Source organism: Nelumbo nucifera, chromosome 1 (assembly GCF_055504915.1).
Source record: "Nelumbo nucifera cultivar China Antique chromosome 1, China Antique-T2T, whole genome shotgun sequence".
Lineage (NCBI taxonomy): Eukaryota > Viridiplantae > Streptophyta > Magnoliopsida > Proteales > Nelumbonaceae > Nelumbo > Nelumbo nucifera.
Window position 1 is genome coordinate 164,200,195 of NC_142649.1, and position 56,687 is coordinate 164,256,881.

At 37.6% G+C, this 56,687-nt stretch overlaps 2 protein-coding genes across 2 annotated transcripts; one reads left to right on the plus strand and one right to left on the minus strand.

Moving 5' to 3' along the window:
* Positions 1 to 11,028: 11,028 nt before the first annotated feature.
* On the plus strand, positions 11,029 to 14,791 carry LOC148804098 (uncharacterized). The gene is made up of 5 exons (XM_088899458.1): positions 11,029 to 11,108; positions 12,858 to 13,045; positions 13,422 to 13,848; positions 13,931 to 14,073; positions 14,214 to 14,791. The coding sequence occupies exons 1-5, from the start codon at positions 11,029 to 11,031 to the stop codon at positions 14,789 to 14,791; spliced, it is 1,416 nt and encodes a 471-aa protein (XP_088755584.1).
* Positions 14,792 to 36,807: 22,016 nt separating this feature from the next.
* Positions 36,808 to 38,184, minus strand: LOC104612418 (uncharacterized). The gene is made up of 2 exons (XM_010279822.3): positions 37,842 to 38,184; positions 36,808 to 37,726 (listed from the first exon to the last, which is right to left on the minus strand). The coding sequence occupies exons 1-2, from the start codon at positions 38,034 to 38,036 to the stop codon at positions 37,130 to 37,132; spliced, it is 792 nt and encodes a 263-aa protein (XP_010278124.2). The 5' UTR covers positions 38,037 to 38,184; the 3' UTR covers positions 36,808 to 37,129.
* Positions 38,185 to 56,687: the final 18,503 nt, after the last annotated feature.

Genomic DNA, 56,687 nt, shown 5'->3' on the forward strand with positions numbered 1-56,687 from the left:
AAAGAGATAGTATCTGATAGCTTGATGTCCCCCTTGCCCGAAACGGGAACAAGAGAGCCATCAGCAATGGATACTCTATCCCAGCCAGAGGACAAGTGATAAGAAGTGAACAAAGATGGCAAGCTAGTCATATGGTCAAATGCACCCGAATCTATTACCCAGTAGTGGTCAGTATTACCTGGAGCTGAAGCATGGTAAGCTGAGGCTCGAGTACCTGAATGTGCAAATGCAGATGTGGCAGGAGTTGATGGTGACTAAGATGGCTGAGCTGAACTCCCAACTTCCTTTTCCAACTGTATGAGGGCAGCCCGAACAGCAGCTAAAGTCTCTAGGGATGTGCCTGATGAGGATGTTGAATCAGTGTTCACGGCCACATGAGAATTACCCTTCTTATTTCTTAGTTTTGCTGGGACCAAGTGAGGATGTAGCTTCCAACAAGTATCATTTGTGTGCTTGGGTTTCTTGCAATGTTCACATACCAGATCCCGTTTATCTTCCTTCTTTCGGTCCCTTTCTGAGTCACCCCCTGGCTTAGGTTTAATAGCTGTCAAGGCTGGGAAAGAGGGCTGAGGCTGCATCATGACTTTCCTCCTGGTCTCTTCACTATGCACCAAAGAGTATGCTTGAGAAAGGGTCACACTATCTCTTGTCAATATCTGTTGTCGCACAATGTCATATTCTGAATTCAAACCAACCAGAAACTCAAATACCCTATTCGTCTCGACTTGCTTTCTGTGAGTCTGTGCATCTTCGGGACTCTCCCACTCAAGGGTCTCTAGATGGTCAATCTCATGCCACAAGGATTTCAAGGTAGAGAAGTAGACAAAAACTGGCTTCTCTCCTTGTTTAAGGTTGTTCACCTCACACTTCAGTTCATAGGCTCTGGCAACATTAAGGGGTTGGGAATAAGTTTCTTTCACAACATCCCATATCTCTTTGGCTGTCTTTGCCCACAAGTAATTTCGAATGATATGTGGTTGCATAGAATTACACGGCCACGCCATAACCAAATAGTTCTCTTGAACCCACTTGGTGTATGTTGGGTCGTCCTTGGAAGGTTCTTTCACATCTCCCAAGAGGTAACCCAGTTTTCCCCTTCCTCCAATAGCCATCATGGCTGATTGAGCCCACTCCAAATAATTTGACCCATCAAATCTCATAGTTGTAATCTGAAACCCGGTTTCAGATACACTACCATAAATGTGGTTTCCAAAACTACTTTCTCCCTGACCCTTAAACTCCATCTTTGATCAAGATTCAGTGGCTACAAACTGTTAGAGTCACTATACCAGAAAACAGAGTCAAACAAGCAAGTCTGAAAACTGATCCGAAACCAACACAAATCTGATCTGATCTGAAACCAACCCAAAACTGATCTGAAATCAATCGCCTATCACAGTATAGGCAAGGAATCAACTCAAATCTGATTTGAAATCAATCGGCATGCACAGTACCAGGCAGCCTGTCAATCTGAGATGCTATTTTCTGAAATCACTACTGTGGGGCCCACTGCTGCGAGAGCAAAATTAGGGTTTCAACTGTGGTCTGAAATAAGTGTTCAGCTGCACTCTCCAAGCAGTCCGCACAAGTGGGACTTGTCGTAGGGCAATATGAAACCCTAAAAACTAGTCACCTCTAAGAGGGAAGGGGTTCGGCCCAACAGTCAAACCCTAGAAACAGACTTAAACACAGTTCGGCAAGTCAAACCCTAGAAACAAACTTGAACACAGTTCAGCCCCTACTTCTAGATAGGTCCAACCTATCTCGACTGATTGCAGTCTCTGAAACTCAATAAAAAAAAACTTACTTATGTACCTCGGTTTACTGTCTTCTAGGGTTACCTGAACCCTAACCTTTTACTGTCTTCTAGGGTTACCTGAACCCTAACCTTCGCTGCTTCTTCCTGATTACCAACTCTCTGCAAGCCGCGGCAAGTCTTCAACTGCTGCGAACCTCTCCTGGTAATCTCCAAGATTCAGCCACCGAATACTTCTTCAAAGCTTCCAGCCCTAGCTAGTCCTCATGTGGTCGGCTGGACTAGACACACATGAGAAGCCCTAGATAGGCTCTGATACCAAGTAGAAGATCAAGACTGTAATCAGTCTTGAATCCTAATAGGTTTTAGGTTTACAAAACAGAAGAAAAGTGAGAGAAAAGGAGAGAGAATAGAAGAGAAACAGGAGAACACAGGTGGTTGAAAGGAGGGACAGATTCTTACTGATCTGCCACCGCCACTTTCTTATTATTTATAGGTTATGTTTAGTACATAATGGAAAGGACACATCTGCCCTTACTACTTACATAATAGATAAAGTAAATAAAAGCTAAAATAAATAACTGAATTAACAAACTGACACTACTATAACTGGACAAATAACTACACATGCTGTCCTACGAACACAGTGGGGACCACTGCAGTGGGCCCACATCAGTGTTCTCTACAACCAGAAAACTCATCAGACAAACCGATAGCAAAAAAGGTAGAGGAAATAGCAAAGGATACCAGTTGTCAAATTTTTTCTTCATCAATTGATGCAAAAGATTCACCCTTAACAAAGGAAATCACCCATGGTAAAGGAAATGTCAGTGATCTATCCTTCAGTCACCTAATATGCACATGGCTGGTTCTTCTTTAAAGCACCCTTGGATGATCTAACTGGGCAATCTGGAATGATATGACCATGTTGCTTACAATAGGTGCAAACATTCATTTTCTTGCAAAGTGAAGCAATGTGTCCAAACCCCTTACATTCATAACATTGAGTTTTAGAGATGTCCTTAGCACCTGACTTTACTTGAACTAAAAAAGTAGTGTCAGCCCTAAAATCCATTAACTTTCCATCAGTACATGCATCAATCAGGAGTCTAGTCTCCTCCCTTAGTAGTTCTCCCATCACTGAACCAAAATCTAGAAGAGTTCCTCTACTCAAAATATTAGATTTGATTATCTCATTTTTTGGTCTAAGTCTCATAAGAAATTGGTTCACCTTTCTCTTTTCAAAGTGATGCTAGAGATATTTAGCACATCCGGAAGAGTCTGAAGGATCAAATGAACAAGTTCATATTCTGCCCACAAGTCAAAGAAACTGGCATATTATTCCTATATCTTCTTATCTCCCCGTTAGGTGCCTTCTCTAGGAAAACTTTACCACTTTTGGCTGATCAAGACAACCTTCAAACAGGACTTGATGATAGTCCAAAAACTCCCCCAAACAGTTCTTAAACATCCAAAAACTCAAACAGAATCAACAGCTGGTGGAATCAACCTGCTCTAATACCATGTTATTCTACTAGTACGAATGAGAGAAAAGACACAAGATTTCAGGGGTGTCAATGTATTGATCGACCCCCACCTTCAAAGAGTCATATACATTCCTTACAGGGCTGAAAGAGAAGAAACAATAATAAAATAATAAAAATAAACAATACATCAAGATTCTCCAAGGGAACTCCTTAAGGGCAGTTTTTTTATCAGCCTCCTTAAGGGCAGAACTAGTGGTTCTACTGTGTAGGGAACAAAAGGAAAAGGAATTGGGGATGGAGAAACTTGAAATTAAGGGAGGCTCAAAAACTACAATTAGTTTATTGTTAAAGCATGATAAGGTTCTTTGACTCACAAAAAAGAGATCAAAAAGTTCCTTTTCTTTTTGTTCAAGTGGTGCACAAAAGAAATGCAACAGAAGATTAATTGGGTACAAAGATCGACAAATTGAAAAAGCAAGGAGTAGAAAGATCTTCTCTTTTTGGGGATACATGGTATAATTGAATGGGGGATATTGTGATCCATGTAATGTGTTGCATAGTTTTTCTTCCTAATGTACATAAGTGAATCAGCCATTGAGTTTGCTGATTTGCCTACCCACTGAACTCCGATTGTCATATTCCTTGTTAACCATTTAACCTTTTTGAGAAGATCTCTAAAACTCCAAATCACAGTGTCCGAATCCTTCAGCCAACCTACTATCACCTGGGAATCCCCTTCAATAATCAGATGCTCTATGCCTAGCTGATTTGCAAGTTGGATTCCTTGTACAGCAGCAAGTAATTCGGCCCTTAAAGAGTCTCCCACACCCACAGGACCTGAGTACAAAGATATAATGCTACTATCTTTGTTTCTCAGCACTCCTCCTATGCCTGAAGGTCCTAGATTTCCTCGGCTACTTCCATCAAAGTTCAGCTTGATAAACTCCTCCCCTGGTGGCATCCACTCAACCCCATGTCTGTCCTTCCTGGTAGAAGTATTAGCCACTGCTAACCAACTTCTCCATAGGTCATTAAAAGAGTATGCATCAAAGAGCTTTGGAGTTTTCAGCCACTGAATTGCCCTTGTCAGAATACATTCTTTAACTTCTGAGAAGCTCGCGTCTTTTTCACAAAAGATTCTGGTGTTCCTTTCTTCCCAAACTGTCCACAACAAAGCTGCTCTTATGCACTTCCACATAATTCTCCCTCTTTTTGTGTGCTATTCAAAAATAGACAGACTAAACAACAAGCTAATATCAGATGGCAAGTTCCACCTACACTCAAACAACATAAGAATCCAATTCCATAAAGTTGTAGCAAAGGAGCAAGAGATCAGTAAGTGGTGACAGTCCTCATTCTGAGATTTACAAAGAACACACCAATTAGGGGATAAGCACCAATTTGGTCTCCTCTTTTGTAGGTTTTCAAAGGTATTAATCTTACCATAATAAACTTCCCAACAAAAAACAACAATCTTCGGGGGAATGGACCTAGTCCAAAATTCTTTAACTGGGAAGTTATAAGGTGCAAAAGTGGAGCAAAGGGACTTGAAGAAAGAGCAAATTCTTGTGTCAAGTTTGAGGGGATCTAAACAAATAGACTCAAGTGAAGACAATAGTTCAAAACACAAGCACTTTCATCATCATGTAACCCTCTATGGAAACCAAAATCCCAGTTTAGGGCCACAGAAGAAGTTGAGGACGAAATAAAACTAGAAATCAGCTCTTCCTTATAAAGGGAAAGAGAGTAAAGAGAGGGAAAAAGGTCTTTAAGAAGTTGGTTGCCCACCCAAATGTCTTCCCAAAAAAGAACATTGTTTCCAGAATTAACATCATACCTGACTAGATTGAGAAAATGGGCTAGAATTCCTTGAATGGCCTTCTAGGGTGTTGCAAGAGTCGCCCGTCGAGATACCCCAGCATCCTATGTTAGACAGTGTATGCCCTTAGCTCCAATCAGAATGATGTACCTTATGACATTTATTATAAATGAACAAAGTACATATTTGATTCATGTTATTGTGGTGTGTTTCTGTGTAATACCCTTAAACAGGACACTTATGAGACTCGTGTTAGTTTAGAATGTTCACAGCTGTTGGATAAGTCTGGGGAGATTTATCCTGCCAAGGCTAACACTGATGTACCGCCAAGTTGGTTGGGGTAGCCTGTCTTAGCTGCCAGGGTGAGACCTGAGGTACATGCAGTGTAGGTTTTCTTGAAACCCTGAACCGAACCAGATTTCCAGTATTGCCCTGGACCTTGGAGATTGATGGGTAAAACTGGAAAGTTACACCTGACCCCTAGACTCGATTATGATACTGCACTAGGTGTCGGATTGGGTTGTCTTTGATATGCCAATCAGTGAGATCCTTAGAGGGGGTCAAAACCTGGGTATGTTGGGACAGCCCGAGAATTCATCTGAGTGGGTGATCATGGTGACAGGATCAACCCCTTTGTCGGACAAAGGTAATGATCAGGGGGATGCACTCTCTCTGATGGAAACCAAAGTTGTCGGCAGCCGATTTCAATCATTGAAATTTGTTTTGCAAAATATATTTATATATGGATATACATATATATATTACGGTTTCAAAATGTTTGCAAAAGATTTTAATTCCCGGGATCCATGTGAGTAAAGAGTGCAGCACTGTTCCTTGCAGCCGAGGGAGAGGTCCTCTCTTGTCGGGCAGTGTTTGATCATTATGGGCTGAGAGGTTAAGTGTAAGACCATTGAGGGTAATACCTGATGGGCTAATCTTGCATCTGCCCACAATCCCTAGGTTTTTATAAAGTGGCTTGGCCCAGGGACCACTTAGTGTAAGTGTTGGGCCCATTAAGAGCCCATGGTGATGGGCTCAGGGGTTCACTGTCCATAACAGTGTATTCGGCCAGGCCTTGTAACAAAGGTTGGGCTGAACCCATCTAGCTGATGTGTAGATCAATGTTTGGGTCCCACGCCATACAAAGAAGCCCAACTAGGCAGTAGTTTGGAAGGTTACTAAGCACATGGACTTATTGGGCCTAAAGCCCATTTCGAACTGGTCTAATTTGATTAGTTAAAGCAAGGGCGGATCTGGGATTTGGATCAGTGGATAGGATAGAGAGTTATCCCTATCCACTCAGAGAGTCTAGATCCAAATAGAGATTTGGATCTGGAAACCTCCTAATGAGATTAGGAGAGTTGATCTAATGGGATTAGGAGCTTATCTCTTTAAGTCTATAAAAGGAGGAGGGGGTGAACCATTCTACATATCTCAAAACCCCAGACATCAGATCTTAGATCACACAGAGAGAAGACAACAACAGTGTGACTGCGCCATCTTCTCCCTGCGTTCTCCTCCAGTTGCCGCTAATTGCCAGTTCGATCTCCATTCTTGTAGGAGCGATCAAGAATAGTTCTTGATATTAGTCTTTGGAGAAAGGCTGATCTGAAGTCGTGCTCACAGCCTCCATCGAATTCTTGCTAAAGGGTTCGGTTATTGGGAAGAACACTATTGATTCTGCTCCACCCTACACTGTGTCATCTTCAGTGGGAGCAGTCTTTGGAGATTTCTTTGGGCGTGAACACCTTCATTGGGAGTTACTGCTACTCTGTATCAGGTATATCCCTCTCCTACCTTTTGGTTTCAGATCTGGTCCGGTTCTTGGTTCAAAATTGATCCTTGAAAATGCAGATTTTCTAAAACAGGGAATGTGATTCCCAGATGGGAGAGAGAGAAATTTTTAAAATTTCGCCCAACCTACCTGTAGGGTTCGGCCATCCATATGATGGATCTCTCTTCCCTTCATCCTAACCATTCTACAAACAACCATGAATACTATTTACCACCTTGTGCCACAACCTCTCTCTCTCTAATGGCCATCCTCGGCATCTCCAAAGCCACTTCCCTAGTAGAGCTTCATTCTTAAGAACTAAATTTCCCAATTCTAATCCCCCTTCTTCCTTACTCCTGCTGACTATCTCCCATCTAATCAAATAATCCTTCTTCTCTTCCCTTGGCTCCCACAAGAAATCCCTCATCACCTTTTCTATCTTCTTGGCTTCCCTTGAGGGTATCTTGAATACAGAAAGAAAATAAACCAGAAGACTAGAAAGTGTCACCCTAATCAAGGTCACTCTACCCCTATTGAAATGTAACTTTTTTTCCAAGAAGCCAACCTCTTTTCAAACTTTTCCACAATTGGATGCCAGAACCGACTTTCTTTTGGGTTAGCTCCTAATGGAAGACCCAAGTAGGTTAAAGGCCAATCAAACATGGAACACTCTAGACAACCTGCTATAGCCTCTACCTCCCAATCTTCCAAATTGATTCCAACCACACAACTTTTGTCAAAGTTAATCGTTAGGTTTGAAGCAGATTCAAAGGATTTAATAAGATCTTTTAGGTTCCTCACTCTCCCCAAGTCCCCTCCTTCACAAAAGATGATGATATCATCAACAAATTGAATATGAGTCCCCGTGACATCTGAAAGAATGGTAGGATCCATCTAATGGACGCCATAAAGGTTGCGGAATGGGTGGGGCGAATTTCAAAAATTTCCTACCTTCTCCCAACTAGGAATCATATTCCCTAGATTTAGAATACAATATTCAAGGATCCTACTTGAACCATAATCAAACCAGATCTGTACCAAAAGATAAAAGGGAGGAATGTACCTGATCCGGAGAAGCAGTATCTCCCAAAGTTGGTGTTCACGCCCAAAGAATGCACCAAGATCCGTTCCTGCTGAAGATGACACAGCTGAGGATGGAACAGAACCAGCAGGGTGCGTCCTACACACTGGATCCTTCGCAAGAACCCTCTGGAAACACTAAACACTGAGTCTTTTTCAGTCTTTCTTGCAAGACTGACGTCAAGAACAAGTTTCTTGACTTCCTATTTCTGCAAAGATCGAATCTTGCAAAGGTAGGCGGCGGCGTCAGGAGAACTCCAAGGGCGAAAAGGCTGAACTGCTTTTTCTTTTTCTCTGGAGTATGAATGAGATCCAATCTCAATTCGCAGGGAGAGTTCTTTTCACCAAAAAACTAGTTCGAATTCTGATGTATTTCCCCTTTGTTTTTCTCCTCTTTTCTTCTTGATTAAGAAACCTCCTAATTAGGAGTTATCCCAATCCAAATCTGTATTTGGATAGGGGATTATCTTAATCCTATCTGCAGATTAAGTTAGTTTACTCCTGATCTTATCAGGAGGTTACCAGATTCAAATCTAATTTGAATTTGGTCTCCTGGAGTGGATAAGGTTAAAGGCCCAATCCTTTTACTAACATTAATCTCAGATTCGCCCCATAGATGGGTGATCATATCAGCCCAGCTCGAAATGGGCTTTTGGCCCATTAGATGTTCAGTGTTTAACTAGTTTCCAACCTGCTGCCCAGTTGGGCTTCTTTGTATGGCATGGGACCCAAGCATTGATCTACACACCAGCCACATGGGTTCGGCCCAGCCTTTAATACAAGGCCCAGCCGAATTCACTGAAAGACTCAGTAAACCCCTGAGCCCATCATATGGGCCCAACACTTACATTAAGTGGTCCCTGGGCCATGCCATCTTATAAAAACCCAGGGACTGTGGGCAGGTGCAAGATTAGCCCATCAGGTACTACCCTAAATGGTCTTACACTTAACCTCTCAGCCCTTAATGATCAAGCACTGCCCGACAAGAGAGGACCTCTCCCTCGGCTGCAAGGAACAGTGCCGCACTCTCCTCTCACATGGATCCCGGGAATTAAAACCATTTGCAAACAATTTGAAACCGTACATATATATATAAATATATTAATTTTGCAAAACAAAATTCCAACGATTGAAATCAACTGCCGGCAGTTTGGTTTCCATTAGGGAGAGTGCATTCCCGATCATTACCCTTTGTCCGACAAAGGGGCTGATCCTGTCACTATGATCACCCACTCAGATGAATTCTCAGATTGTCCCAACATACCCAGGTTTTGATCCCCATTTAAGGATCTCACTGATTGGCATATCAAAGACAGCCCGATCCGACACCTAGTGAAATGTCATAATCGAGTCTAGGGGTCAGGTGTAACTTTCCAATTTTGCCCATTTGTCTCCAAGGTCCAGGGCAATACTGGAAATTTGGTCCTGTTCAAGGATTCAAGCAATCCCACACTGCATGTGCCTCGGGTCCTACCCTGGTGGCTGAGACAGGCCATCCCAACACTTGGTGGCACACCAGTGTCAGCCTTGGCAGGACAAATCTCCCCAGACTTATCCAACGGCTGTGAATATTTAAAACTAACACGAGTCTCTATAAGTGTCCAGTTTTAGGGTCTTACACAGAATTAAACCAAACAACATGAATCAAACATGTACTTTATTTATTTCCACTAAACAACAAAAGTACATCAAATCGGATTGAAGCTAAGGGCATACAAAAACTGTCTAACAACATCATTCCTGTCTATCTTCCAACCACTTATTAGCCCTTCCCTATCTACTTTAGAAATCATTCTACTGAGCACATCTGCCACAAGTGTGAACAAAAGGGGGAAAGAGGATCTCCTTGCCTAAGCCCTCTACATGCTGGGAAGAAATCCTTGACCCCTCCATTAACTAGAACTAAAAATTGGCAAGATGTTATGCATCCGCTCACCCACTGAGCGGATGTTACCAATCCAAAAAAATATAAATCTTATTTGTCAAAGTGGCTTTAGTTGGAATTGTCAAACATACACTGTAGACGTTGAGCCTGAGGTGTGGAATGTCTATATTGAAGTATATGACTTTTATATAATACTTAATTTACATTCCTCTTTCGTTATCATTATCTTGTGTGGTAAATGGATTTCTTTTTCATAGGCACATCCAGTGGCAAGACAATATCATAGGAAAAGATTTCACAACTACAATGATCTTCACTTATTTGTGGTGGCGGTCAAGTTAATGGAAACAGTGTTTTTACTATAAGGGAATTAAATAGATGTGAAGCAGCTTCAGCCTCTGTGATGCACAGTACTATTACTAAGAGTCACTCTCCTACACTCTTAAATGACATTGATGATGAAACTACAAATTCCTCGCTATAAATAGGATCAATACATCAACCACCATCATCATCAAAAGGAAAAGTGAAGAAGAAAACAACAATTAAGGAAAAACTTAAAGAGGTTGCAAAAAAACTTGGGAAATCATGCAAAAGTAGTAAAAGGTGGATATTAACCATTTGATAGAGATCTTCTCTTCGGCCAAGGAGATATGGGACAGTGTAACTGAGACCTATTCACAGAAACTGAATGTAGCCAGAGCATACAAATTGAAAAGTGATGTGAAGAACCTGAGACAGGGGGAGAAGAGTGTGGCAATCTACTACTCTATACTAAAGTCCCTATGGCAGGAAATTAATGTTATGGAAACAGTGGTATGGGAGAGTAAAAAGGATGCTGAAATGTATAGAAAGCTAGTGGAGAGAAATAGGGTGTTTGAGTTTCTCACTGGACTCAACCCTGAGTTTGATATTATCAAACAGAACATTTTGGCCAGGGATGAGGTTACTCTTTCACAGGCATATGCTATGATAAGTAGTGAGGAGAGTAGGCGGTAGGTGCAGTTGCATAGTCCATCTATAGAACATTTTGCACATGCGGGAATGAAACCAAAGGGCCCTACTGAGAAAAGAGAGCAGTTGTGTGAATATTGCAAGAAATCACGGCATACAAAGGACACCTGCTGGAAGCTTCATCCTGAACTTCTTCCTGATAGATTTAAGAACAATAATAACCCTAAGAAGGACAGTCATGTGGGAAAATCCAAGACTGCTAATGCTGCTACAATGCTTGAAGGGGGAAGTAAGGAAAGCGAAGAAAAATCAACTATTGAGCAGTTGGCTGCAATGAAGCTGGATTTTGAGAAGTATGAGAGGATGTTAGGGCCCATTCGGCCCAGTCTCTTTACAATAAACAAATAGAAGGCAGAGCTTTTAAGCTCTTGGATGGCCTAGACCCGATATACGAAAGCTTAAGATCCCAAATTTTGGGAATGGATGACCTTCCAGATTTATATCATGTTTACTATCTTGTAAGGAATGAGGAGGTTAGAAGGAAAGTGATGCAAGTAGACACCCAAGTGTAGCCTATTGAGCATTCAGCCTTAATTTATTCAAGCCAAAAGGGGGGCAAGCATTCAGACAAGAGGCACCTCAAGTGCTCTCATTGTGGAGGAGACAAACATCTAAAAGAAACTTGCTAGATTCTTTATCCTCACCTGAAACCAGCTGCATTAAGGAAGTACAAGAAGCCTCAAAAGAAGCCAAACAACAAGTGGAAAATGTTGTCATAAGTAATAGTGTTGAAACCCAAAGAACACACATACAATTGCACCTCCTCCAATGGAACAGACCACTAGTTCCCACACATCAGGGTCTTTTTTTATTTCACAACTGATGAGGTAGAAATCCTTAGCCAAGCCATGGCTCAACTAAGGAACAATCCCCTTGCATCCACCTCTCTTGCCAAATCAAGTACTGCCTCTGCTCACAGTGTAACTAGTTCTATAGTATCTAACTCTTGGATTATTGATTTCAATGCTACTGACCATATGACACACATGTCTTCTTTATTTTCTTCTTATCACTTGATGTCTGGCCAAGATAAGATGAGAGTTGTTGATTGTTCCCTCTCCACCATCTCTGAAAAGGAGAAGATTAACCTAGGCAAGTATCTCTCTCTTAAATCTGTTCTGCATGTTCTCAATCTTATTTCAAACTTATTATCTGTTTCTAAGCTTACAAAAAACTTAAATTGTAGCATAACATTCTTTCCTACTCATTGTGTCTTTCAAGACAGATTGACAAAAAGAACAATTGGGAGCGGTCATGAGTCTGCAAGTTTCTATTATTTTGATGCAAACATCAGTTCAGCCTTACAGTCATCTGCTTTCAGTAGACGGGATAATGAGTCAATAGTTAGGTTAGGAATGGCAACAGGGCAGGTTTGGGGTAGGGATCACATTCCCCATCCCCGTCCCTGATCCCCGTCGGGGGTAAAATTTGTCCTCCACCCCCGATCCTCAATGGGGATGGGTTCATCGCAGGGACCTAAATCCCCAAAATGTTTTAAGATAACAATATTTTTTGAAAAGTAAATTTACTTAAAACAAATAAAAAATTTAATTATAAATAATGTTTTAAATATGTTTTAATATGTATATAATATAATAGTATATTTAATATATATAACCGGGGTCAGGCCGGGGCAGGGACCTCAATCCCCATCCCTAACCCCGACCCCGATCGGGGATTCCTATTAACCCTCATCCCCATCCCCACCCCACCAAAACAATCCCCATCCCCAACCCCATCGAGTCGAGGAAGTTGGGTCCCGTCGGGTGTGAGGAAAATTGCCATACCTAAGCTAGGTTACATTTGTGGCATGCTAGACTAGGTCAGTTATCTTTTTCTTTGATGCAAGGATTATTTCCTTAGTTTTTCAAGTGTGTTTCGAGTCAGAGTTTGGTCTATGAAGTGTGTCAATTATCAAAACATTGTAGAACTCTTTATCCAATTTCTAGTAATGAAATTCAAACTCCTTTTGATTTAGTTCATTCTGATGTGTGGGGCCCTTTACCTCTTGTTTCTACAGATGGTTTTCCTTATTTTATCAGCTTTATTGATCACTATTCACGATGCACATGGATCTACTTACTAAATGGGCGTGATGAAATTCCACGGATAACCATGGCATTTTGTAAAATGATTGAAACTCAATTTTGCAAGAAAGTTAAGCAGTTTCGCTCAGATAATGTTGTTGAGTATTTTGAAAGCTCCTTGAATCTGTTCATGGAGGATGCAGGTATTTTGCATCAATCATCTTGCACTAGTACCTCTCAATAGAACGAGGTTGTTGAGCGCAAGAGTAGACACTTATTAGAGACAACTCGAGCCCTACTGTTTCAACACAAGGTTCCCAAGAACTATTGGTCTCAAGCAGTCCTTACAGCAGCATATCTGATAAATAGAATGCCATCTAGGGTGTTGGGAATGAGAATTCCATTTTTTGTCCTTTGTCTTAACTTCTCAGATTTCCCTCTTCCTCCCAAAGTCTTTGGTTGTGTGTGCTTCATCCATGTCAATGATCCTAGGAAGACAAAGTTGGGCCCTAGAGCTATAAAGGGGGGTCTTCCTAGGGTACTCTCCCACACAAAAAGGTTACAAGTGCTATGATCCAGTTACCAAGAAAAAGTATGTCACCAAGGATGTGGTGTTTTTCGAGTCTCAGCCTTATTTTCAGTCCTCCAGGAATCCTCTTCAGGGGGAGACTAGTAGGATGGAAGAGGATCCTTCTTTCTTTGTGCCACTTTCAGCTTCGAAACTTCCATCTTCTCCTCCCGATCCTCTTAGTTTTAGCTATCCAAGTGAATCTAGTGAGACTCCTGTTGAACCTATTACTACTCCTGATATTGAAGATGTGATTGATGCCATTAATAGACAACAGAGAGATATGAGAATTGTCCACATGAGAAGGAAAAGAGATCCTCCAACTTGTGGCAACAACCAACAGGACTCGGATCAATCTGTCTCAGTGGATCCAAATAACCCTATCATTGATGCTATCACTCCTACTTTTGACTTGGATCTTCCCCTTGCTCTTCGTAAGTCTGTCAGTTCTAATACTACTCGACATCCCATTGCTAAATATGTTTCTTATTCCTGTTTATCTCAATTACTATTCCTTTAGGCCTGCTCTTTCTTCTGTTCATGTTCCTACTAAGTACTCAGAGGCAGTGTCTGACCCAAGATGGAGAGAGGCAATGAACGAGGAAATGAAGGCCAAGACTTGGCAATTAGTGGATCTACCAAAAGGAAAGAGCACTGTGGAGTGTAAGTGGGTGTTCACTATGAAGCACAAGGAGGATGGTTCCATTGAAAGATATAAGGCCAGACTAGTGGCAAAAGGATTTACTCAGGAGGAGGGGATTGACTCAAGACTTTTGCTCCAATTCGGGTTCTATTGTCATTAGCTGCAAATTTTTCTTGGAAGCTACATCAGTTGGATGTAAAGAACGCTTTCTTGAATGGTGATCTACATGATGAGGTATTTATAAATCCTCCACCTGGCTATGATTTTCATGGGAAGGTATGTAGGCTAAGGAAAGTATTATATGGACTTAAGCAATCTCCTCAAGCTTGGTTTGAAAGCCTTTGTAGGGCCATAAAGAAAGTGGGATACACTCAGAGTGGTGCAAACCATACCTTATTTATAAGGAAACAAGGTAATATGCTTACAGCTCTCATAGTCTATGTGGATGAGGTCACAAGAAGGCATATATATATATACCTCCATGAATCGGTTGGTGAGGACTATTTTGATAAAGAAAGATACCAAAAGCTGGTGGGAAAATTGATATACCTATCTCTTACCCAACCTGATATAGCTTATGTAGTGCATGTTGTCAGTCAGTTCATGCATTGTCCCAAGATTTCTCATATAAAAGCAATTGAAAGGACCCTTAGGTATTTGAAGACATGTCCAAAGAAAGGAATTCTGTTCAAGAAGCACAATAAACTTGAAATAGAGGCATATACTGATGTTGATTGAGATGGATCGATTGGAGATAGGAAGTCTACTTCCAGATATTGCACATTTGTTGGGGGGAATTTGGTTACTTAGAGAAGTAAAAGCAAAATGTGGTTGCGAGATCAAGTGCAAAAGCTGAATATAGGGCTATGGCACATGGTGTTGCAGAACTGTTGTGGCTTAGGACCCTCCTAGGTGAGCTTGGGGTGAAAGTCGATGGTCCCCTCTACTTGTATTATGACAACAAGGCTGCTATCAACATTGCAAATAACCCAGTACAACATGATAGGACTAAGCATATTGAGATTGACCAACACTTTGTAAGAGAGAGAATTGTCTCGAGCGAACTTTGCATTCCTTATACACCCTCTAAGAAGTTCTTAGGCTTACTTGGCAAGCTAAACGTCATTGACATCCATGCTTACCTTGAGGGGGAGTGTTGGGTCGAGTGATTAAGTATTGGTGGGCTTATTTATCATTCTATGTCCTAATTCTATGGTCTACTATGGGCCTTTAGTTGTTGGGCTTATTTATCATTCTATGTCCTAATTCTAGTCTTTTGCTGTAATATCTTAAAGTTAATACAAATATTAGCTTCTAGGGCCGGCTGAGTGAAGATTGCCGCCCATTCACTGATCTCTCCTCTTCTCTTCTCTTCTTCTTCTACTTCTGCACTTCAGCAAACAATAGGAAGGCCCTTTTTCTCTAAACTTAACATACTCTTTTCTTATAGTTTCACATGATAAATTGGTATACCTTGTTTGATGGTTTGAATTATATTAATTATGTTCCCTGGACATATAAAGGAACTTTATAGAATGGTGATGCAACAAACAGTGAAACAGACGCTAGTTAGGTGGCTGTGGACCTTTAAACAAGCTGGAGCCCACAAAGCCTTCAACTTGTAGGTTGAAGTTTAACTTTGTTTTGTTTAACAAGGCAAGCTAGACAGAACTTAAGAGTTTGAGTAATCACTAAACAAGTAAAGCTAAAACTGAAAAATAGGGTGAAAATAAGCTCAAAATTGATGATTATAGGATTGAAAGAAAATAAAGAGCTGGTAGAGCGGCTGTTACACCACTTGAGGATAACAGAAATTTATTTATTAACATAAAAAAACAAGGAAATAACCTAAATGCAAAACAAAAACAGGAACAATAACAATAGCAAACCAGGAATATTAAAGCTGAGGTTTAATAGAAAAAAAATATATATATTCAGCAGAGAACTAGGATAATCGGCAGGAAATAATAGATAGTTCCAAATGGAGTTAGCATCATTAGGTTCCTCTAGGAGTCAGCACCTATATAAGCTTGGAATCAGCACCTAGAGATGGAGTCAACACCAAACCAGAAAGCATGCAAGAGTAATTTAAAATTCATTCATTCATCATCTCCAATTGAAAATTACAATGGTATATAAAGATGAGCACTCAATCCCCTTTGAGATGTACAATATAATTACCTTCCTAATCAAGTATAACGAAACAAGGAAAGAAATAAAATCTAGAATTATTCTCTCAATCCCCATCAAAACTAAACAAGAAAAGAAATATGTTCTCAATCTTTGATTGATATGATACTAAATCAAATATTTCATTGAATCTGCATGTGCTTCAAATCTTTGATTGAGATAATCTGTATGGGCCCCACTTGAGCTGGCCATCATTGCCAGAATGGGCTAATGCATGGACTGCCTTGAATGTGGGCCACCAAATATGGGCTGCCAACCCATGGTCTCATGGATGGATCTTTTTCTTGGCCCATTTCTTTTCTCTATCAAATGAATTATAGCTATGCTAGTGACCACTAGTATATGAATTACATTTTGGTTTCACATTAATCATTTTGATGTATATTAGCTGTCATATTTGATCCACTTCTGTCTATATTGCCTACTTGTTTTAGCTCACATTGTTAATTTTGGCTTTGCTGGTATGGGCCCCACATATTTCTTTTATGTATATGTCATTGAGCATTTTATATATACGTGTCTTATTATTTGAATGAGAACCCCAGGTGCAGGAATTGGAATTATGCCATAGATGCCTCTTTTGCATGAATATAGGTTCCATGTGACAGGTCAGCAGGCAGCAGCAGCACAAACAACTGAATATTTAAAAATAAAAAACAAAGAAATTTTTCCATATGTTTTCCTTGCCTAACAAAACAAGGGAAAATTAATTTTTCCTACCTTTTCTATAGGTTTACCAAACAACGGATAGGGATACCTATTCTGTTTCTCTTCCCTTCCCTTCTTATCTTTTCCTTTCCCTTCTTTTATTTCAAACCAACCACCTAAGTATATAATCCATAACATCAAGATTTAAACCTCATATCCTCCTACATATAATTTACTCACAGAAAAGCATATCTTACTTCTGCAAAGCAAGTATAGGAAGATGCCAGCTGGTAAAGTCAGTGGATGTAGTTCCCACTGGACTGAGATTAAATTCCACCTTCAAGATCTCCCCATCTGAAGAGTTTGACTTGCAAAAAGAAAAGCATAGAAAAGTCATCCAGTGCACCACAGCAATATGGCACAGCTTATATTCTCTTACTCAAGGCCAAAAATGTCAAGAGTTCCAGTTGCCTAAGAAAGTAAAGCCATGCATCTTATTCAAAGATGGCATACCATTTTTGTATCAAAAAAAAGAAAAAAAGATGCATGTCATTTTTAATTTGGCCAAGATAAGAAAGTTTCAGTTTTTTCATTTTAGTCTTGGAAACCAAAATAGTCGAAAATTATTTTATTTTAAGATCATTGTTTGTACAATGTAAACCAGCTCAAGCCCTCTTCACTACCTAACAACTAACAATTTACCAACTTGCTTACTGATGTAATATGTTAAGCTTGTACCTGCAGGGGTATTCTTGTCTTTTTCCTTTTCTTTTATATTTTGTATGGTCACCCTAATATATAAATAGAATGGCTGGCGCCACCAGCAAACTTTTTGCTTCTCTCACAGCTTTTCTCTCCTCTTCTTCTCTTCTCTTCTTCTTCTTGGAAAACATGGTATCAGAGCAGGACGTTGCTCTCTAAGTCTGCTCCTCTCTGATCGTGACTCTTCCTTTTTTTTCTGGACTGAAAAGAACAGACTCGACCTAGGTCTGAGAACACTTCGGTCCTTCTTCCTCTGCTCAGAACATGATTGTTTTTCAAGAAAATAACTTCAGAATTAAGTGGATGGTCGACTGAAGCTCTCCATCAAGGTTGGTTACTTTTTTCTGTGTTGTTGGTATTTCTAGGTTGAAAACCTTCAAAATCTGCTCGGACTGATCAGAATCTAAAGAACTAGGTTGTTTGTAGCCTTGGTTCTTGGCAAAAAGTCCAAGGACAGGCTGTGTTTACAGTGGCAGAATGGTGTAAGGGTATGTTTGACCCTTTTGTGTGGATCTGTAGATTCAAATCTGTAAGGTCCTGAAACCTTTGTTGGTCACGAATCACCTGAATCGACTGACAGAGTACTGCAGTGGTAGTAGTTGATGGTCTTGGACTTGTATTGCCCTTTGAAAAGGTCAGATAGACCTGTACGTGTGTGACAGCAGCTGTTGTATGTTTGCTACTTGTGTGAAAATCTCTAAAGAGTTGGGGTGGTTGTCATCCGTGTGTGCGGACTGAAAGACGGTAGATTATTGTTCACCTAGAAAAAAACATTTTTTTATGGCTACTGAAGATTCATCAACATCTGAAACCACATCCAATCAGGGTGAACTGAATGGTGGTCCAAACACTTTAAATTTCCCTATGACTATCACTCCTTTGGATGGTAGGAACTATTTGGCTTGGTCCAAAGAGATGCGGCTGTACATTACAGCTAGGGGAAATGCAGGGTATATCAATGGGAAGGCGAAGGAACCAAAATCAAGAACTGCCAAATATGAAAAATGGACCAAGAAAACTGTATGATTATGTCATGGTTTCTGACATCCATGTTATCTTCAGTTAAGCAGAATTTTATGTGGGCTGAAACAGCAAAAGAAATATGGGAACAAGCAAAGGCAACATACTCTGAACAAAGGCACTATGCCAGGATTTACCAATTACAGGCTGAATCCTCAACATGTAAGCAGGGGGAGAAAAGCTAATCTGCCTACTATTCAGCCCTAACTTCAGTCTGGAAAGAGCTGGATTATTACCAGAGTATTGAGTGGCAAAGTGAAAAAGATGCCAAGACTTATAAACAACTTGTATCAGCAACGTGTATTTGCTTTCTTGTTGGGTCTATGTATGAGCCCATTAGAGTGCAGATTCTGGGCAGCAAAGATCTTTCATCTCTTCAAGAAGTCTATGCCCTTGTTCAATCAAAGGAAGGTTGGAAATCAGCTACTAATGCCCCTGAGGGCGAGCCTATTGCTTTAGCAGTAAGGGGAAACATGAACTCAAGGAAGAAAGGAGATGGTCAAAAAAGAGCAGATGATAAAGACAAACTATGGTGCACTCATTGTCAGAAATTCAGGCACACCCGAGAAACTTGCTAGGAGTTGCATGGGAAGCCAAAGTGGGCACAAGAATAGAGCAAGACAACACAGGATCGGAATAGCAAACCAAATCAGAAGAAGCTTACCTCTGCCAACTTAGCAGCTCATGATTCACAGTATGGAAATTCAGCCATGACTTCATCTCAAGATTGCCCCCCAGTTCTAATCTCAAGGAGGATATTATTAACTCCTTCCATGACCATCTAGAGCAATATGGTAGGGCTCTTAGACATGCAGAAACTAGAACAACTCCTTCAACTTATTTTGCATCCTCCCCAGGTAACTCCACCTCTACCTTCCATGTTGCCTCTGGGACTCCGGAATCCCCATGGATAATTAGTTCCAGAGCCTCAAATCATATGACTAGTAAGTCAATCCATTTCCATCCATATACCCTTGGCCCTTCCCTATCAGATGTCTTGCATGTTCCAAGGTTACCTATTAATTTGTTGTTTGTTAGTAGTATTTTTTATGAGTATTGTTTGTTAGTATTATTACACATGCTTTGAATTGTTCAGTAACCTTTCTCCCACATTCTTGTGTTTTCCAAGATTTGACCTCCGAGAAGACGATTGGTAGAGGAAACATGGTTGATGGCCTTTACATGCTGGAGAACAAAGATGGTCTTGCAGTTTCAGAGTCCTTGAATCAATCAAGAGCCAAGTTATGTTGTGCCACCATTGTTTGGGCCATGTCTTTTGAGTCTTTGAAGCATTTGTTTCTAGAACTGTTCAAGTCTGTGTCGGTCAGTGATTTTCGGTGTCAAGTGTGTTAGTTGAGTAAGCATTGTAGAACTTCATTTCCTTTACGAAATAAAATATCAGAATTTTCCTTTTATCTTGTGTACTCTGATGTGTGGAGCCATGTTAATATTCCAACTAAGAATGGCTATAAGTACTTTATCTCATTTATAGATGATTTCTCTCTATACACTTGGGTTTATCCTATGCACTCTCGAGAAGAAGTTCCAAAACTGATGAAAGATTTTCAAGGTATGATTTATACTCATTTTCAGACTGAGAAATGAGTTTTCCAATCAGACAATGTGAAGAAGTACTTCCATGGTTATCTAACTGGCTCCTTTGCCTCGTGTGGCTCCCTTCACTGAAGCTCCTGTGCCAAAACCCCTCAACAAAATGGGGTTGTAGAGAGAAAGAATTGACGCCTCCTAGAAGTTACCCGAGGATTACTCTTACAAATGAATGTTCCAACAAAAATTTGGATGAATGTTGTTCTAACCTCGGACTATGTTATCAACTGCATGCCTTCTCACTTGTTGGAATATAGGACTCCTCACAAATTTCTTTTCCCAATGTCTCCTCTGTTTCCCATACCCATGTGTCTTTAGCTGCAAGTGTTTTGTTCATGATCTCTCTCCTACCCATGTGGAGCAACCTTAAGCTGTGCAACCAATGCCATCGCACTCCTAAGAGTTAGATCCCTCACCTCATCCATGTACAATTATTCCAATTGATTCTCCTGAACCTCTTAATATTGATACTTCAATTTATGATTTGGATCTTCCTATTGCAAAAAGGAAAAGTGTCAGATCATGTACCACTCACCACCCTATGGATAAATTTTTGTCCTATGAGAATATTTCACCTTCTTTTCATGCCTTCCTTTCAGTCGTTGATAGTGTCCCCACTCCTAAGAGTGTTGCAAAGGCTTTATCAGTTCCTAAATGGACAAATGCTATGAAAGAGGAAATTAATGCCCTACATAAAAATGGCACGTAGGAGTTAGTGGATCTTCCTAAAGGAAAAGAACCTGTGGGGTGCAAATGGGTGTTTTCAATGAAACATAAGGTAGATGGCACAGTTGAGAAGTACAAAGCACGCCTTGTGGCAAAAGAATTTACTCGATATAAGGGATTGATTATGCTAAAAGCTTTGCTCTTGTAGCAAAGATGTGAAGGGATGAGAGATCCATCGTATGGATGCCTAAAGATTGCGGAATAAGGGGGCGAATTTCAAAAATTTTTCTCTCCCTTCAACTGGGAATCGCATTCCCTATTTAGAAAATCATATTTTCAAGGATCATTCTTGAACCATAAACTGAACCAGATCTGAACCAAAAGAAGTAGTAGAGGATTATACCTGATACGGAGAAACAGTATCCCCCAACGAAGGTGTTCACGCCCAAGGAAGGATCCAAAGACTACTCCCACTGAAGATGGCGCTGTGCAGGATGGAGCAGAATCAGCAGTGTTCTTCTCCAAGAACTCTGTCCTTCGCAAGAAACAGTAGGATGGCACGTGAGCATAGCTTCCTATCAATTCTTTCTGAAAGAACTGATGTCAAGATCGAATCTTGACTTCTCCCACAACTGGAAATCGAACTAGCAAGCAGGGGCGGCAAGAACAGGGAGGCGGCAAGAAAGAATTCTGCAGGGATGCTTAATTCTACCTTCTTTGATTTTAGCACTAAAGAGGATCTGAATGTGTGTCTTCTAAAGGGTGTCGCCCCCTCCTTCTTTTGTTAACCTAAAAAAGATCAGCTCCTAATCCAATTAGAAGTTGCTTATCCAAATCATATTTGGATCAGCCTTCTCTTTAAGTGATAAGGATAAACCCTTATCTTATCTAAAGATTACATCAGCATTCTCCTAATCTCATTAGGAGGTTTCTAGATCTGAATCACATTTAGATCTGGACTCTCTGAGTGGATAGGGTCAAGACACTATCCTATCAGCTAATCCATCTCAGAATTCGCCCCATAATTAACTAATTAATTAGCCCAGTTCGAAATGGGCTTTAGGCCCATTAAGCTTATGTGCTCACTTAACCTTCCTAACTGCTGCCCAATTGGGCTTCCTTGTATAGCGTGGGACCCAAGCATTGATCTACACATCAGCCACATGGGTTCGGCCCAGCCTTTGTTACAAGGCCTGGCCGAATACACTGTTATGGACAGTGCACCCCCTGAAACCCATCAAATGGGCTCTATGGGCCCAACACTTACCCTAAGTGGTCCCTGGGCCAAGCCACCTTGTAACACCCAGGGATTGTGGGCAGATGCAAGATTAGCCATCAGGTATTACCCTCGATGGTCTTGCACATAACCTCTCAGTCCATAATGATCATACCCTGCCCGACAAGAGAGGACCTCTCCCTCGACTGCAAGGAACAGTGCTGCACTCTCTACTTATATGGATCCCGGGAATTAAAACCTTCTTGCAAACATTTTAGAAACCATAATATATATACTTTTATATCTCATATAAAATATACTTTGCAAAACAAATCTCAACGGTTGAAATCGGCTGCCGGCAGTCTTGGTTTCCATCAGTGAGAGTGCATCCCCGATCATTACCTTTGTTCGACAAAGGGGCTGATCCTGTCACTATGATCACCCACTCAGATGAATTCTCAGACTGTCCCAACATACCCAGGTTTTGACCCCCGCTAAGGATCTCACTGATTGGTACATCAAAGACAGCCCAATCCGACACCTAGTGTAGTATCATAATCGAGTCTAGGGATCGGGTGTAACTTTCCAGTTTTGCCCATCAATCTCCAAGGTCCAAGGCAATACTGGAAATCTGATCAAGTTCAAAGATTCAATCCCTACATTGTATGTGCCTAGGGTCTCACCCTGGCAGCTGAGACAGGCCACCCCAACCGACTTGGTGGCACCACAGTATCAACCTTATCAGGATAGGTCTCCCCAGACCGACCCACTGGCTGTGAACATTCTAAACTAACACGAGTCTCATTAAATATCCAGTTTAAGGGTATTACATAGAAACATACCAAGGGAACATGAATCAAATATGCACTTTTATTCATTTACAATAAACTCATAAAGTACATCAAATCGGATTGAAGCTAAGGGCATACAAAACTGTCTAACAAGATGAACTCTATTTGAGTCCTCTCACTTGCAGCAAATCTAGATTGGGAACTCCATCAATTAGGCATTAAAAGTAACTTCTTTAATGGTGATTTAGAGTTGAAAGGGTACATGGACCAACCTCCTAGTTTCTGTGCAAAAGGTAGTGAGTAGAAAGTTTGCAAGTTGAAGTCTTTGTACGGGTTACAACAGTCCCCTAGGGCCTGGTTTAGCATATTTCACCATGTTGTTCAACATATGGGCTTCAGACAATGCCAAACTAACCACACTATTTGTGAAAAAATAACAAGGGAAAATAGCAACCTTAATTGTTTATGTGGATGACATTGTTATCACTAGTAATTGGGTCTCAGAAATACAGAGGTTGAAGAAGTTCTTAGCCACACAGTTTGAAGTGAAGGATTTGGGGCCATTATGTTACTTCCTTGGAATTGAGGTTGCCCGCTCTCAATAGGGCATCTTCATCTCTCAAAGGAAGTATACTCTTGACCTTCTGAAGGACACTAGAAAACTTGGTACCAAACCAATTGACACACATATTGGTGTGAATCACAAACTTGAGAACTGCAATGATGAGCCCATAAAGGATGTGAAACAGCACCAAAGGCTTGTTGGAAGCAATGCTTTAAAACGCGGAGACGTGACGCGAGGCACTCCACTACCTAGAGGCATAAAGCGTAGTTCAAAACGTAGTTCAAAGCGTAGTTCAAAGCATAAGCGTAGTTCAAAGCATAAGCCTCCTTAAGAGGAGGGGGATGAGATGGAAGGAGGATCCCATTTAATATTATTTTTAATAAAAATCTTTATATTAAAGGAAGGAGGACCTTATTTAAGATTATTGTTGAAGATTAATTAGTTTTATGTTGTTTTTCTGAGTAGATGTTTTATGTTAGCTGTTAGATAGGAGGTGGGGACCACAATAGTTATGTGAGTCCAAATTTTATTATGTTTCTGAGTGTTATATATGTTGTTTTATGTTTTGCTCTCTTTTCTTTTCAACTTCTCTTCTTCTCTTCTTCTCCTTCTCTCTTCAAGAAACTACTTTCTTTCATATTTTTTAATTCAGCAGATTCCTACTTGGTATCAGAGCATTGGCTAGGGTTTCTTGAAGCATTCTCATGCAGCCCTAAATCAGCCGACTGCATGAAGTAGTAAAGGGCTGATCGATCTACTATAGATTGCCCAATTCTTGGAGTTTTTGGTGGGATCTAGACATCAGGAAGGTGATCTACTGTTCGGCATCAAAATCAGGAAGAACTGGAGTATGGGGAAGAGTCCCAAAAAAGTTGGACTCTTTGTTTTTTATCTGATCTTGGGCGCCCAGGTATTGTTAGTTTTCTTTTGATTTTCTGAAGAGGGCGGTTTGGTTTCTAAAATTTTCTAGGCCTCCCGGAGTGATCGATTCACTTTTCTCTCTGTTGGGAGGCGTGGGGAGGAGAGAGATTTCCCTCCAGCTAGGGTTTTCTTCTTCCGGAAGGGTTGGTTTCTGTGTGTGTGGTATTAAATTATTTTTTGAAGGTCTCCAATCTATTTTTTTTTTCTTACTGTTGAACTGTTTGAAGTAAAATGGAGAGTTGGAATACCGAGATGAAATCTACCGGTACTGTGGGACTATGTTGGAGGTAGTAATGATATTTTTGGGTTTGGGATCATTATTACAATAAAACTTGATGGTACAAATTATTTGGAGTGGGCACAATCAGCTAAGATGGCTATTGGTGCCCGTGGAAAATTAGGGTATTTCACTGGGGAGGAGAAGAAACCTGATACTGACTCTTCCCGATGGGTGTAAGAGAATTACATGGTAATGTCCTGGCTATGTAATTCTATGTTACCTCATATTGCAAAAAATTTCTTATGGGCTAATACTACTAAGGAGATTTGAGATGGAGTGACTGAAACCTACTCTTAGAAGCAAAATGAAGCCAGAGCCTATCAGTTAAGAAATCAGGTGATAAGTATGAAACAGGGAGAAAAACCTCTTGTTGTGTATTTCTCCATGCTGAAAACCCTATGGTAGGAAATAGATCACTTAGAATTTGTGGTATAGAAAAGTCTAAATGGTGCAGCAACTTATCACAAACTGATAGAGAGGAATAGGGCTTTTGAGTTCTTGGCAGGGCTGAACCCTGAATTTGACATTGGTAGGCAGCATATTCTTTCTAGGGAGGGTGTGACACTCTCTCAGGCCTATGATTTTGTCTCTGGAGAGGAGAGTAGGAGGAATGTAATGCTGAGACGGCCTGGGATTGACCAGTCGGCTATGGTTGGTACAACAAAACCTAAGCCGAATGGAGAGATAGGGGGAGTAGTAAGACTAGAAAGGAAGATAAGAAGGGCTTGGTGTGTGATTATTGCAAGAAGCCTAAGCATACCAGGGACACTTGTTGGAAGCTTCATCCAAATCTTATGCCTGCTCAGATAAGAAACAAGAAGGGAAATGCAAATGTAGCCACTACAGGAGACTCTTCAGCCCCTCTCTCCCAAACTGATTGGGAATCCATTGCAATAGCAATAGTGAGAACAGAATTGGAGAGGTTTGTACAGCTTATGAGTAAGAAAAGTTCACCCAACTCTAGCCTTCCAGATGGATAGCAGAATGCAGGAGCCAACTACACCACTTCCTTTGCACATATAGGTAGTTCATATGCAACTGCAAATCTTGCATCCACTTCAAGTAAGGAGAGACCTCCCTGGATTATAGACTCAGGAGCATCTGAGCATATTACTAATGCCCCTACCATTTTCAGTTCCTATCAGTTGTGCTCTAGTAGAGATAGAGTCTCTACAGCAGATGGTTCACATATGCCCATTGCTGGGAAGGGAACAGTTAGAGTGACCAATGATATAATTCTGTCTTCTGTTTTACATGTCCCTAGACTTCATACCAACCTATTGTCTGTTAGTTCTTTGACAAAAAACTTGAATTGTTTTGTGACCTTTCTTCCTAGTAATTGTGTTTTGCAAGATCTAGAGTCAAAGAAGATGATTGGGAGTGGCCGTGAGGTGAATGGAGTCTACCTTCTGGATGAGATTCCGAGACATCAGGGTCATCATGTTAGCAGCAGCAGTAGTAGTGGGTCAGAGTCAGTGAACCAGATTATGCTTTGGCACAATCGCTTGGGACATCTTTCTTTTAGTTCTTTGAAATGTCTTTTCCCAAAGTTGTTTGAGTCTGTTCAATTATCTACTTTGGAGTGTGAGAGTTGTCAGTTAGGAAAGCATTGTAGACAGTCTTTTAAACCAAGTAATATAAGTACTTTTGCTTTTAATATTGTTCACACTGATGTATGGGGGCCATATCAAATCCCTTCCATGGGAGGATTCCGTTACTTTCTCTTGTTTGTGGATGATTATACACGATATTCTTGGATATATTTGATGAGATCACGTGATGAGGTTCCTAACTTAGTACGACAATTCCACCAGATGGTTCTCACACAATTTGGAGTGAGAACTAAGGCTTTTAGATCAGATAATGCTAGAGAGTACTTTGAGAAGGACCTAACCACGTATCTCTTAGAACATGGTGTAGTTCATCAGAGCAGTTGTGCATATACACCGCAATAGAATGGAGTTACTGAGAGGAAAAACAGACACATTGTGGAGGTGGCAAGGAGTCTTATGGTGTGTGCTTCAGTTCCTGTGCAGTTCTGGGGAGATGCAGTTCTTACAGCCGTACATGTGATTAATCGTGTTCCTTCACGGACTTTGGGGTTTAAGGTGCCATTTAGCCTTCTTTTTCCAGATGGAGGGATATTTCATATACCTCTGAGGGTTTTTTGTTGTGTTTCTTTTGTTCACATTCTTGGCCCTCATCGCAAGAAATTGGATCCTAAGGCCAAGAAATGTGTTTTTCTTGGGTATGCTCAGAACCAAAAGGGGTATTGTTGTTATGACCCAATGTCGAGGAGCAAATTTGTCACTATGGATGTTACCTTTTTTGAATCCACATTCTTCTTCTCGAGTGGTTCTCCTCAGGGGAAGAGTTTTGGGGAGGAGAACTCACAATCTGTTCCTCTGCCAGTTTTTGTGGTGCCTCCATCAGTTCAGCCAGCATCTACATCAGTTCAGCCACCACCTGCACCATCAGTTCAGCCACCACCTGCACCTCCAGTTTCATTACCTGAGCCACTATGGGCAGCCTCACAGCAACATCAGCGCTGGCAGATGATGGTTGACTCCACACATCCTTGACCCACACCACTCTCTGTCAGTCCTTCTGAAACTCCTGATTCAGTAGATATAGTTCCAGGTATTCATCTTGAACCTGTTATGTTTTCTGATGATAATGTTTATGCCCCTAACACCATTGTTGCATCTGATCCCACCGACCTTGATCTTCCCATTGCAATTCGTAAGGGGAAGAGAAAGTGTACAGCCCACTGCATTTCACACCATCTTTCCTGCCGTGCTTTTCTTTCTTCCCTAGATTCTGTGTCTATACTCAGGAATGTTACTGAGGCTCTCTCCAAACCTGAGTGGAAAACAGCCATGCAAGATGAGATGGATGCTTTGGTCAAAAACCAAATTTGGGAAATAGTTGATCTCCCCCCAGACAAGGAGACAGTCAGATGTCGATGGGTATTCACAGTGAAGTATAAGGCCGATGGCAAGATAGAGAGGTACAAGGCAAGGTTGGTAGCAAAAGGGTATACTCAGACCTATGGTGTTGATTATCTGGAAACATTTGCACTAGTAGCTAAGATGAGTTCAGTTTGTATCCTTTTATCTCTAACAGCCACCTATTCATGGCCCTTGTTCCAGCTTGATGTCAAAAATGTTTTCCTCAATGGTGACTTACAGGAGGAGGTATATATGGACATTCCAGCAGGCTTTTATGAAAATGTTGGTAAAGTTAAGGTGTGCAGACTCAAAAAATCTCTATATGGACTGAAACAGTCACTTAGGGCTTGGTTTGACAGGTTCAGAGGGGCACTCATCTGTTTTGGAAACACACAGACACAATCTGATCACACCCTCTTTATGAAGAGGAGAGATGCTTTGGTGTCAATTCTAATTGTGTATGTGGATGATATAGTGGTAACAGGAAATGATCTGGAGGAGACTGATGATCTCAAAAAATCATTGCAGCAAGAATTTGAGATCAAAGATCTTGGTGAGCTCAAATACTTCTTGGGGATTGAAGTTGCAAGAACCAAGCATGAGATCTTCATTTCATAGAGGAAGTATGTACTTGACCTATTGCGGGAGACTGGAAAGCTGGGGACCAAACCAGCAGGCACTCCTATTGACCCAAATCACAGAATTAATGGTGTGGATGGTGAATTAGTAAAGGATGTAGGGAGATATCAAAGAATGGTGGGCCGACTACTATATTTGTATATGACACGACCAGATATTTCTTATGCTGTCAGTGTTGTGAGTCAGTACATGCATGCACCTCGGGTTCAGCACTGGAAAGCTATTGAGAGAATACTTGCATATCTGAAAAAGCACCCTAGCAGAGGCATTCTTTTCTTAAATCATGAGAATCTGAAGCTAGAATCCTATACAGATGCAGACTGGGCAAGATGCTTAGATGACAGGAGGTCTACATCAGGAGTGTGTACCTTTGTAGGTGGAAACTTGATCTCCTGGAAGAGTAAGAAGCAAGCGGTTGTGGCAAGGTCAAGTGCAGAGGCTGAGTATAGATCCATGGCTCATGGTGTCTCAGAACTTCTTTGGATTAGATCTCTTTTGACTGAGATTGGGGTGAAAGCAAAGGAACCTATGATGTTATACTGTGATAATCAGGTTGCAATCAATATTGCCCACAATCCAATTCAGCATGATAGGACAAAACACATTGAAGTTGATAGACACTTTATAAGAGAAAGGGTAACAACCGGAGAAGTTTGTTTGCCTTATGTCTCTTCAGAGTTGCAGCTGGCTGATGTTCTCACTAAAGGGGTGGCAAGGAACAAGCTTGAACATGATCTACGCAAATTGGGAATGTGTGACATTTACTCCCAATAACCTTGAACAAGCTTGAAGTTGATAGACACTTTATGCTGTTTTTCTGAGTAGATGTTTTATCTTACTTGTTAGATAGGAGGTGGGGACCACAGTAGTTATGTGAGTCCAAATTTTATTATGTTTCTGAGTGTTATATATGTTGTTTTATGTTTTGTTGCCCTATAAGGGCATAGTTGTCTTTGTATTGTTCTATTATTTTAGTATAAACAATAAGTGAAGGGAGCAGCCAGATTATTGCTCTCTTTTCTTTTCAACTTCTCTTCTTCTCTTCTTCTCCTCTCTTCAAGAAACTACTTTCTTTCATATTTTTTAATTCAGCAAATTCCTACTATTATTTTTAATAAAAATCTTTTATATAAAACGAAGGAAGATCTCATTTAAGATTATTTTTAATAAAAATCTTTTATATTAAAGGAAGGAGGATCTCATTTAAGATTATTTTTAATAAAAATCTTTTATATTAAAGGAAGGAGGATCTCATTAAAGATTATTTTTAATAAAAATCTTTTATATTAAAGAATGAAGATGCCCACTTTCCTTTCCATTATCTTTTCTTCCCTTCCCTTCCCTTTTCTTTCTTTCATTTCTCTTTTTTTCTTCTCTTTCTTTTACTTTCCCTTCCCTTTCTTTTCCTATCCCTTCCTTTCCTTTTTTTCTTTTTTTCTTTCTTTTTTATTTTTTTCTATTTTTGATATGAAATGTGCATGAGGCGTACCCCTCTGGCACACCTCATGAAAAACGCATAGCACCTAAGACGTATGCCACAGAGGTATCAGTGCCTCTAGCATATGCCTCAAGGCGTTTTGGGGGCACCTCTAGGCGTACGCCTCCCATGCCTTTTAAAACACTAGTTGGAAGACTCCTCTACTTGTTTATGACTAGGACTGACATTGCATATGCTTTGGGAGTCCTTAGCTTATGCATGCTCCCAAGACTACACACCTTGAGGCAGCAAACATAGTTCTCAGGTACCTAAAAAAATCCCTGGGACCGATTTCTTCTTTGAGAAGCATGGGCATATGAAAGTTGAAGTTTATACTGATGCTGATTGGGTTGGCTCAATGGATGACAAGAAGTCTACCAATGGGTATTGTACCTTTGTAGGTGGAAACCTTGTTAGTTAGAGAAGTAAGAAAGGAAGTGTGGTGGCCAGATTAGTGCAGAAGCAGAGTATAGAGCCATGGCTCATGGTGTTGTTGAACTCCTGTGGATTAAAAATCTGCTAGGAAAGTTGGGCTTTCCTCTTGATGGTCCTATGTCACTCTATTGTGACAATAAGGCTACCATCAATATTGCAACCAATCCAATGCTCCACGATAAAACCAAGCATATTGAGGTAGATAAACACTTTATCAAGGAGAAACTAGAGAAAGGAGAAGTGTGCACTCCTTATGTCAGTACTAAAGAACAATTTGCAAATGTTTTTCACCAAAGAATTGAATTCCTTGCAGCATTATGATCTTTGTGACAAGTTGGGGATGATTGACATCTATGCCCCAACTTGAGGAGTGATGTAATATGTTAAGCTTGTACTCGCAGGGGTATTCTTGTCTTTTTCCTTTCTTTTATATTAAGTATGGTCACCCTAATATATAAATAGAATGGTTGGTGCCGCCTGCAAACTTTTTTCTTCTCTCACATCTTTTCTCTCTTCTCTTCTTCTCTTCTTCTCTTCTTCTCTTCTTCTTCTTGGAAAACACTTACCAAAAGAAGAAAGAAAGAAAGAAAGAAAAGGATGAAAAAAGAAAAAGATCATGCACAATTAGGTTCTTTTTTAACCCATTCTCTTTCCATGTAAATATCAAAACCAAACTGGCAAGTTGATAGTGAGCAGCCTCAAATCCACTTAAATAATTACAATAATGATGATGATGATGTTCATGACAACAATGATAGAACTCCATCAAGCATTCTAAACTTCATGAAAACCAAATTTACAAGTTGAAAGAAATATTGCATGGAGACCCCACTTTTGGAGGGGGATTCATGAGTCAACATGTGTCCATAATTTGGCTTGTGTCCAACTGTCCAACATTTATCAGACTCAGCTACGGAGAGAATCAAGCAGATTTACCAAAATGCCGACTACACCAACTCTCTAAAATTACAAATCCTCACTTTAAATGCTTCTACCCAACATTGATCAAACCATTTAAACTCCAATAGGAAACTCTGGTATCTGTACATTCCCAATTTCTGCATACCTTATAACCGACTGTTTATTGGATCTTTTCTAATTAACATTTTTTTGAGAAAAAGTTAATGCATTTATTCTTTCATTCAATTTGACTCACTGTGTACAAGTATATTCCTGTACAGCGAGACACTATACAAACAGTGTATATTCTTTGTGACTCTCCCACCAATAACAACAAAAGCAAGGTAGCAGGATCAAAATAACTATGACAGGAAGTGTTACTGAATTGATCTGTTGCTTCCAGTCAGGAGTGTATGGTGGCCATGATCTTTCTGTGTAGTGCCCCCCCCCCCGGTGTGTTACTTTGATTCTGGAATATTCTCTGGTTTCACTCCTTCCATATGCACCAAGTGATTGCTGCTGTGATGGTATTCCACAGCTTCCTACCTTTCACATGAAACTATGAAAGCCCCTTAACTTCCAAGAGTGTACGGTGTAGGTGGTCTGTAAAGCTTCCAAGAAAACACCATGACAGGTTAAACAGTAGAGAGAAATGAGAGTATACACTAGTTTACATTTTAGAAGCAGGTGAAAAAATAATGCCACCACATGGATGATAGGCAGTCTGTTAGTTTAACTTGTTAGTTATAAATTGTAATTTAACTATAGAATCTGTTGTGCTTGTATGGTTCTATCAGTTTTCAGAATAATATTAAACCACTATGGAGACAGGTTTTAGTGCTTCTGGATCTCAAGATATATCAAAAGGTTAAACATGCAAATTGGATGGATGGAACTCCAGAATTCTATAGGTAATAAGCCCAAAAATGCCCCCAGAAGGATCTGCTTAATATCCTTGACAGGATCTACTTCGACTTCTCAAAACCTGATAGACGAACTTGACCCTTTCCCCTTCTAGTGTCTACTCATGTGCTTCCTTTTTCAAAGCTATTACTCAACATGCTGACTTGTTGGGGCCACCTTGTCCTGTTAAGGAGGTGTGGGGTAAGCCCATCCCTCCAAGAGTTGGGGGTTTTTGTTGGGAAGTCTTTCTGGAAAGAATCAATACCTGCATTTAATCCAAAGGAAAGAACCAATTGGTGTTTATCTCCTCATTGGTATTTTATGTGTAAAGCTAATGCAGAATCTTGCTTTCATTTATTAGTCTCTTGCCTGTTTGCATCTTTTATTTGGGAATGGTTTTTCTCATTGTCCGGGTGTAGGTGGTCTCCTCCAACGAATGTGCAAATCTTGTTTGCTTCTAACTTCTTTAGGTGGCCAACGAAAAGAGGAAGAGTGTTATGAAGATGTGTGAGGGCGGCAGTTAGCTGGTCCATTTGGGAAGAAAGGAACACAAGACTATTTTAAGGTAAGGAAAGAACTAGAGCGGTTGTTAGAAAAACAATCATGGTGAGAGTGATACATTATGTAAAATCTTTGGAGATATTTAATGCCTGTTCAACTAGTGATCTCCTAAATAGTTGGAAGGAAGTGGCTAATTCCAAGTACCATAAGTTCACTACAAGCCTTATTTGGTCTCCACCACTGAATGGCTATATAAAATTAAACTTTGATTGAAGCAGTGCAGGTAATCCAGGCCCCTCTGGTATTGGAGGGGTTTTTAGAGACTGGGAAGGCAAAATTGTTGGCCTATTTTCGGGTCCAATTGGAGTAGGTGATTCTTTAAGGGCCGAGGTGTTAACTGTCATGGAGGGATTGCAAAAGGCAAAGGACATGAATATAATAAAACTGATTATAGAAGGTGATTCCAAGCTGGTAGTGGAGTAGCTGCAGAGGAAGGACAAGGTTTTTGGGTTTTTAATAATGAAAATAAAAGGTTTAAGAGGTTGACACAAAATATGGATGTGAAGTTTAATTGGGTAAAAAGAACTGCAAATGGGATAGTTTACATCCCCTATTCTTGTAACTGTTCTATATTACTTTTAATGAAATTCTGTTATTGATAAAAAAAAAAAGCATTAGAACTATCTCCATGCCAGTCTTCCCACTTTCCCTACCTGGCTAGATGAAATATGATTAGGAAATAGATTTCCAGAGGATAGCTCAAAGACCAAACCACTACCTTTGCAACCTTTCCTCTTAAAAACCCTTCTGGCATGGTTACAAGGGCCAGCTTCCCCATAAACCAATTTCCCAGCAAGAAAAAAGCTTTAGTGATATGGACCAAACAGGAATTCTTAGAACTCATGAATCTTTTCATGGTACAAATCCTCTTCAAATTCGACAAAGAATCTTCTGGAAGATGAAATTTATCCGCTAGAACAATCTGAAGTATAAGTCTTGATTTGCACCTACAACAGCCCAACCTTTTGGATATAAAAGTTATCGAATACATTTACACATCAAGATCACAATTGAGAGTCTAAAAAATGCCGATCCACAAATCAAACCTGCAAACGGCCTCTTCTTTGGTTTCCACACATGTCTGCTTTGAATTCAACATAATGTTGGAGATTTAGAGTTTCTTCTCTCTGGGAAACTTTCACTGGCAGTAAAGTTGGTCGATCAGAAGTTGGGTTGGCAGAATTATAATGTTTTTTGGTATCCTTGCCTTAATGATGTTTCTTCAACATTATGACAAAGTTTCAGGCCTTTAATGGTAGTTTAATTTTCGTAAGTATCATTCTCCTTCAAACCTATCTCCAATTATCATTGGTTCCTATTCAAGACTCTAATTGCCACTTGAACAATAACCCATTTTTTGGTTCACTTGGTCAGCCTACAAACAACATTGTATCACAATGTTCTTAAATCTTTATTAAGCCACGTCTTCTGGTAACCATTAAAATCCTTCCCAGCATTAAGTCAAAGACCTTTCGTGATAAAAGTCAGTATTGATATTGATCAAAAAAAAAAGTAAGTATTGGCAATTTGCATTTTACCAGTTTAGGTTCATTGCAAGTTAACCTAATTGTTTATAGTTTCTCTATTGGGATTCTCATTGATCAGTGTCATAATTCTTCTCTCCTGGCTGGAATGGTCAATGATTCAGGCCTTATCATCATTTTCCCACTTTGCCTTTTGAAAGGATAGAGGAAATAGATATATAATTTGAGAGAGCAACAGAACTTAAAGCCAAGTGCACAAACATTTGGCAAAAACAACAAAGAGTTAATGAACCTTCCAAAATAGTTACCAAGCTGACCACCAACCAACCACAAAAATGTTAAGCGATAGATATGATAATAATGTCTTGCGTTCCAATATGCCACCTGTGGAACAATAAGGATATCTTTTTGATGTATTAAAACTATCGACGTATATAAAATCTACCAAGTGACAAGTGAGTATTAATTTAAACAATGACCAATCTAAGCAATAACAAAGTCATCCAGTTTTAAAAGCAGAGACACAGACCGCTTGCATTTGATTACCAAGCTAATAACGGTGCACAGGGAAAAAAACAACAGGAAAATGATGCATTCACAACCATATTTCACATCAATAAGCACTAGCAGGAACTTAATAAAGAGCTTGACAATGCATGGCTCCTGCTCAATCAATTTTCCTAATGAAGATCCACACACACAAAAGTTACACCTGTAGTAAAATATTCCACTTCATATTTCACATTGATTCAACAAATCTCCTTAATGAAAATTCAACCCACTAATTAACAGAACAAGGGAAGAAGGCGATAGTACTCTAAAAGCTAATACCAGCAATGATGGGCAATGCTCAACCAACTTCAACCTAGGATTATTTTCATCGCAACCTATTTCTCGTTTCACTTTTCAAAGACTCCGATGGTTCATTCGCCAGCTTAACTAACTGTAATACTTAAAGCGTAAGTGGGTTGGACATTACCGGCTCTTGAGTGTTCATCACATTGTAGTACTCCAAACCTGTTAAAACAAACACACCACTCTAAAAGACGAGAAAGAGAGAGAGAGAATATGGTAAATAGAAACCCTACCAAAAAAAAAAACATACGCGGGAATTCGCTTCAACAGAGGATGTCCTAAAATTGTCATTACAATTAGTTGAATATGGTAAATCTATAGTGTCCTAAAATTATGATACCGCCACACTCAAAACCCTGGTGCTTTTTTATGAATAATACCACCCAAATATGTTGCCACTTATGATGCTTGTTGATTGGTTATAAGTTCTTCCGTATCATAATCCAACCGTGGTGAAGCAAACGAGTTCGAATCTCCTGCCCACAAAAATCCTATACACGTCTATCCACATAACACTACAAAAATCCTCTACACGTACCCACAAAACATTACTGTACATTGAGAACATCTTTCAATATTTAGATAAAATATTGAACCCATAAAATCAGCCCCTCACAATGTCTTACATCACATCCTCATCATGTATTGAAAACATTTCCGGATGATAATACCAGAAATGATGATATATTAATTGAGAAATATTCTCAATACACCATAGAGATGTGATGTGGGACGTTATTCGGGACTGATTTGAACTCGTTACATGTTACCACTCATGGGGAAATGTTCCCAATGTACAGTTTTGGTATCATATGGGCAAATGTATATAGGATTCTTGTGGGCAAAAGATCCAAAAGACCCACAGATTTTTTTAGGAAAAATTTTTTATTAATACTTGTAATCTGTGTCAATGCCACTTTAGTCTCAAACTTTAAAATATGATAATTCAGTATCTAAACTTTAAGTAATATTTAAAAAAATACAAATGTCCTTAAAATGTCATCTAAGTTTTTTTATCAACTATCTCAACTTGCTTCCATTCAAGAAAATTGAAGTTAGTTATATTTGATTGGATATCCATAGTTGATAACACTCGAAATATCATATCTTTTTAAAATGTCAATTAACAACTTATTAACAACTAGAATTGTCACATTTTGAAAATTTAAATACTGAATTATCACACTTTAAAGTTTAGGGACCAGTGACACTAAACCAAAGTACAACGTACTAAACAGGAATTTTCCTTCATAGCTGGCGAAACAATTCTCAGACTGGGCTGAACTGTCATTCTCCCTTGATTTTATTGAAATACTGAAATATTGAAGCCAGAAAAATTACGTAGATTATATTCAAAATACAGAATACGCTACGTGTTCAAGACGCCCTTTCATAACGTACGCTGGTGGCTAAAGTCCAAGTGTCGAAACCATCAATTCACTGTCCAACGGCGCGTTATCACTCGCAACCCGGACCCACCGCTCAAACATGGCAACCCCAAGGGCGAATGGAACTGCTCCCGAGTCGTGATAAAATCTGTCCCAACACCGTCTAAGGAGGATCTGTGTCCGCACATCTCACCGTGAGAATGGACCCACTGTGAAAAGGGGATGAAGTTGGATCGTGTGGAACAACTTTTTGTGGTGAGCGGATCCACGCCCGCGCGGAGGATTCTTTAGTCAACACAAAAAAACAGATCACGAATAAATTATTGTTTAGACGGTATTTGCAAGCACGAGCCAAGTATAACGTGCGCAAGTTGAACCGGTAATTGCCAAAAACGTTCAAAATCTGTAACGACGAACAAGCAACAGTAAAGAAAATGCTAACGTGAACCAAGAGAACCATCGAAGAAACCCAAGACACCTCAGCAGCTGATCAGTTGGAGAAAAATAAAAGAGAGTCAATTGATTCTAATTCATCAACATATCTCTGCATCACGGTGAGTACAAAGCAGGGAAACGATCAGAGTCGTCCATTTCCCTTACTCAAATTACATCTAAATTTCTCTAACTCGCTAACAGAACAAATGGAGGCCAGAAAAGAAATTTAAAATTAACAAAAAAAGAAGAGAAAAAGAAGAGGAAGAGATGCATTGTTGTACAAATCCTGTTAACTTTTTTTTTTCTTTCGGGCATGAAAACACCCCCCAAACTCATCCACGCATTTACAAAACTACCCTTGACTGAACGCGACATTCCTCATCACTTCTTGGCCTTTCTCGCCGGAGCTTTCTTGGCCGGCGACTTCACACTCTTGGGCTTCTTCACGATCTTGGCGGTAGACTTCTTCGTCGCGGCTGGCTTTGCAGCTGGTGCCTTCTTCGCTGGAGTAGCTTTTGCCGATGTCTTGGCAGCCTTGGCAGGTCTGGCGGCTTTAGGCTTCGGCTTAGCCGCTGGCTTCGGTTTAGCAGCTGCCTTTGGTTTCGCGGCAGCTTTCGGCTTAGCAGGGGCAGCTTTAGGTTTCGCAGCGCCCTTTGGCTTAGCCGCAGTCTTAGGCTTAGCTGCCGCCTTTGGTTTGGCTGGTGCCTTAGATTTTGCACCTGCCGACTTCTTGGCAGCGGGAGCGGCTGCTGGCTTCTTAGCGGCGGGAGCGGCTGCAGGTCGAGCTGGCGGGAGCTTGTAAGAATTCTTGACCTTGACGAGCTTCCCAGCAGCAACAAGTTTCTTCAAGTGGAAGAGCAAAAGCTTCTTGAAGTTGGGTGGAAGGTGGGATTTCTGCTTGTCCTCGATGAACTTGGTGATGGCATACTGACTCGAACCAGTCCTCTCTTTCAACGATACGATCGCCTCCTTGATCATCTAGGGTTTCAAATAAACGAACACAGATCAGATCCAAAGAAAGTAATATAGAAGGCTATATGGATTGAAGACGAAATGAAGTGAACAGATGAAATTATTGAGTTTGGTATCTTACCTCAATGTAAGGAGGATGAGCGGGAGGGTTCCTGGGTTTCTTTGGACCGGTCGCCTTCTTAGCTTTAGGCTCCTTCGGCGCCTTGGCCTTCTTCGGCTTCGAAGCTTTAGCTGCCGGTTTCTCTTCAGCCGGCTCGGTCACGGCGGGGTCGGTGGTAGCTTCCGCGGCGACAGTAGGCTCTTCGGTAGGCGCCATGGCTGGTGTGAGAAGCAGATGATTGAGGAATAGGAATTAAGATTAGGGATTTGAGGGAGAAATGGGAGATCAGCGAAGGAGAAGATAGATGAGAATAAATGAGAGATCGGCGGTTGTGCTGGATTTTTCGTTGATAAGCAACGGAGAATGGAGGACGGTTTAAATACGCACCGGGTCGAGGCGATAGCCAAGAAAGCGAAAGCTGATTGGTCCACAGCCCTTTCACTCGGATCTCCAACTTTGAAAGTTTAAATGTGGACCTTTGGATTAATCTTTATCGACGGTTCACACGGTCTATATCGATGAGGTTTGGATGGATTCTAAAGGAAATGGAGGTTTGGGGTGGGTTTGGTTGTGCTTTTCACCTCGATTTCTTTGAGTGTAACTCGAGTTTTACTGAACGAAATTTAGTGGGGTTTGGCTTGATTTGTAGCTTGGGAGCTCAGCTTTCCAATGACTATTTAATCTTTTTGAGATGTTGAGGAGTCTAGGAGAAATTTACTTCCAAACCTGCATTGGTCTGGAATAGGGTTTAGCATGACTTGATTGCAGTTTAAGGGCATTTTAAGAGAATGTTGGGCACTAAAATTGGATTTTTTTGTTTTAATGGATTCTAATTTAGCAAATAAACACATAGATTCAAGAATTGTGAAAATCGGATCAGAAATGGTCATAGAAGTTTGAGCTATAAGGTCAACAAAGTTGAACAGGTTGGGATAGGATGTATATGTGTATTTGGGATTTGATGAATTTGGTGTTCTTCAAACCTCAATTTCTTTGGGCCTAATTTGATCTATAAGAAATGGTTTGTTGTATAGTTTTTCTTAGTTAGTAGGTTAGGAACTAAGCTTCCAAATTAGTATTACCGAGAATTATGAAACTGAGTCGTCATGGAGAAATTCATCTCCTAAATTACACTAATTGGGTTTTAGGGTTTCATAGAACCCATCATAATTCCATGGAACTTGAAGAAGATTGTAGACACTGGAATAAGTTTTTTATGATCCAGTGTAGGCATAACTTGGTAAATGAAACTACCATTTCAAAGATTTGCACAAATCTGAACAAAATTGGATATGGGATTCTTGATCAAAAAAAAGGTGGGTGAATAAGTTCTACTATTATATGCTATAAATTGTGACATCATGTATGGAACTTGAGGAGAACAAATATCATATAGATCATATGAAAATCATTTATATACTTAAGAATAATTTTGGTGCTGTTGCATATTCATGTAAGATGCATGTTATTGTTAAAACATAGTACATGATTTGGATTTTTATCAAATATCACTATTCCATTGTTCCACACAAAAGCATGACTTGCAATGGTGCTTTTTACACACTATAAACCATTAAAAACATGTTTATTCAATACTTTCTTCCCATGATACAAGATTTGCAGTACATTCTTATGATGAATTCGATTTATATTGTTTGTAACAGTTGAAAGGCAATCAATCAATAATTTGCCCATACAAGAAATTTAAACAAACTTGTCATCCAAATCTATATTGATAAACAATGAAAGTGCATCCATGTTAACATGAGGTTAATTTCTTCATGCATGTTAGTTATTAACATGTAATTTTGTAGTCTAACCATGATACCGGAAAGGCATCATAGTTAGGGAAAAAATAATAACCTATCAAATGTTAATATAAATGTGGCAACCAATCAGATGGCATTCATCAAAATTCACAAGGGGTCTGATTTGTCAAAGCTACCATACCTATTTTTTTGGCATCATAGCCAATCTATACATGAATTGATGATGACCTATTTCATCTTGTATGGACAAATGGTATGAGTGCAAGGACGGTGATACATTAGCTAATACAATATTCTTAAAAAGAGGTTTCAAGTAAATCAATGTAAATGCATTTGTGGGTCAAATCAAGTGAAATCAATTTATTCCCACCCTCCTTGGAAATGGGTAAAATCAAGTAACCATGTTGAAGAAAGTATGACCAAATTAATTGATCAATACACTTTTACACCTTGGTCTAATGGCTATTCTTACCAAGCTAAATACGCTTCCATTGTAACATGCTAGATTGCAAAGACACCAACTTCATAATATAAAACTAAGTGCATCTCATTCAATAAAGGGTCAACGTATTGATACATACCACACCATACCATATAATACATATCAGCTTCCAATATCACCAATATGTCAAAGACAACGATTTATGGCAAATAGCCATATTCAATGGTTAATACTTTTCTCAAGGATGTCATTGTTGAAATAAATTAAAGCAATTTAATCCATGAGTATCCCCCATTCATGACAAAGAGACACAATTCATGTTTCTACTCTTGATTACAAGCATCCCACTTACAATCTTATAATGTAATAAAGAAAAATGAAGCATCAATTGATGGTCTATTTGGTCCATAGCCAAAATTTGAATCAAAATCATTGAGAATCGGAATCAAAATGGTATACTCTTATAGTTTGTTCGGTTCAAACATAAATGGGAATGAAAATTGGAATCAACAATAATTGGATTTCATTCATAAGGGTGTGGCAAGGAATGGCCATTCCCTCAAATTGGGGAATGCCATCCCAACAGGAATGGTAATGGGATTCCAATTACGTCCAACCAAACAGTTTTAAACATAGCTTTGTGGTTATTTAAGTATAATTTATTCTTCAAATATAAAATACATAAATAATATTATATTATAGTTATATGTAATAGTATTATAAGAATTGTGGGGAGTCAAACCAATAACATCATGTAAATCTTTAATAGCAAAAGGGCAGGTGCCATGCTTGTGTGCCAGTAAATAAAAGGAGTCTGACTTCTATCAAGGCACGGTGCATACGTGCACCATTCGTGCAAAAGGAGGACGCGCCACATGTCTTTTATTCTGTATACCCACTTAAAGTGTGCGAGGCAAAGGAAACGACATTGATAGGAGATATCATTAGACTCAATTCGGGGGGGAGGGGACTTGTTCTTTGCCGCCTCACACCAAACCCTGTTCACTCTCATCCTCTCCAACCAGCGGTGACCAACAACAATCATGCTAACACCAACAATTGGAGGAAAAAACTCAAGTATTGATTTTTTTTTCATTCATTTTCTTTCCCAAACATTACACCAGGTATTGCATTTCCTTCATTTTGTTTTCCCCAAAACCTAAATCATAATTTCATCTTCTCTACTCCATCCACTCCTAGTTACAAGTACATAATGTTTTCCAAAAGATTTTGGGCATTCATAAATCTTTCAAATGAATGAATCATAATACATATTTTGTATATGAAAATCTTTTTATAAACTACAATGGTATATGATTCTAACACTGCGGTGATTGTCTCTAGTGGTAATGAATATAGTAAGCTTCCTTTTGTACAGTCTATTGTTGTACAAGGATTTTTGTTTGAGAACTAATTAATTTACTTTACATTTGGAAATAATATGTACATACCTGATTGTTGCCGGTGGCCAATATCTAGTGAAACATTCACAGATTATGCTGAGATAGTGAGTAGCATCTAAATCGGTTAGGATTATATTTTTCAATACCTGGTGCAATGTTTGGGAAGAAAAAAATGAAAAAAAAAGAAGAATCAATAACTGAGATTTTCCTCTGGTTGCCAAGTTAACAATTGCCGATGATGGTTGTTGGTTGCTGGTTGTCGCCGGTTGGAAAGGGAGAGAGTGTGAGTGAACAAGGGTTCGGTGAGTGGTGGCAAAGAGCAGGTTTTCGAATGGAGTCTATTGGCATCTCCCATCAACACCGTTTTCTTCGCCTCGCATGCTTTGAGCTAGTATACAAAGTAAAAAATGTACGAAATGTCCTCCTTTTGCGCGAACGATGTGCGTATGCGCTATGCCCTAATAGAAGCCAAACTAAAATAAATGAAGATAACATAATGAAATGACATTAAGATTTCAATTGGTTTTTTTAATTGTACTTCATTAAATGTCTCAATTCATTGTTTAAATTAAAAGATTAAAATACTTGGAGAACTACAGTTTGCAATCATTTACATTATATGCAAATATTAAAACATTTTCATTTGACATTTTTTAAATGGACATGAAACCAAGGCAACTGTTAGCATTATATAGTGATAGTGAATACAGAAGTATTTACTATGAATATAATGGCTTGGATTTTCAATATAAAGCATTGATACATACACATTTCATTCATATGAAACAAATAGGGTTGTAAAAATCAAGCTCCAATTACATTCAATTTGTGAAAACTTAACAATGCATTATACCATACAAGTAATCATAATTTCAAACTGATTTGCTAATAGAAATTCTATGGTTATAAGTTTATTGTAGTCTTGAGGCTTCACCTTCCTTCATTTAAGTATCGCCAAACTTTGAGTGGTTTAATATTTTTAAATCACCTATCTTTACCCTCATCTAATTATAAGTGTTAATGTTTGTTAAGTTTATATTACAATAACCTTGCAACCCAAGGAAAATTATATGGAAAAAAGATATGGTGTAGATAGAGAGAGATATATTTTTTTAAGCCATAAAAAATAACTAAATTCTATTAAACTTGAAGCAACAACACATTCTTCCAATTGGATTAGAACAAAAGACCATGTAAAGCAAGTTGGACTATAAATTACCTCCATCAACATTTACCTTGATAGTACCTATTGGTGGGGGAAGTTCAGTAAACATGAGGGGTCAAAGGAGAGTTATATCCCCAAGTGTGGTTGAAATTAGTTGTGTGTCAGTCTAGCACTTTAGTTCATTGCAATATGAAGATGCAAGTCTTATAAATCTTTAAGGGTTAAATACATCATGGACAAACACCACTCCCTAAGGGGGGGGGGGGGAGGGAAGTTAGTTAATCATAAAATATTAATATTACATGATCACCAAGGCATTATATTATCTTGACAACTAAAAGCTTTTTGCATGTGGGCATAATGAATAAGGGAAGAGGCAAGAGAATATCACTTCTTATTATAAATCATAAATTTGAAATAAACAGTCAAACACTTTTCCCCAACAAAAGATGAAAAACAAAAACGAACTAATCAAGACTAGCTTCTTGATTTGGGTTAAATTGTTCACAATGTTACGTGGCCCTGATTTGAGTATGTTTCCCCTAAAACTCATAAGTTGGTAAAAAATCATTAACTATATAAAAAACCATCAAATCCATGTGGTAATCATTAACATATTCAATCTGGTCACTAGGTCACAGATTGCATATTAAATGTATGTGCAATCTATTGGAGACCATAACTTTGTCTATGAATGTCCAATTTGAGTGATCTTTTTTTTTTATTATAGGTAACTTTTCGATATCTATGCATTCAATGGATTTAAAATTGCCTTGCCTTGTACTAACCCATTTAATCAATACAGTTGAACTAGTGACATACAAAACATATGCAAAAACAGTTTAGCCTCCTGGTCGATTGTCAAAACATTGATCAAGATAGGAATGACCAACTTTTGTTGGACATAGGATAAAACAAACACAGACTCAAGTATATGTAACTATTCAATTTCAAAATATAACTTGACATATAAAATTTGCCAATAAAAAGCAACAATATAGCCAAATAATGATAGTTTAATTGGTCTTCATTATTAGCAAAGACATCTTTTTTATTAAGCATGCATTTTAAATTAAAACCTTGGTCTATAACAGTAACATTTGCCATCTAAAAATCTATAAGCACTAAAAACAATTATTTGAAAAGTATTATTATTGTTGTTGTTGTTATTATATTATATATTAATTTAGAGAATGTTGTTTTGAAATTTAATGTTGGGTTCTAAGAAATTGCTATTTTACAATTTTATCAAATGGATAAATCTTTATGTTTAATATATAATAAAATGAACAATTATTAAGTATTTAATTAAAAGGTAATAAGTTGGATATTATTAATAAAATAATAAGGAAATTTTCCTTATTAGTACCCTAAACTTTCAAATTGTGTCTAATAAATCCCTACCGTTAACAATCTGTCAATTATCTTATCATATAATGACATGTGTCGTTTAGAACTCTTTAAAGTGCCATAACTACTCTTTAAAAGAATACACTATTCATTGTCTTCTACTTTGAGATTAAACCAGTTGTTGCTGCTATTTTCTACTCCAACATTCTTATTTGGAAAGTCGGTGGTGACAACGATGCTATTGACTCCAATACAACCTTTGAATTTTGCACAATGAGGTCTAAGACAGCCTTTTGTTACTGTGTCTATGGGTAAAAGATTGCAATTTGTGTTTGTTGAGTAATTTTCTTATGAATAATAGTTGAAGCAGTTAGAGTTGCATTAACAGACTCCTTAATGTTGAGCATTGATGTCAAATTCGAGATCTAAAGTGACGATTGATCGTTCTCGCCTCATCCATTTGCATTGTTCACCAATGACTAAGTTGATTCTCTGTGTATTGTTTTGGTTGTAGTTGAATTGGTTGGAATAGGAGAGAGAGAGTTGGACAGTCTTAACTCTCGACAGATGCAAATCAACTTGCCCTCTACAACTGAAGATGTAGATGTAAAAACAGAGTAGGAAGGAAGGGACACTGTTGAAGAAGAAGAAGAATAAGAAGAAGACGATGACGACGATGATGATAACCTAGACTGGGCAAAGAATGTTCAATTGCATAAATGATAACATATCCATAAATTGAAGAAAAATTGAGTTTTTATGAAGGATTGGAACGTTCAAGTAGTGAAAGAAACAAAACCATTGCTAAGAGCGAAGATTGGGGAAGCTTGATCCAAATTCCAATTTTTGAAATAAGACGAGGTTTTGTTTTGGTGAACAATTTCCACAAGCCTCTAATAAACTTTTTTTTTTACTTCATTGTTTTGTGTTTTTGCCAAACTGAACATAATCCCCCCACCTCCTCCTTTCCCCTCATGCTCTCTCACTATCAGACACATTTAACTTAATTATATTTCTTTCTTTGTTATTTTCATTGGACGTGCGAGAGAATCTCGTTGTTAAGCGTAATATGAAAGATGATGAAGTTGCTTTTATTAATTTACACTTCAAGTTTGTGGGGAATAGTAATTTATTATTGGTTGGTGTTTGTCTACTTTATGGCAGAGTTTCTCATACAATTAGTAGTCATTAAAGCATAAGCCGAAAGCATCCATGAAAACTGAGAGAGATTAGAAGCCATAAATGCTTTCATCATTGATGTGTTGTCGTTCATCCATAGATTCATCATCAGTAATTGGTAATCTGTCATTTTACAAGCCAGAAAATAATATTGTTGGGAATCAAGGTAAAATGACAACATAGTTTATTGGAATTAATATTTAAATGGAAGGAGTTTTATTTAAATTAGTTTGTGAGTAAGTGGCATATATAGAAAATTAAATGACACAAGATGGGTATTTTGTTCATTTCACTTAGGTGTTGACAATTAGCTAACGGTTGGGACCTACTAGACTCAATTTGAAAGTTCAAGGTACTATAAAGACACATTTTGAAGTTTGGGGATTAACTATACAACCCCCAAAGTTTAGGGTATTGATGAGGATTTTTCCCAAATAATAATAATAACAACAATATAACCAAATAGACAATTAAACAATAATTTATTTAACTTTATAAATTAATAATATATTTTAGTGGTTTTAAATGTTTTAATTGATTATTTAATAACTTCTTATAATCTTAATTTATTGATTAATTAACGAGGGGGTAAAAGAAAGAGGTATATGATAAAACTAGACACCAATAAAAGAATAAAAAAAATAAGACATTCAAATAGCGTATCGATAATCATTAGCAGTCTTATAAGCTATCTTGGATCTTTTTTTTTTTTGCAATTTAGTAGATGGGTGCATTAAATGCACTACCAAACACGATTTTTTTCAACTAGTATTATGATTTTTTGAAATCATTAAAATAGAAATTGAAAGTGGAAATGTAGACAATACTCCAAAATTTAAAATGTTGTAGTCAATATATTAATAACTTAAAACCTATATATTTGAGAAATTATTAAACATGAGCTTTTGTGTGATATTTTACTCATATTTTTCAACCCTAACTAAATCGAATAAGCACTAATAAGAGTATTTTAAAACATAGAAGTGGAAATGGATCTAAATGATGTTAATGCTTCAATAATCAAATAGCCTAACTATACCTTTGTTTTTGGCATGTTTTACACATTTCAAGTTTGCATGTTTTTTTTTTCAAAATTTAGTTTATTTGTTATTGTTGGGACTAATGGCCTTACCCATGATGGGGTAAATTAGGTATTCTTAAAATTTTGAATAATAAAAGCTTAAGTACCTTTCCCTCAAAACCTAAAGTTAATTGTTTAATACAAATAGCAATAAAATAAAGGCTAAATCAAATTATTCAGTATTATAAAAAAGTGAATGATTAATGTTGAAGTATTACCTTCAACTTCAAACAAATAAACAAAATATATTCAAAAGTTATAGGGATTAGCAATTAAATAATAGATAGAACAATGTTAAAATGTAACTATTAAAAACAAATAGCAGTTAATATAAATGAGACAATAAAGTAAAATAATTGTTGAGGATTGCTAGTGGAGTTACAATTAAATAAAAAATGAACAAAATTGTAGTTGAAGATTAAGAATAGACACAAATAAGTTGCTCGAAAATGCATCTGCTACAAGAAGAATCAACTTAAGATTCATGTAGTTGTATGACTTACAAGTGCTTACTAAACCTTAAATGCTGTTTAAACTATAACACCTATATGCACTCAAAATTTAAAAAATGAAGCACAAAGTGATAGTATATAAAAGCCTATAGAATAGGCAAATAGAATAATACAAGCTTAAATATTTTTAGTTGCATAAGTGTTTACTCAACATGTTGAACTCTAAAACAAAGACTAAAAAAATGGGTGTGACTATATGAGCTCAAAGGCTCGAGCTTTTATCACCTCTGAAACTTACTGTCAAAAATAATTATACACTATATACAATATTAGTTGATGTCATTTTTCTCTTTGTTTGTTTTTTAATCTAGTTAAACACTTCCATTTATAGAAATTTTGAGAACAAGTAGTTGTTTTATAATCATTAGAGGGATTTTTTCTTACTTAATAGACACTCGAATTGTTTTAAACATGATAGAAGTCTTACTAAACATAGTAGTAGTCGTTTAAGCCTTTAAATGATTAAATTATTCAAAGTAGTTGACTATTAAATTTTAGTAGTCGTCTACTAAATGAAAATGATGTATATTTTTCCTTCAACTCAATTAAATTATCCTGACTAGACAATTGATATGTGTTTTGACTTGGCTTATAATAGTTAGTTGACTTTACTATTTCGAATAATTGACTATTTTTCACAATGTAACTAGTTTTATGCATTGGATATCACAAGTACTCGACTGTACATTTTGAGATAATTGACTATATCACACAAGCTAGCATTTTCGTACATTGACTATCATGAATAGTTGATTGTTTCACAGTTTACCATTTTTAACCCCTATTGTTATGTTTAGTTAACTAATGACAACCAAACAATTAGAAACCTTATAATTATTTGTCTAAAGGTTTAGGGTTTCTTATATGGTTTTTTATTATGATTTTCAAGTATGTAACCCTTTTTAAGTCCAAAAATGTCTTCGAGTCAAACCTACTATAACCATTGGTCTATGAGGTTGACTAAATTGAATTAGGCCTTAAAAATCATGAATAATACATATAAGCAAATGATTACATAAAAAATATAAAAATATGATACTTTGGATCATGGCTTAAAGTAGCCCTCCTCCTCGATGAGTTTTTGTAACATAAATAAATTTTAAATAGCTCCAAAGCCTTTGTAATATTGAATTTCCTCATAGTGTCATCATTTAAGAAATAGATATTAGTATAAAGATTATGAATATCATACAACTTAAATAAGCAATGCTTTCATATATTCTTCATTATAACAATATTGCTCGATAAACTAAGCTTACAAAAGCTTTACTTAAGTTAGTTGCACATTTAACACATCATTAGTTCTCTCAATGAGTTTGTTATCATAAAAACGCATAGGGCCAACATTTATGTCATCTCATCATATTAGTTTAGGCAATAGATCTAACAAAATTCATTATACATCAGGAACAAGACAAAGCATGAAAAAAGTAAGCAAATTATAATTTAATATAAAAAAAATGAACAAAAACAAATTAGACGATGAAAGGACACGGTTTGCTTTATTGCTAGACTGCTGGACTCCTCATTTCCAAATTTTATTTTGGAGTCCAATATGGGTGGTGGTACTCAAATCCCCCTTCTCCGCCTCTCTTAGATCCAAATTATAGTTAGGAAATGGCATGAGAAAGATTCAAAAGCAATCCTATATGCTCAATCCATGTCTTCTAATGTATATAAAATGAAACTAAGGTAGAATAGGCAAAGGAGATAAGGAATAAATATTGGGAAGCACTCAAGTATTGCTTTTAAACATGAGGAGGCATCATTTGGTGTTAGAATAGCATTTTCATGCCTTTATAGGGGAGTTGACCAGCTAGGGGTTATGTTTTAAAATAAGGGGACATTCATGGGAGGTGAAACATGCCATAATTCTTTTAAAACATGAACATGCAATAATATTTCTTGATGAAGATGAGGGAGGGGGATAAAATATAGAAGAAGAGGAGGAATAGAAAGATATGGATAAATGAGCAAGGGAGAAGAGGCACAAATGAAGCTCGTGTCAGTCCATGATTAGACTTTGAAAGAAGCATCCAACAAAAAATGACCTCTTTTTCCTTTTTTGTCTTGGTAAGGGGAAAATTGCATAGTGAATGTTGTAGTGTGATTGTGTGAGGCCTGTAAAGCAAGGTCCAAAGTATCAAAAATTCCAAGTGTATCAGAAAGACAATTTTAAGAGACGTATCGAGATATGCCTTGGATACGCATGTGTATCGGAGAAAAACTAAGATACGCTTGGAAACACTATAAACACTTTAATAAATAAACTATAAATGCTTTAGTAAATCATAAAAATATATCAAGAACATTAAATATAAGACTTAAATGAGGTGTATGTACATTAAACTAATATATTTGAGTGGTTTTATGAAAAATATGTTGTAGCTAATTATAATTTCATTAAAAATCCTATGCTTAACTATAATTTATAAATTATAATTCTTAAGTTTTAACGTTTTATGGGATGGAGAAAACCCAACTCTCCTATCTAACCATAAAACATGCATTGCACAATTTCTATGTAAAAATATAATTAATAATTATTTATTATTTAATTAATTATTAAATATTATTCATTTCCAAAAATTATAAAAAAATAAAAAGACATTATGTAACATATTCAAAAAAAAGTTATTAAAGGAGAATTTTCAATTGCTTTGTGGATATGATAGATCATCCATAGAATTATAATATATTCAATCATTGTGATCAAATGATAAAATATAATTAATTTTAATTCTAAAAATATGAAAATAAAAAAAATAATTATTAAAGAAGAAATTTCAATTGGTTTGTGGATATGATAGATCATCCATAGAATTATAATATATTCAATTATCGCGATGAAATGATAAAATATAATTAATTATTATTTATTTTTTAATTCTAAAAATATAGAAAATAATATATATATTAAAGAAGAAATTTCAATTGCTCTATGGATATGATAGATAAATCCATAAATCTAAAGCATATTTAGTCTTTATAGGCAGAGAAAAAATTACATTTTTGAATTTATTATTAATTTTATATTTTACCTAAATATCTTCATGAAATTTCCATAAATTGATTGATAACACAAAAAAATTGCGATTTTGAATGTAAGAAATATAAATCAACCTAAATTTAAACATTCAAGAAAAAAAATCACAATATATTATAAAATATTGAAAAAATTTACCTATTTTTGCCTTTTTTTAATTTGAAAAATCTTTAAAAAAAATAACTATTCACACTTGTTTCTTGCAAACTTTTGCAAATCTAGCACTCTAGGAATGAAGTTTGGAGTTTTAGAGCCATTTGGGGGTGAAATAAGCCTTATTTCGGGGAAAATAAGCTTGCTTTCCCCCTTTAATTTTCTTTTAGTTTTTAATCGTATCTTTTTCGTTGATATGCTCTACCAATATGCTCCGATATGCCCCTGATACGGGTCCGATACGCATGAAAAAAAGATGAACCGTTCGATTTCCATGCGTATCCTGTATCAATTTTTTAAAGATATGCTGGTGTATCGTATCGAAATTTTAAACCTTGTTGTAAAGTGGACCAGTGGGAGTAAATGGGCCTAACTTGGTGTCCAAATGGGTGGGGTTATGTCCCTATCTATATATTTTTTAATGAAGAGTAGTTTGGGTATTTTATAAAGTATAGGGTTAGAAAAGTCTTAAGACTAGGAAAAACATATTTGGTAGAGAGTTACTTTTTGGGTAGTTATGTTTTTTTGGTTCATTTACTAGAATGTTCCGTAGTTTCACATGTAACCTACCACATGGCTTTCATTTTACTAAAACTCCCCTACAGTTTGCAACCTATTTACTTAATCGGCCTTTCAATAAGAAATGTTTGTTTTACCAAAAAAAAATGTAACATGATCACCTAAGTTGGGTGGGAGATGATCAAGGGCATTGGCCATGTTTCTTTATTCCAAAAGTACCCCTAACACTTCTTTGTATGAAAAACAAAATTTACCAAATAAAGCCGAATAGTGTGTGTGATTGCCCGTGTCTTACTAAGGGCAACAAATGATATTATTTTATTTTATTTTGATTAAATTTGTCCAAATGGACCTTAGGGACAAATTTATCATTTCCCACTATCATCAAATGGGAATTTGATTATGTAAAACGATTGCAAACTATAGGGTAGGTTTTGGTAAATCCATGAAACCATATAGATTTAGTAAATGATTGTTTTAATTGTTGTTTTAAAAATTTAAAGGTAGGAAGATATAGTTTTGGGAAAGGGAAAAGGTAATTTTTATCCATTTATAGGGTTAGTATAAAGGTACCTAGGGTTCATTTTTTTCCAAAAGCTTCTTGATTCATAGGTAAATGACACAATGACTCTTTTATCCTTAAAAAAAAAGACACTAGAATGGGTAAAATTGCCCCATCATGTTTTGTCAACTTCCCCCTCATGTGGGTAAATTCCCCATAGGTGGGAAAGTTACTTATCCATGTGGGAAATGGGTAAGGGAATAAGTGATACTTAGGTCCCACTCATTTTCTATTAAATAATAAGGGAAAATTGGCCAATGGGAACTTAGTGTTCTTTTTTTTTTAAGTAAGTATTGTGCCCCAGGGTAAATGATGCCATCTCCCATGTGGATAACTTTCCCAATTGGGATAAAGTTCATACAATATAATGGAACAAGTTTACCCATTTTAACATTGTTTTTTATGGGTAAAAAAGTCATTATATTCTTATTTGGGAATCAAAAGAACATGGGTAATTGAACTTACTCGGGTAAATGCTTCCTAATAAACATTTTACCTGGGTAAGTGACCTTTTGGGAAACAAACAAAGCCTTAGAGAACGTGATTTTTCCATGGACCCCACATGAATCCAATAAATAAATATGGGAAAAGCAATCAATGGGAATCACAGTCCCATTGACCAACTCCCCCTCCCTTTCAAAACCCATGAAGCGACATGGCCTTAGGGTAGTTTGTTTGGAAGGGACAATTGTAGGAGATTCCCCCTTTCCCTATCAATAGAGAATCCTTGAGATTCCAAGTGGGGGGATCAAGACGAATTATGGATGTTGCTAAGGTGGATAAATGGTATAACACAAGCATGCAAGTTACCACATTTAAAGTTTGAGTGTTTCGACCAATGGAGAAAGTTAAAATAAAACATTGGCTTGATTAGGGGTGTTCGTAATTTGAATCAAACTGATAATGCCAATTTGACCCAACATAATTTGGTTGGTTTTTTAAAATCATCGATCAATTTTGGTTCTAGTAAGTAATAAACTGATAGATCAGGTCAATTTCGGTTTTTATGTGTGAAAACCAAAACCAGATCTAATATGTAATGTAATGTGTGTTTCCAACTTCCCATCATTGGCTATTATTCCTCAGGCCTTAGTCATTTCCTATCCTAGTTAATTGCTTGAAGTTCAAGTAACAATACTCAAATAGAGAATTGCTTTTGTCTTGGGTCTTGAGATCGCTATTTCTTTTTTTTTCTAATATTTCTTTCTACCTCTTTTTTTACTTTGTTTTCTTGAGTTGTAACGTTTACACATAAAATGAAACATGGGATATGGGAAAGTTGAATTTTAGGTCATAGTTTGAGTCAATTTCAAAAGTTTAATTGAAATAAGACCCATACTTTTATCTATTGCCTTTTTAGGATCGACAAGACTTGTAAGAAAGATCCCTAATGCTTAAACTTGCCAAACTTAGGGAGAAATTTATGTATGCACAGTTGCACACATTATACAACCTCTTGCTTGCTAAATGTTTGGGTATGAGTCACCTGACACATCTAAAATCTCTTAGGTAGATTCTCCATATTGACTAACTAAACCAACAAACCAATCCTTCATGTTTGGGTTGGTTTTAATTAAGTGTTGGTCGGTTTTAACTTGTTGAATAAGCAACCTGACCAGGTCAGGTTGGTTGAACAAAATCCATGAAATCAACCCAACCTAACACGTGAACACCCATAGGCTTATCAAGGGTTAACTTTTTTTTAATGATATTTAATGGTTGATATGTTTAAGTGTTTGGAATTTAGTGGTGATGTCTAATTAATTTAGAATGGTTTTCAAGAGGCAAATGTAAGGTTTTAGGCATTGTGCAATGAAGAAGGTTAAAAAGGAATCTTGTTTTGATTGCAGGAGTGCTTGGGATTTGATGAAAATAATATATCTTTTAGGGATAAGTAGACTACACTCCACCTCAGAATTTTAAATTCCACTGCAGACCAAACAATTCAAAATTTCAAACACCTCCACCTAAACACCAATACTTGCCCATGTATTGGCATCAATTCCGAGCTAGCACCTACCCTAACTATACAGTGGTGATAAGATTTATGGGGGTGGACTGAACAGTAAAAACCCCTATGTTTTAGTGAGGTGTGTAGAACGAGAGATTTTATGGCACACATTGTTCAATGCTAGAATGGATTGGCCAATCAAGTGTTTCATAATGCAATATAGGCAATCATACTCATGAAGCACTCTAAAAGGATTTCCCACTCAGAGACAAGCCTAGCCTATAGTTCTTACCATTAGTGTAAAGAACCCTACCCACACCTACTCACACCTCATTCCAGTTGTACATTGAGAACATCTCCGTATTTGCATGTTACCATTCATGGGGAGATGTTCTCAATGAGAAGTTGTAGTGTCATGTGGGTATGTGATCTGAATTCAATTTTATGGCATAGTTTGTCATCTCAAATAAGCCTGACTCGAGCTTAACCCCAACCTATAATATTACATAATATATATAATTATATTAATTTATTGATTTGTTAAATTATTATCAAATCAACATATATATATATATGTATGTATGTATTAAAGCAAAAGGGGTGCTTCCCCCTTTTGCAAAATGGAATCTTATTGTAGCTGAGAATACATGCCATCAAGAAGCTCATACGTACCATCGAGAATACCACACGCATCAAGAAGCTCTGAAACCCCCGTCTTCTCCATCATCTTCTCCTTCTTCATTCTGGTTTGGAGTGGCTGCTCAGGGTTGGATCAACACAACGGATACATATTTGTACCTCACCGAACCCATTATGATTTTGAGTGGCTTCTTCATTCTACCACATGTATTTTTCTTGATTTCTACGCTCATGACAGATGCATTTATTTTTTGATGCAGAGGTATTTGTATAGATTTGTTGAAATGGAACACCTTTTTGATGTTTTTGTCCACTATTCTCTTTTCTAAATTATGATTTGCTTTAAAAATCACTCATGCTAAATGGGTTCGGTGAGGTATATTTATTTTAAGGGTTTGTGTTTGTTTTTTTTTAGAAATTTGTTGAAATGGAACACCTTTTTTATGTTTTTTTTTTTCCATTGCTCTCTTTTCTAAATTAGGATTCACTTAAAAAATCACTTATGCTAAATGGGTTCGATGAGGTAAATGGGTTTGTGTTTAATTCATTCATAGAAATCACTTGATCATATTACCGATTATAGATGTCTGTTCAATTTCTCTCTCAATGTCTGGAAAACATTTTATAGGTTTTCTATGTACAATACTACAATCCCATTTTGGTTGTTAATGATTTTCTCTTCTTGTTTATTTCAATTTCTCCTTCTAGCATGCATGAGATTCACTAACAAGTTTACCGATTATAGATGTCTATTCGGTTTCTCTCTTGGTTCCTCTTCTAGTTCCTTTCAATTTTTCCTTTTGGCATGCATGAGATTCACTAACATGTTTTGTAATTGTCTTTCTAGCTATTTGATGTTCTTGATCCACGTGGCATTTGTGTTGATCCAAGTAGTTGCTCAAGGTTCGTTGTACTGTTTTATTCGCGAGAGTTCACTCATTTGAACATTCTCGATAACTGAAGAGGCAATTGCTATAGTCATTTTGTTGAGCCTTGCAGCTAACATATCTTAGTTGACCACTCAACAATTAAGTTAAAACTATTTCAATTTGCAAATAAATCTGGATGGATTATAGACTTTTTTTTTTGAATAAAAATTGCCCAATCCACGACTTAGAGGCTTTGAACCCCCATGCAATGACTAATCATTGCTTTGGTTTATTTTTTCTTCCCATCTACATATACCCCCTCACTTCTCATTCCTAACACAAATTTTTTTTCTCATTGCTCACCTTCCTCCTCATCTCCTTGCTTGCTTCCTCCTCTTCATCTTTTCCAGTAACAAATCTCATATTTCTTTATTTTATATTCATCTTCCTCTTCTTCTTTATTCATCATTGCATGTTTTATTGGTTTTAGCTCTACTCCCTACAGGGATTTTTGTTTGGGAGGAAATAAATAGAAGACTTTTTGATAAAGGAAAAGGTAGGTAATGAAATATGAAAAGGAGTGGTGTTCATAATTGATACTTTGGTTTTGAAGAAGGAATCTTTTGATGTGCATTTCCATTATATTATTTATGTTAATGTTCTTTTCTTAGTTGTATTTGTTGTATTGGTTGTAACCAATCTGCACCTGCTTAGCCCCCACTCTTGGTAGTCTAACTATGTCTGTCCCTTGGCTTATGGTATGCATGTCTATTTCTCTGTACTAAGAAGGCCTGTTAAACCACATGAAATGAGGTACCGATGGTCAATTTACTCTTATAAGCTTTCTTTTACAGCATGAAATGATGCATTATAATAAGATAGTATGTAAGGTTATGGATTAATCACTGTGTTGGTGTTCTATGTATTTAGATGATCTAGCTCTTACCATTTTAAATAAAATTTATATTACCTTTTTTTTCAAAATAGATCTTTATTAGCAATTTTCTACAAACCATGTCTTATTGGCAATGCCCCCACTCCTGGTTTCTCCTTTCCTAGCGTATTTAAAAGTGTTTCCATGTACTTGTTCTTCAAAGAGCATTTAGAAATTCCATTGTTCTATCCGTTCATTGGAATTGTTTTGGTTGACTGTTGCTAAATACTCCTTTTCAACATCTACAAATAATGTCACAAATTGATGAATTTTATCATGTCATTCTCTTGCTTCCAATATATTTTCTACAAACAAGCAATTAGCATGTTGTAAACAAATAAGAAATGGGTTATTTCAAGGAAGACTAGCACACTTAAATCTCATTGATTCTTTATCCTATTGGTTCTTCGGGAATTTTACTGTCTTGATACTAATAGAAAATAGTGAAATGATAGATCTCCCCGTCTGAATGCTCTTTTCCACTGGTGAAGCCAATAAGAGTTTCCATTACCAATGACAACTAGACCAAGACATACCGTTTCATGCTCTATTAATAACCATCATCTGATTTTAGTATTTATATGAAAATATGAAGTTACAAATGCTCTTTTTTGTTATTTTCAAAACAAAAATCTCTTTTTGTTCTACAAAGTTATATTTTTTATGTCTATTTTTTGTTTTTCTATGCTACTGTTTCCTTAAAAATTAGTCGTTCCCTTGGCTTGTGGTATGCATGTCTATTTCTTTGTACTAAGAAGACCTGTTAAACCACTTGAAATGAGGTATCGGTGGTCAATTTACTCTTATAAGCTTTCCAATACTAATGACAGCTAGACCAAGACATACCTCTCATAAATTTCATGCTCTATTAATAACCATCACCTGATTTAGTATTTATATGAAAATATGAAGTTACAAATGCTCTTTTTGATATTTAAAAAAAAAAAACTCTTTCTATTCTACAAAGTGATCTTTTTATGTCAATTTTTGGTTTTGTATGCTACTGTTTCCTTAAACATAGTTGTTCCCTCGGCTTGTGGTATGCATGCCTATTTCTCTATACTAAGAAGGCCTGTTAAACCACCTGAAAATGAGGTACCAGTGGTCAACCTATTTTTCAACCATTTTATGATTGGTTACTGATTTTATGATACCGGTTTTTAAGTATCATGCCTTTTCGATATCATAGTTGGACTCTCTCAGAAAATAGTTGTATACCTAAATGCTGAATTCTCTTGGATTCCATCTTGCATCCTTCCCAACTATTCAGGGTATTGGGAGGGATTACTGGAC

Coding starts and splice junctions, on each gene's coding strand:
- LOC148804098 (XM_088899458.1), top strand. CDS start 11,029: ATGCTTGAAGGGGGAAGTAAGGAAAGCGAAGAAAAATCAACTATTGAG. Junction 13,849..13,930: donor CTTCCCCTTGCTCTTCGTAA/GTCTGTCAGTTC, acceptor CTATTCCTTTAG/GCCTGCTCTTTCTTCTGTTC. Junction 14,074..14,213: donor AGGAAAGAGCACTGTGGAGT/GTAAGTGGGTGT, acceptor TATTGTCATTAG/CTGCAAATTTTTCTTGGAAG.
- LOC104612418 (XM_010279822.3), bottom strand. CDS start 38,036: ATGGCGCCTACCGAAGAGCCTACTGTCGCCGCGGAAGCTACCACCGAC. Junction 37,727..37,841: donor CTCATCCTCCTTACATTGAG/GTAAGATACCAA, acceptor TTGAAACCCTAG/ATGATCAAGGAGGCGATCGT.